This window comes from Notamacropus eugenii, chromosome 3 (genome assembly GCF_028372415.1).
Source record: "Notamacropus eugenii isolate mMacEug1 chromosome 3, mMacEug1.pri_v2, whole genome shotgun sequence".
Taxonomy (NCBI): domain Eukaryota; kingdom Metazoa; phylum Chordata; class Mammalia; order Diprotodontia; family Macropodidae; genus Notamacropus; species Notamacropus eugenii.
This window is the reverse complement of record NC_092874.1, coordinates 475,881,322-475,953,410: the sequence shown is the minus strand read 5'-3', so window position 1 is coordinate 475,953,410 and position 72,089 is coordinate 475,881,322. Positions and strand designations below refer to the sequence as shown.

The 72,089-nt window shown below is 43.7% G+C and overlaps 2 protein-coding genes and 1 long non-coding RNA gene across 7 annotated transcripts in view; 1 reads left to right on the top strand and 2 right to left on the bottom strand.

Moving 5' to 3' along the window:
- Nucleotides 1-12,811: 12,811 nt before the first annotated feature.
- On the bottom strand, nucleotides 12,812-33,267 carry WNT5A (Wnt family member 5A). Its single transcript, XM_072599033.1, is given in 6 exon segments — nucleotides 12,812-15,388; nucleotides 17,748-18,040; nucleotides 23,387-23,637; nucleotides 25,010-25,149; nucleotides 31,624-32,024; nucleotides 32,027-33,267. Coding segments are annotated over 6 exon segments (1,584 nt in total). The 5' UTR covers nucleotides 32,067-33,267; the 3' UTR covers nucleotides 12,812-14,929.
- Nucleotides 33,268-33,565: 298 nt separating this feature from the next.
- LOC140497722 (uncharacterized) lies at nucleotides 33,566-35,114 on the top strand. Its single transcript, XR_011964832.1, has 2 exons — nucleotides 33,566-34,050; nucleotides 34,429-35,114. It is a non-coding gene; the product is annotated as an uncharacterized lncRNA (long non-coding RNA).
- A 32,204-nt stretch (nucleotides 35,115-67,318) lies between these two features.
- ERC2 (ELKS/RAB6-interacting/CAST family member 2) overlaps nucleotides 67,319-72,089 on the bottom strand; it is a 1,010,504-nt gene continuing 1,005,733 nt past the window's right edge. For 2 of the 5 annotated variants that reach the window (XM_072599028.1, XM_072599026.1), the window contains one exon: nucleotides 67,320-70,802. In XM_072599028.1, coding sequence (XP_072455129.1) covers nucleotides 70,521-70,802 — 282 coding nt within the window. In that variant the 3' untranslated portion in view covers nucleotides 67,320-70,520. Of the gene's footprint in view, nucleotides 70,803-72,089 lie in introns of all 5 variants that reach the window. The other 3 variants (XM_072599030.1, XM_072599029.1, XM_072599032.1) reach the window with 2 other exon arrangements.

Genomic DNA, 72,089 nt, shown 5'->3' with positions numbered 1-72,089 from the left:
CCACCTCTGCAAAGGAGTGTGTGGGGCAGGGAGTTTTTTCACCTCTTCTTTGAAGTAAAGATCTGGGTCACCACTTGATACGGCTGGGGGAGATGGTAATGAGTCAAGAATGACTCCAACTCTGAACCTGGTTGACTAAAAAGATGTTGGTAGTATCAAAAAAAAAAAATGGAAATTTAGAAGAGAGATGAATTCCAGGGGAAATATACTAAGTTCTAGTTTGAATGCGTTGCAATGGAGATCCCTATGGGATATCTAGGTGGGAATGTAGGGCAGTAATTTGTGATGGAAGCCTGGAGCTGGAGGGAGAGATAAGGAAGATTTGAATGCCATCTACATGGAGTGCAATTAATCAACAAACCCTTATTAAGCACCATGTGCGGTCATTGTTCTAGATACTATAACACAAATAGAAAAGGAAAACAGCCTCTGCCCTCCAGGGGCTTATATTCCACGGTACAATGTACACAAATAGATAAATACAGGATAGTGATAGGGACTGAGCCTCTCAGTGATCTCCTTGGTAAAAGGAGTTCCCAAGTAAGTTCTTTCTACCAATACACAACAGCACTTTCTCTGCAACATATAGTCTTAGAGTTGCCTGGGACACCTAGAGGTTAGGTGACCTTCCCAAAGTCACCCAGCCAGTAAGTGTTACAAGTGGGACTTGAACTCAAGTCTGCCTGGTTCCAAGACCATTATTTTTTAATATACTACCTCTCTGTATCTTTAGAGATGACCATTGAATAAATAGAAACTACTAAGCTCACAAGGAGTATGTGAAGAGGAGAGGAAAGATGAGAACTGGAGAAGAGAAAAGAGGGCAGAAGAGGAAAGGTCCAGGGCATAGCCATAGAGTACACCCACCCATGGGATTATTGTTGGTGTTGTTATATTAATGAGAAAATTAAAAGTAATCTTAGCCTCAGAAAAAAGAAATCATGAGTGTATAGAGAGAGACGGAGAGAGAGAGAGAGAGAGAGAGAGAGAGAGGAGAGAGAGAGAGAGAGGAGGAGAGAGAGAGAAAGAGAGAGAGAGAAGAGAGAGAAGAGAGAGAGAGAGAGAGAGAGGAAGAGAGGAGAGAAGAGAGAGAGAGAGAGAGAAAGAGAGAGAGAGAGAGAGAAGAGAGAGAGAGAGAGAGAGAGAGACAGAGAGAGAGAGAGAAGAGAGGAGAGGAAAGAGAAGAGAGAGAGGAAGAGAGAGAGAGAGAGAGAGAGAGAGAGAGAGAGAGAAAGAGAGAGAGAGAGAGAGAGAGAAAGAGAGAGAGAGAGAGAGAGAAAGAGAGAGAGGAGAGAAAGAGAGAGAGAGAGAGAGAGAGAAAGAGAGAGAGAGAGAGAGAGAGAAGAGGAGAGAGAGAGAGAGAGCGAGGAGAGGAGAGAGGAGGAGAAGAGGAGAGAGAGAGAGAGAGAGAAGGAGAGAGAGAGAGAGAGAGAGAGAAGAGAGAGAGAGAGAGTCAGCTGTTACAAGGCCAAAACCAAAAGTCACCTCATGGAGCCAGACCCTCAGTAATGTGAGTATCAATTCAGCCTAACCATGTGTACTGCTCATGCCACAGATGCTTGGATGGTTCCTGCAACCGTCCTAGAATGAGGCAGGCTTTGAGGTTTAGTGGGCTTTATCACATGCCTGGAACTCCATGATGTCTCAGTCAGACATCATGGGGAAGGGGGTGGGGTTTTTCCTCTTAATGTCAGGAACCTCTGACAAACAATTCAGACCTGGAAAATCCCAACAGAGGAGCCTACACACAGGCACACCACTGAGGAAATCCTCAAACTCATGCTCCTCCTTGCATTGGAGAAAAGTTCTCTCTTTAATCGCTATGGTCAGCCATTTTAAATCAGATTAAGCTGTAAGTGGGTATACAAATTGTCAGACCCTAATGAAATTTAGGAGGAGAGAGAGAAGGAGGCAAAAATATCCAGAACTGGCTTCTTGGTTTGGGAGACTGGATTTCAAGTGGTTTAAGCTGCTCTGGGAAAACCTAAGGAACTGTGGCTTTGGATCTGGCAAGAGGAGGTAGGAAGGCAATTCATGGTGAAACCAGAGTTGGTCCCAACTGGGTAACCACACCACCTAGGAGAACCCTGGGCCCTGCCACGGAGATCTGAAAGGGTGACCGGACCGGGCTTCAGGCACGGGCAGAAAGGGTGGTATGAGGTGGAAAGGTGTCAGATTTAGAGCTAGCTGGGAAATTTTACAAATGAGGAAACTGAGACCTGGAGAGAAAGTAAGCAGCACATTCAAGATTTGAACCCAGGCCCTCTGATGGCAAATCTAGCGTTCAAACCCAGCATCAGGCTGTTCTGGCAGAAGACCTGAGTTCCAATCCTGACTGTCCAACTCACCAGCTCTATGAAACTGGGTGAAATTAATTTCATCTGAACTCTGTATAGTGGGGATAATCCTTGCATCCACATTCACATGTTTTAGTTGTTATTGTTCACAAGGAAAGACTTGGTCAATATGAAAACACTGTAGAAATGGAAATTGTTGGTATTGTTCTCAGGGCAGCTAATATTGTAATAATTATTGCTATTACACATGTAGTCTAATCATAAGAGATCTACATAGATCCCCTTGTAAAATTCAATTCTCAGTCCAATTGCAAGTCATTTATAAAGTGTCTGCTACATACTTGAACCTGTGCCTGATACGGAAAAATGAGACAAAGGGGAAATAGGCGCCATCTTCAAAGGTTTTCCATTATTCTGGGTGGAAATGGAGATGATATTTACCTGGCCTGGGTGTAATAATATCCACCCACTTGGCATGGGGCAAGAGGAGGATGCCTACAGGATTATTTCTCCTGGATTACAAGCCAATGATGTAAACAGATTCATGAATACTAAATACATAAGAGGTAGGTTTAAAGCCAAAGGAGGCTTCTTTGGTGCCTAGACGTGTGAAAGGGCAAGAATGTACTTAAGAAGCAGTGGAGAGTGATTGGCAGCTGAGCTTAGCTTTTCCTCTTGCTTAGAGTAATTTAAATAGCAGACACAAAGCATGCCAGGTTCCCAAAGAAGGAGCAAGGAATGTGACCCAGAGAGGTCTATAGGGTTTCTGTTCTCCCCTGGAATGAATCTGAAGGCACAAGATCTCTGAATGGATATTGAACAGGGAGCCACAGAGAATGAGATAGAGAGAGGGAGACAGAGACAGAGACAAAGAGACAGACAAAAAGACAGAGAGAGGGAATGAGAACGAGAGACATCTAGAAAATAAGAGTCTATGGTCACCATACGCGCCCGTGGCCAGGATTTCCTATAGAAAAATGAAATCTATAGATTTCCTATAGAGCTATATTTATAGCTCTAAACCCTGAGAAGAAGAAAGCCAGAAGCTACCAGCTTTTGTGGTTGTCTGGTCCTATCCAACTCCTTGCGACACATTTGGGGTTTTTTGGCAAAGATATTGGAGTGTTTGCCATTTCTTTCTCCAGCTCATTTTACAGATGAGAAAATTGAGGGAAAAAAAGGTTAAGTGACTTTCCCAAGGTCACACAGCGTCTGAGGCCAGACTCACCAGAGAGAGTCTTCTTAACTCTGGGCCATGCATTCTATCCCCTGTGCCACCTAGTAGCTCTTGACAATACCAACTAGCTAGGAGTATCTCTTCTCTTTGTTCCCAAGAACTTGCAGCCTAGACCAAGGAAGTATTGAGAAAGAAAAGTGTTTTCTAACTTGGGAATAGCCAGAGCTGGGGAAGGTGAGAAGGGAGGGGAGGACTAGGTAGCAATTCACACCTCTGAATCTACTGGAATGAACATTGTAGTGCTGATGGATTCAGGTCTCTCTGGTCTCATAGCCTGTGCTTCATAGTGACTCTGTTAAAAATCTCTGGCTGTGGTAGTGGTTTGGGTGAAGAAGGAACGGACAATCTTACCCTATGAGCAATAGAAGCTTCCCCATTCTTGCTCTCTCAGTCAGGGCCCAGAGGATTCCAGTCTCCAGTGAAGAACAGAGTCCTCCATCAAGTGATTGGTCTTTAGCCTCTTTGCTTGTTTTGTTTTGTTTTTGCATGTTATTTTACTAACCATTACTGCTTCCTAAATTTGCAGACCTGCTAGCTAGGTCTTAATCCAGATCATGTCCATTTTTCCCAATAATGACCAAACAAAATCCTCTGGGGTTCAAGTTTCTGTTTTGTGAATTTTTCCCATTGGCCTATGCAAATAAGTAGTCAAAGAAAAGAGATAACAATAAAGAAGGTCTCTTCTAGGCACTATTTCTTTTCAGCTAACTTCTTTGTGAATTCCTGGTCCTTCCATATGCAAATGACTACGCTTAAGGTCTGAAAGGGTCTTTGTCCTACACTCTAACAGAACAGACAGTCATCTGCAGATGAGTGATCCTCTGAGCCATAATGCTTCACAGTTATGTCCAGAACTAGTGCCCAAGCTCTGGGCAAACCTACTTGGGATCATAGATTCGGAGCTAAAAGTTACTTTAGGGGTCAGGAATTCCAGTCTCTCCTTTTAGAGATGAGGAAGCAGAGGCACAGAGAGATTAAATATCTTTCCCAGGTTCACATATCTAGTTAGTATCTGAGGCAAGATTTGAACTCAGGTCTTCCTGATCCTACCTAGTGCACTCTACTGCATCCTTTACTTGTAAGGAGTTTTGCTTGGGAGATAGGACCTGACCCCAATTTCTCTCTAAAACATTATTTTCAATGGTTACCTCCTTTTAAGTAGTTCTCAGGTAATAAGAAGACACAGGACTTGGAGTCAGACACCCTTTGAGTCTGCTAATTTCCAACTATTTAATTCTGATTGGGCGAGTTACTTTCCCTATCTGGGGCTTAGTTTCATCAACTGTGAATTGGGAATGATTATAGTTGTGCCACCTACCTCAGAAGGTTGTGGTGAGAAAATTACCTTATACGCAGTAATGCAATGCAAACATGGGAATGTCGGATGTTAGGTCTTCTCCAGTCTCCACACAGACACTGTATTTGGAAGTGTACCATTGCACTCCCAGCATCATCCATGTTGCTATCTTTAGCACCCACAGGTGCCTGGCAAACTCTCATTCTCTTTTCATCAAACCAACTTTCAGGAAAGCACTGTTGATCCCTAATAGCATCATCATCCCAGGATGCTCAGATCTAAAGCAGCTATGTAAAGCAGAAACTGGTACGGCTGGGTTTAGAAACCCACCAACAGTCATTCAGTCAACAAACATTCAGTAAGCATGTACTATGTATCAGACACTGTGCTAAGTGCTAGAAACACAAAGAATTGTGATATACATTAAGGAATTAAAGTAGGTGGGAGATAGTCCATCAAGTTAGAGTGAAACTTCCCTTAGATCTTTACATTATGATACCTTATGTTTTCAGACTCAGTTAAATCCACTATCTTCAAGAGAAGATGCACACAGGACCAGTAAGTTCTAGTACCATGGAGAGCTCTAAAGAGGGCCACCATTGCCTCAACTTCACCCTCATGTTTAAAGATGCCCTTTCCTTTAAGGTGGGACACTGTAGATACTGACAGGTGTTGGTAAGCTGGGTCATATGAATATGTGTTATGAAAGAGAGTCACACACTGCACATGAATTTGGCCTTCAGCCTGAGAGGCTGAGAGTCCTTCCATGGACTCAAGTGATTTGGCCTACTTGAGGCTAGTCTGAACGAGTCTGATATCCACTTATTCCACTATTACCTTCATTGACCCAGAAACCTTTTGTGGCTGCACCAGGAGTCCCAGGATCCAGAAAGTGAGAAACACTTAGGAAGAAAGCAAAATTTTCCTAACTAACTTTCTTAGCACCAAGATGATCCACAGCATCCCCAGCTATCACTAATTGTCTTGACATTTTTGTCTTGGTTCTGAAGGAGAGACTGGCAACTTCATGAAACCTGGCCTTCCTTAAATCCAATTTATGTATGAATCAAGCCATGACCTGTATCATTTTATCATTTTAACCTAATTCAAAGTCCTATAGTAGCAGATAAAAGATAAAACAGCAGGTCGTCATGATCCTGCACACAGGAGGTCCAGGCCATAGGGTCACCTTCTCACTGGGCTGAAGCTGCAGTGGGATTTGACAGCCCCCTGGATATCTGAGCAGCCTTTTTTGAGGACTATGCTGCTCACCTCTTGGTGTGAGGAAAGGGCTAGAAAAGGTGTCCTAAAAATGATCTGTTTCACACAACCCTGATTACTTTCCACAGCAGGCAAGGATCCAACCCAGGGTTTGAAACACACACACACACACACACACACACACACACAAATGTACACAAAAACTTTTGCAAAGATGATTCCACTCACCACTTGTACATGGAATGTGTTTATGGACAACAGAGAATTCAGCATGTATCTCAACCAAATAGCAGCCCTGCATGAGACATGGCTGGCAAATGAAGGCCAATTTACCAAAGCTGGAGCTGGAGACACATTTTTCTCGAGTGGCCAAAGGGAAGGGGGTAGGTTTGAAGCTGGGGTATGTTTTACCATCAAAACTAATCTAGTCAACAAGCTTGCATGCTTCCCAAAGTCATGAAGAACAGATTCATGACAATGATATCGACACTTGAAGGACTCAACATTGAAAACAAAGAGCACCATCCTCAGTGCCTATGCTCCCCAGGATGAACCCTGATGAGGTTAAAGAAAAATGTTATGAAGACTTGGGGACCATCATCAGTAATATGCCAAAAGAGGACAAGCTTAAAATTCTAGGTGACTTAAATGACAGAACAGGCATAGATGATCAGACGCAGCAGGAAGTCCGTGGGAGGAATGAAGTCAGGAACAGCAACAGCAATGGTCACTTACTCCTGAAGACTTGGGCATCTCATGACTTCCTCATCACCAACACTGTCTTCCATTTACCTAAATTCAATAAAACTTTGTGAATGCACCCTCACAGCCAACACTGGCGTTTTATAGACTGTATCATTGGAAGAAGAAGAGATAGAGGGGATATAAGAATGATGAAGGCTATGTGTGGCTCAGACTGATCATAGACTTATCCTTCAAAGCTAAACATTCACATTCAATGAAACCAGCAGAGCTAAGGCAAGGCAACTATCAAAAGACTTCATGTGGCAGCTTAGAGTACCTGCCTGTGAACAGTTCATTGCTAACTTGGAGGAAAAGTGAGGCAACACAAAGTTGGTAACAGTGGAGCAAAAAGGAAGTGAACAGCTTTCAGAGATTTGCTGTACAGGATCACAGTTACTCATCTGGACCAAAACACACACACACACACACACACACACACATACACACACACACACACACACACACACACACACACACACACACACACACACACATGAAGACTGGTTTAACAAAAATGACCAGGAAATCCAGAAGCCAGCCTAGCTCAATGTTTGGGAGGCTCTGAAGGAAAGCTTGGAAGAGAAGAGGTATGAGACTGCCTATCAGAATGAAGGCCTAAGCAGCTGTTGTGCTGACCTCATGGTTGTATGCGTGTGAAATCTGGACAGTCTACCAGCACTGTGCCACGAAACTGAATCTCTTCCATTTGAATTGCCTTAGGAAGACTCTGAAGATCACCTGGCAGAATAAGGTACCTGACACTGGGTCCTTTCTTGAGCTGAGCTGCCAAGCATTTTAAACTCTATTGCAGAGAGTGTAACTCCGATGGTCTGGCCATGTTGTTCAAATGCCAAATGTACATTTACTACGGAGAACTTACACTAGGCAAGTGCTCACATGAAGGTCAGAAGTACATGGATGTGCTCAAGGTCTCTCTGAAGACATATGGGAGATATAGGAGACAGACACAGGACAGCTTTGCAAGATGTGCCCTCATCAAAGAAGGCACTGTACTCTATGAGCAAAACAGAATTGCAATAGCTTAAAAGAAATGGGAGGTGTGCAGATTGAGAACCCTCTCCACTCCAAATGTTCATGTGGCCTGTTTGGGCCTGACCTGTGGTAGAGCTTTCCGAGCTTATATGGGTCTAATCCCCAAATTCAGAAACACTGTACTTTGACCCCAACATAGTGATGTCATGTCAGTTCTCTTCGAAAATGAAGGAGATCAACAAGGAAATGTAGACAAGCTGAACCCAAGGTAGTTTAGGGAGGGTGGACTCTAGCACCTTGGGGAACCAAGGGAGATTTCATGAAGAAGATAGCTCTTGAATTTTGAGTAAAAGCAGTGATTGCAAGAGGAACAGGTGAAGAGGAGTTCCCTTCTCAGAGTAAGGGACAGCTAACTATTACAAAAGCAGAGCATCAAACTTGAGCCCTGTGTGTGGAGGCGGCAAATAGGCCAGCTTGGCTGGGACATGGGCAAGGAGAGAGAACCAAAAGATGATTGGAAAGCTAAGAAGGGACAAGGTTGTGAAGAGCTTTCAGTATCAAGTGGTGTTTATGTTGGATCCTAAAGGCAATCAGGAGCCACTAGAGGTGGTGGAACAAAGGCGAGGAGCGATAATTAGATGTGTGCTTTATGATGAAGGGCATGTCAGCCTGGACATGGATTCCAATCCTGCCTTCCTCACATGTTATCTGTTGCGCCCTTTTCTAAAACTGTCTTTTTCCCTACCTACCTCACACTTCCCTTTGCTACAGAAATAGAAATGACTTAGCGATACTGATGCACATCAGGAAGCCCAAGATGTGAACCTCTATACCCATCAGCTAGGGACGGCTAGGGGCGCCATAGTGGATAGAGTGCCATGACTCGGTGGAATCCTGAAAGCTCATCTTCCTGAGTTCAAATTTATCTGAGACACTTATTGTAGCTGTGTGACCCTGGGCAAGTCACTTCACCCTGTTTGCCTCAATTTCCTCATCTGTAAAATGGCAAATGGCAAACTACTCCAGTGTCTTTGCCAAGAAAACTCCAAATAGGGTCATGAAGATTCAGACTCAGCTGAACATCCAGCACAATTCCTCTTTGGCTTTTTCTTTTCTTCCCACCTTTGCGGCTCTCTTCATCCTGTCACCTTCTTTTGTTATCCAGGAAGCATTTAATAAATGCTTCTTTACTTGAGTCTTCTTCCTTCTTTTTCCCTCCTCTATGTATGTTTGCTCCTTTCTACATCAACTTCCCTGTATATACTCATGCATTCACACACACATACACACACACATACACACACATACACACACATATACACACACACACATACTCACACATACACACACACACATACACACACACACACACACACACACACACACACACAAAAAAAACTTTTGCCCAGAGAGGGAGGCAACTTATACCAAGTGACTGGTACTTTGTCATTATTTTCTACTGATGGAAAGTGGGCTAGTACAATATCTTAACACTCCAGCAGATATGTGATCTCCCTGATGTGTGTGCCTCCTCCCAGATTGCTGCTGGTCAGTACCTTCCCATCCTGTGAGATTTTAGTCAGTATCTTCCCAGAACCCTCCACAAGAGATCCACCCCATATACCTTCTTGTTACTTACCTACATTGCTACAGAGCCCTCTGTCTTGTGATTGGTTCACAGGTTGAGAACTGGAAGGGATAGTGAAAGTCATTTAGTACATTCTCCTCATTTACAATTAAAGAATCCCAAGGCCAGAGGGATTAAGTAACCTCCCCAGGTTGACACAGCCAGTAAGTAAGAGGTAACTTTCAAAGCCAGATCTCTCCTCACTTTTTTCCACCAATGTAATGCATATGTGTCTTAATAAGCCAACAAAGGATGGCCTTGGTTTTCTGAGTTAAATATTAATTTTCTCTACATTGATTTCTAATACTTTCTGTTTTGTAGCTAGCCATCTCAAAACGAATACAGGAATTTTTTTTTTCTTTTGGCTAGGACAGTTCTGGCCCACATAGAAATTCCTTAGTTTGGTTAAGGAAGTAAAAAAAAAATGAACTAAATCCTCCAACCAAGCAACAGTAATCGGTTGGGGGGAGGGTGGGGGAGGTGTGGTAATCAGATTCACTAGCAAGCTTTTGCTGACTTTAAGCCCTAGATTGGTGATCCACTGTGACGTTCCAAGACAATGGAAGGACTCCATAGAGTAATCTGCCCACATCACAAGTTATTTCATCTCCTTTCTCTTCTTTTCACACTCTGATTTTGCAGTAACTAGCTCTCCCTTAGGTACCTCTTCTCTGAATCTGCTGATGTTCCCACATGATTAGGAGCCTGTTCACAGTGGAATGAAGGTTAAAGGGAAAACTCCAAAGATCCAGATCTCCAGACTTCCCTTTACTACCAGTATGACCTTGTGAAAGTCATTTCAGTTCTAAATCTGGCACTTGGTAAATAAGTAGAAATAGGAAGATCAAAAATAGGAAAATGATGTTCATTGTTATGCAAAATAAGTGTCCTCGATTGAGTCCACATAACGAAAATACAATTTTTCTCCCTGCCCCTCGTACATCTGGACCAGGTCATCTGCTAAGCACACACACAACTGCACTATATTTTATCAAATGATTTTAATAGAAAAGGTACATGATATGAACAAAAATAAATAATCTTTATCTCATATCTATCCCAGCAAATTTTACACTGCATTTGAAACGGCTTAAGATGCTGCTTTTCTCCTTTTGTTTATTCCACTTTTGAAACTGATGGCATTTTGATCCACTGTTAGATTCCCATGAATACACCATTAGACAAGTCACACCTATTCATTGCTCCAGATTCCATCATTATGATTATCCCCCCTTTTTCCTGGTGACTAACATACAAATATTTTCTTCAAGCAAAATATCATCAAGCTATTTTATATTACCAGTTGGAAACCGAGTGCATGGAAGAAAACAGAAATCCTGTAAAAAAAATTAAATTCTCTATCCTACTCAAAAGACTTTGAATCCAAAGTAATGCATTTCATTTCTTCACCTTGCTTTCAAAAAGACTGCATCTATTTTTCACCATTCCATGCAGGAGGGGGGAGACTAGAATAAACTTCTTTTTAATAAATATTTTAAATGTATATTTTACAGTGACAATGCAATATTTTAGACATGTGCTTTGGTGCTTATTTGCATTACATATATGCTTCAAGTTATATATATATAATATATAATATATGTATATTTTATATTATGTACCACCAACTTTGGGGGAGGGGGCCTGTTTTCCCCAATGACCATTTTTTGCTATCAGCCGCAAAGCACAGGAAATCAATCCCCTCCAAAACAAATCTCTTGCCTGGAGTTCACTCTTTCAAGATTCTTCACTGGTCTTGGGTCTTTGGCAATACCAGAAGCTCCAAGAAATGTTTTTGCAAAACTGGCTTGCGAACCAGAATTGGCAGTACCACATAAAACCAAGGGGTTGGCTGGATTCTGCACATACATTCTGGTGCCAGGCTAGGGGGTATCAGCAGCAGCAGCTTACAGAACTGAACAGATAAGCTCAGGAACTTAAAACAGCCTCCCTTTGAGTTCATAATGACTATGTTGAACCTGGCCCTGTTTGGCTGGTGCAATATAAAAATTTTGTTCATTTTCCTGTATTGGAAAGGTCTTGAATATACTCCAGTATGAATACATGTATACATACACATATTTGCATCTATGGGTATATGTATGTATGTGTGTATATTATATATACACACATATATGTATATACATATATATACATATACACACACATACACACACACATACACACATATATTTAAAATTGCTGACTCTCTTAAATAGAGGCTATGTTTTTGCAATAACGAATACTGGTCAATATACAAATGAAGGAAAACTGAAACAGATGTTAGTAATAGAACCACAAGCGTTTACATTTGCCCAGAAATGCTGCTATTTTAAACACTCTATATGTTGGTCTACTGTTTTTCTGTGGAATAATGCATTCTTGGCATCTTTGAAAGGTTTCAATATGTTACAAGGTTATCCTAAAAAAAAAAAAAAACTGATTTATCAATCTCTCTCCAGCCTGGTATAAATTTAAGATTTTTTAAAAGTACATATGCTTATATTAATTGCACGTCCTAAAAAATGAACCTTTCTTGCCCTCCTGGGCCTGAATTCAAGTTTTTTGCCAAGCTTTCTTTCAAGGGGCACTGTTGGCCAGTCCCACAGTGCACAGCCAAAGTCTAATAAAGAAGTCCCACAATTTCAATGGAAACCACAGAGATACATTTTCTGGGACGACAAATCTGGTAACAGAAAAAAGTATATTTCTTCCCGCCCTTCAGATCCTCTAAGAGCTGCTACAAATCCCAACCCAGCGCTGAGACGATGACAGGATCAGTGTGGTGCTCAGAGAAAGCCCGGCCTCTTCTACCAGCTTTGGACCATGTGCGTGGGGTTTGTGAGATTCATATAGAAGAAGCGAGGGCTCCCTCTCAGCTAGGTTCCATTTACCATGATATATATATGCCTCAAAACAATTTCGATTTGGCCCAAAAGCTTCACTTCCCTATTTTAAAAAATCATCTCAGCAACCTAACCTCTCCTTGGTTTCTCTGATAACCTCCCTAGGCATAATCTAAAGGACAATTAAAACCACTTACCAATATACAACCAATGTTTTATTTTATAGTCTATCTTTCATCACCGCAGAAACCTGTCATTGCTATATCTTAGACCAGTGAAATTTACAAATCACACAAGGCAGAAATATGTACATTAAATGTACAAAGAGAGAATAGAGAAGATTTACAGAATATCTGAAAGACCAGTAAAATATATTACATTAAATATTGTTTAATAGCTTGGATTGTTCAACTCAGCTCTATTCAAGAACATGATCACTCAAAAAAAATTTAACTTAAAAAACTCTGATTTATCAAAGGAGAAAAAAAACTAATTCATGGGGTTTTTTGGTAGAAAAGACCCCCAGAAGTGACATCTTCGACAAATGGGTGTTTTTCTACTTTAAGATATTTTATTAGCCATCTCCAGCAATGAAGGGTAAATTTATGACCTTGTACAATAAATTAAAATGAGAAAGCGAGGATTAAGAAGCTTAGAAATGATGGAAAAATTGGGCATCCTACCAGCACTGGACCTGGGAAGAACTATCCTCTCTCAGGACTGTGAGAAGAGGGTATCATGGAGATGAAATAAATACTGAAGGGCAGATTCAGTGGGATTTGGGTTGAAAGAGCTGTCTTAGAAAACAACAAGAGATATACTTGTGAGCTGTTTGTTGTTGTTATTTTGGGTCAGCTTTCAAGAACTCTAAAAGGTTTGTATTCCCATTTAAAGAAATGCATGAATAAAAGGGACCAGTGAAGGAGGCTGGTGAACTCTTCTCTCTTTCTCCTTTTCAGTGATCAATAATGCCCTCTCAGGAAATTGAAAGAAAAGAAGGGACAGGATCAGGGAGGGTGGAAAAAAGATGTCTTCTAACCCATGAGACCTTATGTAAATCATACCTCATCCATAGCCCCAAACCCTAGGAAAGGACACCTGTGTGTGACATCATCATATCTAACCCCAACTCAGAAAGCCTTGACCATAAAAACCCTGTTTTGCACTAAAAAGAGGCCTCCGCTGCCCCAAATTGAGAAGTAGCCCCACAATAAGCTGTAAAAGTTCAGATCACTGACTGTATTAAGATATATTTATATACGTATATTATATATATATATATTATATACAAAAACTTTGAGATATCGGGCACCTTCAGACCACATTTCCCCATCTAGATTCCCCTGTCCAAGTCCTTTCTGAGTTCCTGGAGTATCTGTCTGTCTGTCCATCTGTCTGTCTATATGCAGGCTATTACAAGAGGTAAGAATGTATCGTCAAAACACAGGGTCATAACTTGTATTGCTGCAACACCTCCTTGAAGTGAATTAGCCACATAAAAGTCATTAAAATAGAAAGCTCTCATCTCCTCTGAATAAGACTCTTTACGAAAGTCCACGAGGAATCCAGAGTTCTCAGAAGGTGGCTTGCATGATTCATTTCCTCTTGTAAAAATCACAGGGGAGAGATGCAGAGGTACATTTGGAGAAGGCGGCCAGCCATCACAGCCCAGGATCAGGGAGGCCTTGGGGGTCGGATCAGGGGAAACCGGTTTTCGGAAATGCCTTTTTCTGGCTGGGGCCATCCTAGTTGTGGGCCAAAGAACAGAGGCCTTCTGGCAGGTTTGGGCCAGGTGGGACATTGCAACACTTGCTCATTCTCCCTCCTCTCCATCCCTTGTTAACCAGGCACTTCTAAGAGAAATGCTTTATTTTTCCTTCAAATTAAAAATGGGGTGGGGGGGAGAAGAAGATGCCCTTGAAGAAAGCGATGATTCTTTGAGGCTGGAGGCCTCTTCCATCTCACAAATGAGATTTATCCACAGGTTTCAAACTATTGACCTGATCTTGGCAATAAAGGTATTTATTTAAATTCCTTCTCCCTCTCACCCTCTTCTGGATTTCACTATTAGAACCAAGTTGTTCAATGACAAAGGACATTAGGCAGGTGTTAAGAAAACCCATCGGACACCTTGTCCCCCTGAGTGATGCTGGATTTTCTCTGCTCCGTTACAAGGAGCCCACCCCCCTTTGGAAGAGACGCACAGCTTGGGCAATGCCTCCCCGACCCCCACCCTGGACTGGGCCTTGGTGTCAGGAGACCTGCCAGGGGCTTTCTCGGGGGTCTCTCTTACAGGCACAATTCGCTGAGAATGCTAAGTCCCGCAGTTCCTTTTCCTCGTCTCTGAGCCGCGTGCCATGTTGGCACACCGGGACAGCTTTGATTTCCCCTCATTCTGCACTATCAGAAGTCTCATTTCCACCTTTTCCCCATAAAATAAATATTTTCTTGGTCTTCCCCCCCCCCATTTTTTCCAAATAATAATAATAACAATAACAATAATTATAACAAAATAACCACGTAGTTCTCGGGTGGGAGCAGAGAAATGGTTCTGGTCGCTCGTGTGGGCGACGGGGCGGGGTGTGGGCAGGGGAGGACATCGCGGAGCGCTCTATAAATAAAGTGGACAGTCGGGGAAGGGGCGCCCCTGCGGAGGCAGCGGCCCTGCTATTTGCACACAAACTGGTCCACGATCTCCGTGCACTTCTTGCACTTGACGTAGCAGCACCAGTGGAACTTGCAGTGGCAGCGCTCCGTCTGCACCGTCTTGAACTGGTCGTAGCCGCGGCCGCAGCACATGAGCTCGCAGCCGTCCATGCCCTCCGAGGTCTTGTTGCACAGCCGGCCCTGCGTGCCCAGCGAGCCCGTGCTCTCGTTGCGCACGCAGTAGTCCGGGCTCGGGTCGATGTAGACCAGGTCCTGCGTGGTGGGCGTGTTGAAGCGGCTGTTCACCTGCACCAGCTTGCCCCGGCTGTTGAGCTTCATGGCCGCGGCGCTGTCGTACTTCTCCTTCAGGGCGTCCCCCACTTTGCGGAAATCGGCCAGCTGCAGCCAGCAGGTCTTCAGGCTGCAGGAGCCGGACACCCCGTGGCACTTGCAGGCCACGTCCGCCAAGTTGTAGACAGTCTGGGAGAGGAGAAGGAGGAGAAGGAGGGGAAGGAGGGAGGGAGGAAAGAAGGGAAAAGGAAAGAAGGGAAGGAAGAGGAGAAGGGAGGGAGGGAAAAGGAAAGAAGGAAAGGAAGGAGGGAGGGGAAAGGAGGAGGAAGGAAGGAAGGGAGGGAGAGAGGAAGGAAGGAAGGAAGGAAGAGGGAGAGAAAGAGAGAGACAGAGAGACAAGATATGGAAAGAGACAGAGAGAAAAAAGCCAATGGATCAGTATGTTGTGGGTAAAATGTCATCTCACCTGGAGAGCATGGACATTTGCTTAGAGAGTAGTTGAGTACATATTTCCTGGGCTTATAAAAAAGTGGGAGTGGTAGAACTATTTACCTGGGGTAAAAGTTGTTGGGAGGGCAGGCATTGGCAGTATAGTTCCCAAGGAAAAAGGCTACCTTTACATTCAGCCTCTCCAAGTCTCCTACAATGAGGGACAAACTATCACCTTTCCTAGAGACAACCATGTTCCACAGTGGCCAGGAGCTATTAACAGCCAAAGGGGTGAGCTAAGAGGATGGAGATCCTCCTGGGGAGGATATGTCCCTCACTCATTAAAAATCAATGCTGTAAATCCCACCATCATTGTTCCATGCTAGTTATGGGTCTAGGTAACAGATGTGGTGTCAGGTATTCGGCCTCCCTGCAGGTCCTTAACAAGGACCTTTAAGAATGCCAATCACGTGAGAATATCCACCCAATAGCCAGAAACTTTATACTTTTTAGATCCACTGGTTCCAGGCCTTCCAGCAAAGGCCCCTATCCAGATGTTTTTACCGCTACCCAGAGTCTGTTCTCACTCCTTCACTAGGTGACCAAGTGGGGGTGGGGAGGGGGGGCATGGAGAGCCATCTAGAAACTGGAGCACGCATCCTAAATGATCATCTTTTCTTCCCAAGTCATTTAAAAGGAGACACCAAGCAAAGGCCAGGGCCAAAGGCCCACCCTGAGGTTGGTAATGAGGGCAGCCACCCAAATGAACCCCAGAGGGGCCAAGGTCAGGCTCCCTGAGGAAGCTCATCATTTATCCCCTTAACAATATAAATAGGCCCAATGCAGTGGCCACCAAATTCTTGGATGTCACCCAGGAGAAGATAGTTAATACACAAGGTAACTGAAGCTCTCCTTTCATTTGGCCTCGGTTGCCCTTGCAATGGATCTAGAAATGACCAGTCCCCCCTCAAATCCACCTGATCTCTCCTGGCTACCTTGTGCTGCCTCCATGTTCCCATCTCTAAAATGAGAGGCTCTCCCTGGAGGAGCTCTCGGGGCCTTCCATCTCCAAAGGCTGGGCCTCCGTGATTATCTTTCTCCCTTCTTTACCTCAAAACACAGAAGTGTAAAGTCTCCAGGCGAAGGGTTCTGGCATCTACTATGAAAAAATAATGACTCTGGCTTTCTGAGTTGCCAGTGTTAAGAAAAGTTTACACCCTTTCATTCAAACGTTTTAAAGAAACCATAAAAAACCATGTGTTTAACCACAGGAAAAAAAAGGGGGGGGGTGTTTTTAAATATTGTGGAGAAGCTTTTCATATCCTCATGAGGGGCCTGAGGGAGGGGGAGGGGGAGGGGGAGGGGGAGAAGTAGGAGCATGGTGGTGGCAGAGGTTTATAGCACCCTGCAAGAACATTCTTCTCAGGGACATTTTGAGCTCTTTTCTTCCCTCCCGAGTGTCTCTCGTGATTGGCCAGGCTGTCAGACCTATAAAATTCCAAACTGTTAAAAACCCAGCAGCTTTCCTAGAAAAAGTATTTTTTTTTTTAAGTCAGAGCCTAAGGTGAGTGATCTGATTTCAGAAAGGGAGGGGCCCAGGCAGGCAAGGAAAGAGCCAGAGGCTGAAACCTGGGGAGAGGGGTTCTTCTCAGCTGGGCATCCACCAAAATAACTTCTTCATGAGGGTCCCAGGCAAGATCTTACCCCTTCCCAGAATTCGAGCCAACCACAAATATGTCAATCCTCCACTGGGGTGGGGTTGGGGAGCATGTAAACTTGGGTATTAAGAATTTTATGTCTGAGCTCACCGGCAGATTTCACTGAAATCTAATTTAAAAGGCCAGGAAAATATCTCCTTGGTAAAACAACATGCTTGAGAACCTTCTAGAGGGGAGCCAAAGCTGGAAGATTGGTCCCCAGCTGAGCTACCACATTGCTGACTTCTCTCTGGGGAAACCTAGAAGGGTCAGCTAGGTATGGAAGCATGTCTGGGTGGGCACCCAGGACTCATTTCATAGGAGGAGGGAGGTGTAGGGCACCCAGGAAGGAGTTACCCTCCAGTTACCCTCCAGCTCCAGCAGGGAGAAGGGCAGGGCTCAATCCCCAGTAAGATACTCACCCTCCTTCCAGCTTCATTGTTGTGCAAGTTCATTAAGGTCCGGGCACTCTCATAGGAGCCCTTGGAGTGGATTCTCTCCCTCTCCCGGGCATCCACAAACTCCTTGGCAAAACGGTATCCATATTCAATGTTGTCCCCACAACCTCCCCAAAGCCAGTCCCGGGGCAAGTCTTTGGGACGGGCTGCTCGGCTGCAGCCACAGGTGGACAGTTCCCCTTCCCTGCAGGCCCGGCTCATGGCATTCACCACACCAGCAGCACTGACTGCATAAGTGAAGGCCGTCTCCCTGCTACCTGTAAGCAAAGCAGAGACCAGCAAACAAACATCAGGAAAGCAAGATCACGTTATCATTGCCAACAGAGGTTTACTTCTGCTCTCGCTTCTCCAAGCAAGTGTTGGGGTTAAATAGTCAGAATAACTGGGTTTAAATCCAAGTCCTGCTGCCTGTGAACCCTGAACAAGTCACAGCAGCCCTGGGCCTCAGATTCTGCACCCATCAAGTGGATAGGCCAGCCTGGTGATCTCTTTGGTCCCTTCATGCACCCAATCCATGACTGAAATAACAAACAGCTTGAAATTCCATGAAATTCCCTGTTGACTGGGAAGTTTAGCAATGACCCTGTAGGCCTTAGTTTTCCCATCACTTCTGCCCTGTCCCAAAACAATGACATTACCAGCTTTTTTTTTTTCCACTAGAACACGCACGTAACCTCTTTCTGAATGACTGCTAACACCCCCAACCAAGTGCCTGTCTAGGATCTTCTAGAGAATTAAGATAAAATTCGCTGCTTCTAAACCTTAAAGAAACCATTTCTCTCCTCCCAGATCACAGGACCATAGAGAGAAGCTGGAGAGGTTCAAGTGGCCTCCCCATTCACATCCTTCACATGCAGGTGAAGGCAATGAACCCTGCAGAGGCTAAATGGATTCCCGAGGTCACAGAGCTAAGAACTCAAGTTCCCCATTCCTAGTTATTCGTGTGTCTGCATTTAAGCCTTGTTCCCGTTTCAACGGGTGCCTGACTACAGCTAACGAGTCTGCTGCGTTAGCAAGACAGTCTTTGGCCCCAAGACGAAAATTCAGGGAGGAAAAAACTAGCAAGAGCCCTTTGTCCTTCTCTCCCCTCTAAAGCAGGAAATCTTTATGGTCAGCAGCCTTGGATATTCAAATAAAAATCCAGATTAACCCTAAAGTGGGCAAGGAACTGAAAAGATGGGGCAAGAGGGCTTTCCCAAACTATCTTTGAATTCCATGGCTCTGTGGGGAAATTTACTTGTGTTAGAAGAAACCACTAAAGTATGAAGTCTTATGATTGGGGGGTTAAAGAGGGGGAGAAAAGGAGAAAGTAAACGCAGAGGAGGTCAAAACTCTGGAAGGACCTCAGTCTCTTCATCTGTAAAATGCAAGCTTGGACTAGATGGGCCTAAAATAGCCACTAGAAAGTGAGCAGAAAGGGCAGGATTCCATGGCCCTAGGCCTGTTTCTCTGCCATCCTCTCCTGAGAGCTAGCTCTGGGGTCCCTCAGAGAGCAGCAGAAGGAGCTTTGATCACCCCCTTGGCGCCAAACCCAAACAGCATCAGCTCCCCTCTTCTTGGACTTCTCCTCGACATAACCCTAATTCCCTTTTCTAGGAATGGTGAGAGTTCCGATTTGCAGCCAGAGCCTCTCTTACACATTTGGAAAATAAATAACTCTGGGAGTGAGCCCGTGGTTGGCATTTCCTGCCATGGAGGAGCAGAATCCAAATGAGTGACTGAGGGTGGGGGAGTGGGAGATGGATGTCATATCTACCTTGAACTTGGGGTAGGGATAGGCAAGAAAAGGAAAGCAGAAATGGGAATAGGCAGGCAGGGCATTGGGTTTCTGTTCTTCAGATGGGAAAACTCCAGATTTAGAAGTCCTGAACTAGATGAAGAAGGGGTGAAAAGAAGTCAATACAAAGAGAGAAAACAGAACCATACTCTTTATAAAGGACATAATAGGTCCTTATAAAATAAAACACATCTAGACATACACATACACTAACTTTAAAACTCCATATGTATTTATGTGCATTTGTACATATATACATACGTATACAAATACATTGCTGTGTATATCTATGAAGCAATGAGATGTGATAATCAGCTCTGGGGCCAGGGAGATCTGAAGTCACGTCCCCCCCAACACCTACGAGTGATTTGATCTTGAGTTTGTCCAAATTTTCTGTGTTCCAGAAATAAATTTAAACCTACAAATCACAGAGGAGATGTTCATCTACACAGGTGGAAAGAGTCCTTAAGGACCAGGAGTCCCCTAGGAGGATGAAATCCTAACCAATAAATCCACACACACACACACACACACACACACACAGACACACACTAGAACGGCGTAGAGTTCTTTCACTATGAAAGAACTGGGTTCAAATCCCTCATCTGGCATTTACTAGTTATGTGACTTGGGATTAGTCACTTCATCTCTTCATAACCTCATTTTCCTCCTCTGTAAAAGGAAGTTTAACTAGATTAGGGATTCTTAACTTTGAAGTCATGAACTTTTTAAAATAGTGGTATTTCAAAATAATTGATTGGTTTCCTTGGTAATCCTATGTATTTTATTTTTTGCACTTAATATGATTAGGAGAAGGGGTCCACAGGCTTCACCAAAGTCCTGCCACAGGGGTCAGAGACACCAAAAAGGCTTAAAGGAAACAACACCCTGGTATAGATGACCTCAAAGGTTCTCTCTCTCTCTCTTTCTTCTCTCTGTATATATATACACATATATGTATATATGTGTACATGTGGTATGTATCCTCATATACATATACATGCATGGTTATACACACACATGTATGTACATGCATGTATGTGTGTGTTTTCCAAGTTATAAGGGGAAACTGGTTCTGTGATTTTGGCGGAATAGAAACTCTCTCCTTAAAATTTTACATTTTCCTCAGAATACAAGAAAAGACTGGGGCAGAGGACCTTAAAGCAAATTTGTCCCCCAAAGAAATACTATTCTTTGGAAAATGTGCATTTTTAGCTCGACATCAATCAGTTAGCTCTTTTATTCTGTAATACTGCCCATCCCATTTGGTATCCTACTGTGTGAAATACTTTCATTTACTGTCTCCCCATCTCTCTAAATGACGTTGCCTTTTTAAAACATCTTTGTGCTCTATGAAAATAAAAAAAAGCAGGGACTGAAAAGTGGGGGGGGGGCTACTACTTAATGAAAACTGAGAAACTCTTTTTTGGAGATGGAAGAAAAGAGTCTCTAATGAGCCCTGTTATACAGAACGTCTCAAAGGCATTGACACGTAAGAGAAATGACGTGCCTAAGTTAAAGAGGACGGGGCTCAGGCATATCACCCTAAGCCTCTGTGACACTGGTCCCATTATAAGGTCAGATTTTCACATGGATTAATTATTTCTGAACAATTTCCCTGATGTATTAGGCACTCACACACACACACACACAAACACACACATGCTTTCTACCAATAGACTGTCTACCTTCTCCCTCAGTATATTCTCCTCAAACAACATTTATTGTGAATAAATCCAAACTTAGTAACTTTCTCACCCCTTCAAGATGGTGAATTCTATTTATCTAGGAGTCTCTTTGATCAGGGTCTACTATACCTGCCTCCTCCCCACCCCATTCTTCATTCTGACAGTTGATGTGTCAGCTGTTTCTTGCTTAGAGAAGCTGATGTTTTCCTGAAACTTGCTGAAGGCCATGATCAATAGTTTGGCAGGAGAAGCTCCTGCATGTCCTCCTCTCCTCTGTCCAGGATATCATCAAGGAGGGAGCCCTCTCCAGAGAGTCTGGACACATTCCTCCCCATCAACCCACCCACTTCCCATGAACACAAACAGGAGTCAGGTATCAGCAAATGCTGTCAAGGGACAATTAAATTATGCTCTGGTGCAAAGCCTTCTACTTGTCCCTGAGGAAGGTGGTTCTTGGCTCCTGGACCACACTCGCAATAGGTTTGCCTTCAGACCTCAAATTCACTTAGTAAATGAAAACTTTTTCTGAAGCTTGTGGTATGGAGTGTTCCATTGACAGAAGAACTCATGAATGGAGTGTGGAAACAAAGGCACTATTCGAGTGACTAGGGATCTGCCCCCATTACAACCACCACCACCACCACCACCACTACCACCACCACCACCACCCCAGTACTCTCATTAACATAGGATCTATGCTCACATATATTAGTGAAAAATACAATAAGCATGTACACTCTCATATTTGAGAACAGGTCAGTTCTGTACTATCTTGAAGAACCGAAGACATTCAAAAACCCACAAGTCACAAAGCCCTATGCAGCTGACACCTGGTTTGTCCCACACCACCTCCTGTGGCCTGTATACCTTTCACCATATGAGCAAAGATACCCTCTGGGGTATCCCATGTAGCAAGGCCCACCAACTCAGTACTTCCAGACTGAGACCCTTATAAATAAATTGGTTACATTTTAATCATTAACAGAACGGATAAAATCCTACAAAACTTTTCAGGCTGAAAATGCAGACTATTTTTCCATTTTATTAGGAGAATGACTTCCAGTCATGCATTATTTTAGCTTATGAATCTGGCACTCATGATGTCCAATGACAGCCTATTTTTTTTGTTCTTGGTGAATAAGCTTTACAGGTTTCTTAACATATTTTGCTATCCCTGATGGATCCAAAACTCCCTTTTCCTAGGGAAAGATGAATTGCCTCGATCAATTGCATCTTCTTATAAATTGTACTCATATTCATTTCGAGAGCTTGTCAGAATAAAAATAAAGACACCTCAAGAATATTCATATTCAGGAATAAGCCTGGAGCCATGTTTGCTAGAGTGCACCCTTCTTTTCTATTAAACCAAATTGAGGCCTAATCAAGTTTTTAGATCTTTGCCTTCAATCCCGTTTAATGCCGTCCCTACTAGTTTGAAAGACTAAGTCTCATATAACAGGTTGTTTAAAATCTTGGACTGGAAATTTGAGCAGTATCAATCTTTATTTCTAACCTGAAATTCTCAGTTGAGATGCCTCCCATGCCCTTTTCCAAAAAGCACCAAAAGAAGACACGCAAATTATTTCTCTTTTTACTAAAACTCCCTTCCCCCCATGTGACCCCCACGTAGGTTTCTTTCATATTCCACCTACAGGAAAAATCTATATATACTAAGTATTTCTTTTCTTTTGGTCTAAACGAAGCACTCTTAAAATCAAAAGCCTTCAGCTTGCCACTAGGGTGATGTTAATTGTTTCAGAAGCTAGGCAACTTCTGAAAACCACAAAAGTTTTGGAATCCCAACCCCCCAAATGCCAGAACCCTTGCCGTCCACTTCTGGAAAACCAAAAAGAAGCCGGATTGCTCCGTTCAGAAAAATTCTGAGATCCAGGGCATTGCTATATTGAGAAGATCAAGCAGGAATAAAAACTGTTGGCAAACTCATCCAACCTGAATTACTGTTATTAATAACATAACGCTGGCACTACAGGCAATAACAACAGAAATAAAAGATCTAAAACCATATTGTGCAAAAACACCAGAGGAGAACAGTAGGTAGGCTTTGAAGTAAATTGGAATAAATATGTATTTCCAACAAATGGCTTGGGGGTGGAGGGAATAAAAAATGTATTTCCTACCTATCTGCATGACCCTTCCAAAAACGGAGGTGTTATCCACAGTGCTACAGTTCCATCGTCTGTGTCGGAATTGGTACTGACACTCCTTAATGCCCGTCTTTGCTCCTTCTCCAATATATTGCATATGGTCTTGATAGAGGTGACAGAGTTTTTTCTGGCCTTGAGAGAGTCCTGCCAGTTGGCTACACAGGGGCTGAGCTCCTATGATATAGACTTCTGACATCTGAACAGGGTTATTCATGCCTAATGACCTAAAGATGGGGGCAGAAAAGAAACAATCATTGGAGGTTTAAGATCGGATTCAGTCTCCAGGTAGCATGTCAGCCCTCCATGGATCTGTAAAGACACATAGCTTTTCTCTGGTGGTCCTTCTGACAAAGTGAAAAGAGTCTGTGGAAAGTTCTGTGTATAAATTCAATGGTGTTGTGGCCCATGCTGTCTGAGGCCCGCAGTCTGACTTGGCCTTGGTTCCTTCTACCCCCTGCCTTGTCCTCTCCTTCAATATCCTTGGACCCAGGTGGTTTACAGATTTATTTAGGCACATGCCAGAGAAAGTGGAGAACTTTCAGGGAGGAATTCAAACTGCAAGATGGGATTCCCTCCACGCTGGGTGTCCTCACCCTATTTGGAGGTAACTGCACAGAAAATTGAGAACAGCCCTGAATAATCAAGGTTAGAAATAAAGACAGTATTCCCTTCTGACACAGAGGAAGAAAAAAAGACACAGAGAGAGAGAGAATATCCAATATATACCAACCAGCCATACACATATGTGTACATGTGTATATATGTATGTATGTATATACAAAGTCTACTACAAAAACCAAGTACTATTTGAGGGAATTTTTTAAAAGAGCTTCTTATATAACCCCAAAGGACTAAAACTGGGTGTTCAGTCAGGAAGCAGTCAACTTAGACAGTAAGAAAAATATGGTTCATTTAAGGGAGGGGGGAAGAATTCAAAGAGCTGTCATAAATCATTGCTGGATGTGCTGTAGTCTGTAAAATCAATGACTGGAAGAAATCTTTAGGTGGGGAGCAGCTGCGATGTGGCTATTTCAAGTTTGTTTGTTTGTTTGTGTTTTCTCAGCCCAACTTGGAGAGTTTAGCTGTCATCTCAAAACTCTGCCTATTTTCGGACCCTGTAGGTTAATAACCTAGAGTGACACAAAATAAAAGTCAAAACTCACTTTTATTGTTGAGAGGTGACAAACAAAAGTTTATAGATAACTTTACAATTATTAGAGAAGTGAATTTCTGTTCCCCTTTATGGCACAGAGTACTGAGATGACATGGGCATAGCAAATGCACTCCTATATCCTAACAAGGATCCTATAGAAATCTCTGAGGTTTACATGAACATATTCCCCATGGAGCTTAAGTTAATCTTATCCAATGCTGGGGAAATATGAGAGAGAGAGAGAGAGAGAGAGAGAGAGAGAGAGGGCAGGGGGGGGAGGAAAGCGCCTATTAATATATGCATGTTCCATATGATAAAAGTACATACATATATAGATAGACTCCCAAGGAAACCACCGACATTTTTGGTCCTAAGTATATATTGGCTGCCATGAACTCCAGAAAAAAAGAATGCAAATATACACATATTTCAGATCTGCTTACCACCAAGAGCTGGCCTCTATCACAACTTGGGTAACAGAGACGAAAATGGCCAAGGCCACTAAAAACAACTTCGAAGGCATCGCAGTGGCACAACCCGCTGATCCCAAAGTACCTCCTTGGACCAATATTCCAAGCGACTTCTGGAGAGGGAAAGAGGGAGCAGATGTTTATTGTTTCTCAGTTCATTTTCGAGCCTGCAAGTTTAAACAAGGGAAGCATCTTGGGTCTCGGAAGTTGCCTGTTGCCTGGCTCCCTGGCTGTCCCTTCTCTTATCCGGGAGTTTTTGATGGCAAGATATAGGCAGCTGCTTTTCCAAATTAATCCACCCACGCAGCCTCGGGAGGAGGAAACCTTATTCCAGGGCGATGCTGCTTGCGGAGGAGCAGCCCAGCGATTACAAACATGTCTCAGGGCTGTTGCGTCCCAGCCCAGTGCCAAGCCAGCCGGCAGCAGCCTCCACTCTTTTCCCGAATTCTTTCTTGCCTCCCGCCACTTTCATTCACTCTGCTCCGCTAGGAGGGCAGGCAAGCATCCGATGAGGGCTGCCACCACCCTCACTCATCCCAGACCTGCGGCACCCAGCAAGTGGCGTCCGACTCAGTCCCAGGGAGAGAGGTGGCCAGATGCTCGGGGAGCCGACTGGGAGCAGAGAAGCTCACTGTGCGCCGACTGGGGGGAGGGCAGCCAGGGAGGGCGGGGAGGTGGTGAGGACCTGGGGGTGGGGGACAGAACTGGAGGGAAGGGCAAAGGGGTATGGGGCGGGGGCGGGGTGGGGGGAGGCGGCCAGTGAGACAGATACCCAGCTGGTAAATTTAACTCCGAATTGACAACGTATGCTCCATAATCAGTTTATGGGTTGGTTTGTTGGAGAGCCACTTCCAGATGGCCACGGGCAGGGCAGGTTTCGTTTAGGACTTTCTCAAGAGTGGATGAAGGGGAAGAGGGAAAGGAAGGGGGTAACCTTCCCAAAGAAGAAGTGGACAAGCCACTCCACCCCCCTCCTGCCTTGGGCAGCAGCGGGGGAGGGGGACTGTTTGGGGACTGGACATTGGGAAGGGTCGGGCTAGTGTCAGGCACAGACAGGGGCAGTCATTTCCCTATCGTTACAAGCACAAGTCCAAGCGCCAAGTCCGACCTTCCCTTCTCCACGGACCCCTTCCCTAAAGCTGAAGCAGCTGAGAGGATGGGGCACATTTGGGTGTCCTCAGTCGGGTTGTCTGTCCCTCCTGTTCAGCCCAAGCTGACAGAGCTGAGTAGGGGATTGCAGCTTTCTTCCCTGGGTTTTCCAGGGCCCAGTAAGACCAGGTTTCATTCTATCCGAAAAGAGGCAGGGGGCATTGGCCAGGGCACTACTAGTAGCTTCTTCTGGGAGGGTGACAAGACATCGGAGTTCCCTCTGAGCTTCTGACTGTGGGGGAGAGGGCTGGTAGGGGGAGGGGTGACTCACGGAGGGAGCAGAGGTTCCCTCCCCCAGGGAGGGGAAAGAAGGGCGACGCCGATAAAGACGCAGAGATCCCCTCCAAACAGCCTTAAGTATTTATCATTGAGCCTGCCTTACTCGGGCCTCAGGAGCCTCCCTGGTCTTCGAACCTCCCAGGTCTCCGGGCAGCAGCATGGGCTGAGCCTGCAGGGCGGGGACCTGGAGTCTGGAGGCCAGCTCGGGGGTGAGAGAGAGAGAGAGAGAGAGAGAGAGAGAGAGAGAGAGAGAGAGAGAGAGAGAGAGAGAGAGAGAGAGAGCTAGGGTGGGATGGAGATTGGAATTGTGGGTGGGTAGAAGGACAGAGGAGACTCAGCGGCCAGGCTCCCTACCTGTTTCTGCCACCATCACCCCCAACACTGCTCTCCTGGGACAGAGAGCAGACAGGCCTATTTCCCTCCCCCTGTCCCGCCTGCAGCGGCCAGACTGGCCTCCCATTTTCCCTTCAGCTAGATGGGCGAAGCCTCCCCTCCCGGCACATTTCCCAAAGCTCAGCAGCTCCTTCTCCCCTTCTCCCCCGCCCCAAAGTGTCAAGTTTCGGGACTTACTGGGGGAAGAGGAGTGAGTGGGGGGTTTGTCTGCGTCTGCCCGCAGCCAAGGTTCCCATTTAAATTTTCCAGCAGGGGCGACCCCAGCGGGAGCGAAGAGAGGGGGGCAGGCCAGGCAGTCTGTGGTGTGCACATGCACACACATCTAACATACGTGTTTACGTGTAGGCATAAAATGTACGGATGGGAGTTGAAGGGTTTCCAGGCTAATGCAGAGAGAGGCTGGGAGCGCAGAGTAGGAGAAATTGATAACAGATCTCAAGGATTAAAGCGGATGGATCCCTTTGTTACCGGCAAAGCCACACAGACAGAAAAGAGAGCCCGCAGCCTACCATAGGGAAGGGGCAAGTTCACGGTCCTTCCAATCAATGGAAAGCCAAGGGATCCCACCACGTCCCCGAAAGTTCAAATTAGCGCTGTGGAAGAAGTGGATGGGTGTGAAGGGGGCGAGGAGAGGGAAAGGGGAAAGTTTTTGTGTCCCAACTGAGGGAGGCGGGGGAAAGAGAGACCAGGGGGGAAAGAGAGACCAGGGGAAAAAGAGGCCAACGGACCGCTCACTCTATTGCTTCATTCTCTGGAAGGGCCCCACCCCCAACCCTCACCCTCACCCAGCAGATTATACCCCAGCCCTTATTACTTTTTTTTGGAAGGGCCCGACAAGCCAAGAAGGAGGAGAAACTAGCGTGTATAATACAGAGTTGCCCAATGGACCTAGAGTCGAGCTCCGGCAAGAAAGAGTTCAACACTTTTCACACTCTGTCCTGCTTTGGAGAAAGTCAAATTCCAGAGCTGGCCCAGAAACATTGAAAAGGGGGGGGGGGGGGAGGGAATGTAAAGAGAGTATCCTAGTTAAAAAAGACCCTGTAGTAAAGCTTTGGGTGAAAACTCTGAATGGCAAAGTGAGGGGTGTGTATATGTGTGTGCGTGTGTGTATGTGTGTGCGTGTGTCTGTGTGTGTGTGTGTGATTGCGTGTTCCTCTGGGGAAGTATTTGTTGTTCTGCAGTCCAGAGTCTGTGCCTTTCCCAGGTTCCTGGAGATGGGAGGAGAAAAAGTATTTTGCCGGGGACAGACATGGTTTATCCTGCCGCAGGACGCTCAACGCTGGGGGCTCCCTATTCTGTTTTTTTTGTTTTTGTTTTTGTTTTTTTAATTCTCGCTGAATTAAAGGTGCTCTTAATTCTTCCTGAAGGTAAGGAAAGGGGGAGGAGGGAGGAAAACCTGTCACTACAACGCACAGGAAATTCACGTTAACCTGAAACCTGCCAGAACTCAGACACACACACAGCTTGTGGCAGGAAAAACGGAAATTAACGGCACCCAAGCACAGAATGGGAGGGGAGGGGCTTCTGTTAAAGCACCCCTAACTTTAAGTCTTCTCTTTCCCTCCTATTTTCCCGTCAGCTCCCTATCTGATGGGGATAGCTTCTCAAATTAAGCAGGCAGCCCCGGGCCTCTCTATGCGATCTGCCGGGTTCCTCCTCCCAGCTCTCTAGTACCTCTGAGGTCCCAGATATCTGGGAAGCCGCTAGAAGTTTAGGAAAGGCTGGTGGGGTGGACAGGGGGAAAGTCAAGTTTACATACATATGTAGCCAAAGGAAAGTCACAGGCTGGCCCAAGCACATAATGGAGACAACAACGATGGTAAACTCCCAAAGTTCACGGATTACAAGTGTGTGTACGTGTGTTGGTTTGGGTGGGTGCCCCCCACCATGAGCCTCTCTATTTTAGATTTTATTTTAAGATGAGCTGGTAGGGGAAGATGCAGAAATGCTTTTCATAGGGAAAAAAAAAAGTTTCAGCCTCGTTGATAATAGGAGATCCCAACCAGGGAAAGTGAGACCTACTCAGCTTGGTCTTAGAGTAATTGCAGGCGGCCAGCAGTAGACAAACGGGTCATCCTTGGTCTGGAGTTCTCTGACCCACCCAACCTTCCCTTTCTCTCCCCGGCGCCTGCCTCTTAGAGCCCCGGGGGCTGAGTGGCAAGGAGCCCGGGTCACATTGCTAGCACCCCGAGGTGTTCTCCCCGGCTCGCCCAAGGGAAGCTCTCTCACTAGGGAAGTGCAAACAAGTACTCCCTCTCTTTTCATCAGTATCCGGTGAGCTCTGATAGGGAGAAAACGGGAGGAGGGGGGAGGTGGAAGGGGGGGAGATGTGGAAGTGGGGTGGGGGGAGAGAGAGAGAAAGAGGAGAACGAGAGAGAGAGAGAGAGAGAGAGAGAGAGAGAGAGAGAGAGAGATGAGGAGAGAGAGAGAGAGAGAAAAGGGAGGTCAACTTTAGCATTCTTCATCCCTCATCCTTCTCTCTCCAGAAACACATTTCTAGAAGCAAGAGCCCCCATGATCCTACCTTAGTCCTCTACCTTACACCCTACCCAGCTCCCAAACTCCAGTTTGCATCTGGCAAACCAGACCTTGGCCTTGGAAGAAGGGGGACGAGTGGGGGGGAGGGAGGGGGAAGGAAGAGTGGATCCGAGGGATCCTCAGGGCCAGCAGGAGCCTCAAGAATCTGAGTCTGTGCGTAAGTTGGTGCTTCTTAGAGTCAGCGGCCCAGCTGCAGGCAACCGACCTGCGCAAGTCACTCCTTTCGGGCTGCCGCGGAGGTCGCCAGGCTATCGAGTCCCCTTTGGCCCTGAAGGAGAGCCATCTTTTACCCCAACCAGAGAGCCACCCGGAGGAGCTTCAGAAGACCCACAGCGCCCAGAAGTGGCCTTTGGAAAGGCAGGAGAGAAAGGAAATTAGACCGCCTCGGATGTCTGGGAGGCGTCCTATCCCCGCGTGGCCAACAGGGGGCACTGGGGACCGCCCCACGAAGCGAGAACAAACCAGGCAACGAACTAGCGAGTGAAGGTGGGAGAGAGCTTACAGACCCACCCGACCCAGCTTAGGCCATTAGATACCCAGTCTAGGTCGAACGAGTCGCGAGGCTGCGGGTAGTGGACTAAGAGCGTCCTTCTCTAATTCAGGATGCCGGTAACTGCAGCGGGGAGCGGGCTGCTGCCACATTTCCTCTCCTGGCCAGCATCACCGGCTACACTCTCTCCCCTGCTCCCCCCATTTGTCTCCTTGGCTCCCCATTTCCAAGCTGTGCACTTGAGGTGGGGTGGGAGAATGAACTTCACCGATCACTGGAGCAGCCCGCGAGCCATCCCCTTTAACCTTCTTGGGTAGAGGTTGTCTGGCAACCTGGCTGCAACATCTGGATGCCTTTGAAGGGGGAGGGGAGGGGGCGGGGGGCGGAGCGAGGAAGCCCTGTGGCACCGGCCCGGCAGGCTCCTAAAGGGACTTCCAACACTGGGGGTGTCCACTTAAGAAGGGAAGGAAGCTGCTGGAGAAGTTGTCACTTATTCACCCAAGCAAGGGCAGAGCTGAACCCAAGCTGGTGTTAAATGGAGAGACTTGGGGGCGGGGGGCAGGGAGGAACGGAGAGGAGAGAAAGAGAGAAAGAGAGAGAGAGAGAGAGAGAGAGAGAGAGAGAGAGAGAGAGAGAGAGAGAGAGAGAGAGAGAGAGAGAGAGAGAGAGAGAGTTCGTGATTCTGGGTGGGGGGAACAGATGCAGGTTTTATTTTCCAATGGGGGAGCCGTTGTCTCAGGACTCAACCCCTAGGGCAGGTTTCGTTCCTCCCTTGGAAATACGGCGAGAGCGCTGGTGCTAAGATTGGGGGCACCAGAGGATTTTCGCCAAGGAAAAGCACCTCTGTCTGCGCCAGGGAAACTGAGTGGACTATGGAAGGGGAATGGGGGATGGGAGATGGGGGGGTGGGGGGACTGTGAAAGTGACCTCTTGGTGACCCTCTGAGTGCGGGGCTCTGTTGAGGCCGGGCACAGCTGACAACTCAAACAAACCCCAGCGACCAAACTTCTCCCCCCGCTCCCCCCACCCCATCCCTCCCGGAGTCTGAAAAACTTCAAAAGGAGTAAGTCAAACGGAGGGGGGGGGGGGGCTGTTAGCTGGAGGGCGCGGGCAGAGTGGGGAGTTCCCCCCCCCCCCATCCAGGAGACTGGCCCCCTTACAGATGCAAAATGCCGGAGGCCGGCGCTCACAAAGCGCTCCCACTAATCCTCGGGACGCAGCCAGGCCGGCCCCCTCGGGCCCCAGGGTGTCCGCAGAGACTCGGGCCAGGCGCTCTTAAAGGGCCAGTGCTTCCCGCGGCGGGGCCCGCCCGGGCAACAGGCTGGGAGGGGAGAGAGCCAGGGGCGATAGGGAGGAGAAGCGGGAGGCAACGAGGGAGAACCAGGGGCTGTTATTGCCTAGTCCCTCCTCCCGACCCTCGGGGTCCAAAGAAATCGAGGCCGGCCTCGGGCGCTTTGGCCCTTCCACTTCGGGGCTGGCCAAACATCATGGAATTATCATATATGTGACTGATACATTTTACAGTCACGACCCGAACCTGCTGGTGAAAAAAAGAGAGAGAGAAAGAAAAGGGAAATAATGTGGGCCTTCCTCCTCTTCACCCTCTTACTCCTGCTCGGGCCCCCCCCCCCCCCATTCCCTAAGACTACTTCGACTTCAGAGTAGAGACTTGTAAGAGAATTTGGAGACGAATAGAAAAAAGAGAGAGAGAGAGAGAGAGAGAGAGCCTCGAACCTACCTCCATGGCTCACGGGGAGGCGGGATGGAGGTGAATGGAAGTCCCCAGCTCAGGGAGAGCAGCCCAGGAATCCCAGCGGAGTGGCGTCGGGTCAGGCAGGACCGCACAGTCCTGGGTGGGTGTCCTGGAGAGCCGGGACTGCCGACTGCGAGCGCAGCAGCGGCTGTAGCGGCAGCAGCGGAGGCGGCAGCAGCAGCAGCCCCAGCGGGAGCCCGTGTAGGAGCCCAGAGTGGTAGTAGAGGGGCCTCGGAGGTCCAGCACCTCAGCCGGGGCCGCGGGGCAAGAGCTGGCCACCTCCCGGGCCCAGGAGGCCGGGGTGGGGAGAAAGTCCGGGGACGAGGCGGGCAGTGGGACCGGCGGAGAGGGACCTGAGTCCTGCGCTAGCGCCCTGGCGACCGTAAGCTGTGCTGCGCTCTTCTGATGGCTGGGTTCCCAACGTCCATCAGAGATGGCAGTAATTAGGGCTTTCCAACCCCAAATGTGGGCGTGATTGTGCGAAACACTTTACAACAAATAAAAAAAAAAAGTCTTTCACGAGGGGGTGAGACCCCCCCCCTCGTCCCCGCCCGCCCCCACGACACACACTTGCCCCGAGGGCAACGATCCTTCCACCCAGGTGCCCCTTTCTTTCCACCACGACTGTGCAAGCTTCAGGCTCGTCTCGCCTCCCCTTGGACTGCTCTCTGGGTCTGGGGCGGAACCATTCGCTCCGGATCTCTAGTCCCTCGGTCCACCGTGAGAATGTGTGTGTGTCTGTGTGTGTGTGTGTGTGTGTGTGTGTGTGATGAGTGTGTGTGTGTGTGTGTGTGTGTGTGTGTAAGCGCGCGTGCGATTGTGTCTGTGTGCACGTTTGTGTATATACACACACACTTGTAGATTTTATGCGACAAAACAATCCGGCACTCCTGGCTTTTCTTCGGGAGATGCAGCAGAAAACACAGTGGTCCGAGGATGACGAGGTGCCCCCTGCTTCTGTCCTTTCATTTTGGGGCGCGGGACTGGAGTGGGGAACACTTGGGTTGCGAAAAGGAGAAGTCCCAAGAAAAAAGTTTAAAAGGTGAATTCAACTCGGCTTCCCCCAGGGATGACCAGGGGGAAAGTTCCTTCTCCACCCCCCCCCCCTTCCTTCTTTCTTCTTTTTAATTGTCCTCTCTTTTTCTCCTCCTCCCTCCTCCCTTTTTTTTCAAAACGAAAGGCGAAGAAAACCGGGACTGAAGGCGAGGGATGGGGGCGGGGCTCCTGAGATCCGTGGCAGCTCAGCTTTCCCGGGTCTCCAGACACAAGTCACTGAGCCCCCGGCGACTGTCCCGGGCAAAGGAGGAGAGAAAGGGCGAGCCAGGGGGGTGAGCGCTGGGCGGCGGAGGCAGCGGCGTGTCCAGCGGCGGCTTCTGCTACCTCCACGCTCCTGGACTGACTCGGTGGGCTCGGCACCGCTCGGGGCTGCTTCTGCAGCTGCCGCTGCTATTCCAACTCCAAGCTCCCTGGGCTCCGAAGGAGAAAGATGGTCTGCCCTCCCACCTCACCCCTGGCCAGTCTCTGTCTCCCTTTCTCTCTGTCGGTCTCTTTTTGTCTTTTCCTCTCTGCTTGCCTCTCTCTCTCTCTCTCTCTCTCTCTCTCTCTCTCTCTCTCTCTCTCTCTCTCTCTCTCTCTCTCTCTCTCTCTCTCTCTCTCTCTCTCTCTCTCTCTCGCTCTCTCTCGCTCTCTCTCGCTCGCTCTCTCTCGCTCTCTCTCTCTCTCGCTCTCTCTCTCTCGCTCTCTCTCTCGCTCTCTCTCTCGCTCTCTCCCCCGGCTTCTCTCTGAGCCGAGTTCCCTGAAAATGTTTAAGAAAAAAAAAAGTTTTGCAGAAGGAAAAGGCTAGAGAGGGAGGGAGAAGGTGTCGGGGCTGTGCGCATGCGCCTCCGGGCCCGCCTATGACAAACTAGACAGGATTTTAAAGGGGTACCACAGACGAAGGTGGGTGGGAGTCGGGCCTCTCTCTCTCTCTCTCTCTCTCTCTCTCTCTCTCTCTCTCTCTCTCTCTCTCTCTCTCTCTCTCTCTCTCTCTCTCTCTCTCTCTCTCTCTCTCTCTCCCTCTCTGTCTCTCTCTCTCTTTGTCTCTCTCTCTGTCTCTCCTGTAGCCCCCTGGCTCCCCATCCCCCCATACTCCCCTCAGATGATACTCCCTGCCCTGGGGCGCGTGTAACCTCAAAGATCATCCGATCTTATCCCCCTTAATTCCCCGACCCTACAAAGGGAGAAACTGAGGCCTAAGGGATTGCCCGAGATCCTACAAGTGGTAAATGTCAGACGTGGAATTGAAACTCAAGTTCTGCTTCCAGAGAACCGCGATCTTTGCACGGGACCCCAGCCCATCCCGAGGCGAGGCTGAGCGCTGGGCACTAGTTCTTGGCCTCCTTTCCTTCTGCTGCACTGAGGAGGGTCAGGGAGGTGCGGAAATCCTTTTCTTTTAGAGTCTGAGAGGAGGGGTACTTGACCCCTGGCCAAGCGGAGTGCAGTGATGGCGCGTTGCAGGGGCCCGGACCCTGATCAATTGCAGGCCCCTTGTGTGTATGGGTGTGCGCGCGCATCTGGGGGGGGGGGGGGGGATGTGCGTCGGTGTCCAAGCCTTGGCCATGCATGCGTTTTTCTGGTCAATGTGCTTGATTCTCGGTGGGGCCCACAAGTCAACTGGAGAAGGTGGGGAAGCTGAAAAGGATGGAGTTTGACCTCAAGAGTTTGCCTATACTCCTGGGGGGGAGGGGGGGAGGAGGCGGGGGGTGCCTTCTGGGGAAAGTGACTTGGTTCTGATCCTTCTTCCCTCCCTAGAGCACATCCCAGGGAATCCAGGCACTCGGACATCCAAACCAACTTCGAGGCCCTGCTGGCCTCTCCTTTCCCTTGCTCAATTTGACTTCTCTTCCACACTCCTGCCTCAGGCGGGGCTCTGGACACTGGGTGGGTCCAGACGCACAGACTTTTGAGGAAGGACTCCCCTCCCCCCACACCTGGATTTTCTTCCCTCTTTTTTCTACTGTCCTCGTGGGACAATCTTCGGATGACAACGAAACCTCCTATCCAAGCTTGGGTGGTTGTTGCGAGTTTTGTTTTTGGACTACTTCCCCCAGGGCATCCCACCCCAGACTCTGCTGGCTTCTGGATATGGCTGGGCAGGGACTCTCAGGACCTTGGAAGATCTCCAGCTCTACCCCTGTCCTACTGGAAACTCCTCTTTTTTCTTGTTTCTAGTTTTTCTTTCATTCTCCTTTAATTAGGTCCATCAAGGCAACCCTCGAAGCCAATTCCTGTTGCCAAACAGAGATGAGGAGGGAGTTTTTGTCCCCTATCATCTCTACTCTCTCCTTAGCTACCAGGGAGGTCTGGAAAACACCCCATCTAGGCAAAGAGTTATCTTATCTCCTTTACTTCCCCCTTGCCCACTTAGAAACCCTTACCATGAAAGCCTGGCTTTCCTCAAACATCTCAACTGTCCTTGAATAAATCATTTTTCCTCTTCTGGCCTCAGTTTCCTTATCTGTAAAATGAATGGAATGCATCAGATCACTTCTAAAGGGATGATCCTGGAATCCCTGACCACATAACTATGTAAGATAAGGCAAAAGGTAGTAGAACTTTGAGGCAAGAGATACCCAGCTACCAACATTTCCCTGAGTCTTTTCAGCTCTCAGACTCATCAGTAAAATGGAGCAATAAACCTGTACTGCCTGCATTCCTGGGGTGCTGTATCCAATGTCAGCCCTAAAGTACCTAGAACCTAAACTCAAAGCTTAGCTCAGAGAACACCTACCTCCCACCAGACACAATGCTAGATATTATATTTTCTGGTAACCTCTAAAGGCATTCCAAGTCTTTCATCTTTCTTGAGCCTTCCCCACTCCCTGAAGTCAGAAAAGAAAGTGAAAAATGTCATACTTAGAAGGCTGTTTCTTTTTAATTTTCCAGAGCTAAGCGTTAGAAATTTGAGGCACACATTTAGAACTAGAAGGATCTTAGAAGTCAACTACTCCAATCTCTCATCTTACAGATAAGAAAAATGAGTCACAAAAAAGGGAAGTGATCATCATGGGATCACAAATTTAGAAGTAGAAGGGACCTCAAGGGCCACCTACTCCAACAGCTTTATCGTATAGATTAGAAAACTGAGGTCCAGGGGTGTAAAAACATTTACCCAGGTCCACACAGGTAGTGAGTGAGAAGTAGTAGCATAATTTGAATCCAGATCCTCTGCTTCTAAATTTCCTTTGGAAAAATTCAATCCTTAATACATTTTCGAACTCCTTCCTTCCTCCTTCCCACAGCAATCAATTAAGTTGTCCTTTTTCACTTTGTTGTCCTTAGCTCCACATCATGATTGCTACACATGTTTAATACTAATAATAAGCAAGACATATGTGGCATTTTAAAGTTTACAAAGTCCTGGGAAGACTTTTATGAACTGATGCAAAGTGAAGTGAGCAGAACTAGGAGAACATTGTATATAGAAACAGTAAGGATGCTCAAATGTGACTTGGCTACTCTGATCCATACAGTAATCCAAGACAATTCCACAGGACCCTGGATGAAAAAATGCATCCAGCTCCAGAGAGAGAACTGAGTGTAGACTGAAGAAGATATTTTCCACTTTATGTTTCTTGTTTTTCTGTGTTTTTGAGGGAGGAGGAAATATAGCTAATATGGAAATATTGTTTACCTTACTGCATACAAGTAATTGACATCATATTGCTTGCCTTCTCAATGAGTAGGGGAAAGATGGAAGGAAGAGAATTTGAAACTCGATTTTAAAAAATGTTAAATAAATATACAAACAAATTGATTAAAAATACTTTTAAAAGTTTACAAAGCTCATTACATTTATTTCCCTGTCTTCTTTTATGTTAGTGTTTTTCTCCTGAGATTTGCACCAATTCATCCCATCTATATTTTGTTTGTACATAACTGTTTGCTATATTGTCTCCCCATTAAACTCTGAGGTCCTTGTGAGGAAGGACTATCTTTTGACATTTTTGGTATTCCCAGTGTTGAGTACAATGCCTGGCACACAGGAGATTCTATAAATACTTGTTGATTGGCTTCTTGATTTATTTCACTGGATCCCCACTACGATCCTGGGATGTAGACACTATCATTCCCACTGTACAAATGAGGCAACTGAAGCTTAGAGAAGTTGAATAACTTGACTAAGGAAACATGGTGAATAAGCATTTGAGGCAGGATTTGAATTCAGGTCTTCCAGACTGCAAATCCCCCATGTTATCCAGTACATCAAGCTCAGCCCTCAAGGCCATCTCTTGTCAACAAAGCATCTTCAGTACTATGTTTTCTGGGGGTATCCCCTTTGTGATAACAGTACGAATGTACAGAAAAAAAATCTTGGGGAGGGAAAGAACTAAGAAGAAAGCTCTTCCTTTGCCCCTGACCAAAGAGGAACCCAAGCTGGAAAGAAGCATCTTACAAGATCAACTCAAAGACACCTTGATGCTGAACTCAGGATCTTGCTGAAAGAAGCCAGACCAAGTGAGGTACAAAGGTCAACCATTATCCAGAGCTGTTGATGCATCCAGATAACCAATCCAGAAAATGTGCATTCTTCCTGTCCAGACTCTCGTTGGTGTTTGATTCAAAGGCAATAGAGCATGACTGTTCTAAGCTTATTGTGTTCCAAGCATCATTTAACCAGGCATCCCTGGTTAAAGGGAACAAATGGTTGTGAGGTAGGGAAAGGTCATATTAACAGTCATAGCTTAAGTGAGTCCTTTTCAATGTGGGAATTTTGAGAACACATCCAGGTACAGAGATCAGCTCCTGAAAGGAGAGAACAGTTGGGACAACCCAGAGAAGAGGGCAGGAGCTAATTAGAATGGCTGGCAGGAAGACATGGTTCTGGCTCCAGCCATATGGTCCCCATGCTACATCCCCTTGGAAATGAAGAATCTTACCTTGTTTTAATCAGAGAATACACAGTGAGATGAGACTGAACAATCCAAGGGAGGCCTAAGAGTGCACCCCAAATTGCCAAAGTGCTCCTTTTATTAAAATAAATGAAAAAAAAACCCTCTAGTCCATGGACCTGAGAAATCAGTTCTCTGGCTGTTGGGGCACAAACCATGAATGTTAGAGATAAGGAATGGCTGAACTATTTCATTGCTATTCCTCCATCTCTGAGTGAAAGGCATGTGCTTGTGTGTATTTGTGTGCATTCACGTGTGTGTGTGTACATATTCTTTCATTAAAGTGGTATTTTAATAAACTGACTCTAGAGCAGTGTGTTAAATACACCCCAATTTAAGTCAAGAGGGGATGGAGGGAAGAAAGGAAAGAAAGAAAAGAGAGAGGGAGGAAAAGAACAAGGGAAGGAAAAGGAGGAAGGTGGTGTCTGAAAGGAAGGGAGGGAAGGAGGAATTATGGATGAAAAGAAGGAAAGAGGATAGGGAGGAAAAAAATCCAAAAGGATTTTAAAAATGAGTTAAGGACAGTTCCCTGTCTTTCTCTTGCTTAGGCCCTCACCCACTCTCCCTTTTCCCTTCCCCCTAACACATAGACATCCACACACCTTTCTCGTGGCTCCAAAAGAATGTCTTCAGTGCAAACAGACTGATAAGGGAAATATTTTCCTCTGAAGAAAACTAATATCCCATTCATTTACCTACTTAGCTTCTTCCTTTTGAAAAATATTCTGCTCCCCTCTTTCCACTTGGCTTCTAACCTTCCCTCCTCTTCCCTCCTGAGTGACACTTGGCAATAAAGAGAGCCTCAAATCTGATCCAGTTGTTAGAAGGAGCTGAGTAGGCAGTATGGTACAAGAGATCAACCAATGGCTAAGGAGTCGAGAGGACCTTGGTTCAAAACTCACCTCTGACGCTTGTTCCCTGGGTAATGGAGAACAAATAGATTAACTTCCCTATCCAGTTTCCTCAACTGTGAAACAAGACAGTTGAGCTAGATGGTCTCAGGTCTCTTCCAGTTTGAGATAGATTGAATTTGTTTCAGGTTTGAACCTAAGGCTTAACTTAGGAAGCTCATTGGGCTTTCATTCATTGGATATTCCTGACTGGAAGGTGATTGTTTACTCCCCTTGGTGAACACAAAATCCATCTCTGGTACAAATATGAAGGACAATAAAGACAGTCCTTACCCTCAAGGAGCCTGCATGCTCCTGGTGAAACACAATATGTAAAAGCTTGAAAAAAAAGAGAGTGAGGCATGCTGTGGGAGAAAGGAAGGAGAAGGACTCAGGGTAGAGAAAAAAAGCCAGAGTAACATCAGGTGTTGGGACTCAGAGAGGAAAGAGCCAGTGAACATGGATGAACTGGAGACCATTCCTTAAGATGCAAGCCAATCAGAAAAAGGAGCTGTAAGGGAGGAGGGATCTTCCAGGATGAGCAGGGTGTTTGAGGCTTATAGAGAAAGTTACTGGGACAGGGTGAGAAAGAAGTCAGAATTCAAGAGTAGGGACCCACAGAAAAATTAGCTGCCTACTATATTGTCCAAATGGTGCAGCGTTTGATTCAGTCTTGTGCTTCCCATCTGCTTATGCATCATTTCAATTGGTACAATGATGTACTGTTGGTGGAGTTGTGAACTTATTCAACCATTATGGAGAATAATTTGGAACTATGCACAAAGAAAAACCAAACCTTTGACCCAGCAATAACACTACTATGTCTGTATCCCAAGGAGATCATAAAAAAGGGGAGAAAGATCTATGTGTGCAAAAATATTCATAGCAGCCCTTTTCATGGTGGCAAGATATTGGAAATTGAGGGATACCCATCAATCGGGGAATAGCTAAACAAACTGTAGTATATGAAGGTAATGGAATGCTATTGTGCAATAAGAAATAATCAACAGGAAGATTTCTGAAAATCCTGGAAAGACTTGTATGAAACTGATGCAAAGTGAAATGAGCAGAACCAGGAAAACATTGTACACAGTATAAGCAATATTGTTTAAGGATCGACTATGAATAATGATCAACTATTAATGACTCAGCTTTTCTCAGCAATACAATGATCCAAGACAAACAAGTGCAAAGGACTCACAAAGGAAGATGTTGTCCATATCCACATAAATAACTGGTGCACTTTGAATGCAGATCGAAGCATTTTTTTTCACTTACTTTATTCTTTCTTGTGGTTTTCTTTTTTTTAATCTGTTTCATCTTTCACTATTGTGAATATAGGAAAAATTTTTTACATGATACCACATGTATAAACTATATCAAACTGCCTACAATTTTTCAAAAGAGGGGAAGGGAGGGAGGAAGAAAAATTTGGAACTCAAATTCTTGTAAAAATGAATGCTAAAATTTGTCTTGACATATAACTGGGGGAAAATACTATTAAAAAAATTAAATGTTGCATCCTCTCCCTAAAGAAAAATTCGAGGTCATTGGGAAAGAAATAGGTGCCAGGCTGAGGAAGACCTAGATCAGTGAAATGAAATGTCAGATGGAAAGATGGGCACTTAGTGGCAGATATTTGAAGTCCAACCCTTTCAAGCACAGTGACTTAATAACTGGAAAATGTCATCACAGTATGGTTCTGCTTCCCTTAAAAGAAAATGAATGTACTTGAAATAAGTGGTCTCAACTTAACCAAAGATTTCAGTTTAAGAGAGGAGGAAACAGTAATTCTACATGGACCTGCCTTCAAATTCTGGAAAACAAGATGAATAATGGTGAAGGATTAAGTTGACCTAGGCTAGGATATGTGTACATCTGCCTGGGATATACAGAGGAATGATGGTTTGTCTTCTTTGCCATTCATAGATAACCCATGCTCTACTCATTCCAGAAACTTGATCCTCCCCTGCCTTTCAATCTTTACTCCTGCAGATGTCATAACAGAGATTAGGCAGTAGGTTAAGCAACTTCCCCTTTGCCAATGCTACATCTCCAGTGCAATAGGGTGCAGAAGAAAAAAAATGGACTTGTTGTATTGGAATAGAGTACCACCAATGGAAGGCCAATGTTTTTATCTAAATTCACAACAATAAAATAACAAGAGATTATATGTCTGGAGGACTAGGTTGTCATGACTAAATTCCAACTGCAAATCATAAATCAGAGGGCAAATTAAAACAGTGAGGTGTGTCAGGGAAAAAATATGAAAGCAACTGACTTGGCTAACTCCAAAGACAGTTTTTTAAAAAAGCATTCCACTGTCCATTCAAAGTAGGGTTTATAATGTTCATTGCATTTCTACAGGCATCCTGGAGGATCAACTTGGTACAGCAGATGGTGGGCTAGCCTTGGATTTGGAAGACCTGAGTTCAAGCCCCAGTTCTGACCCACAATAGCTGTGTGACCCTGGGTAAGTCACATAAGTTCTCCATGCTCTAAACAATTCTTTAAAAGAGATGTTCTTAATACTGGGTCTGTGAACTCATTTTTTGTTTTTAAAATATTTTGATTACTGGTATTTCAAGATATGTAGTTTCCTATGTTCATTCTCTCTCTCTCTCTCTCTCTCATATATATATATACATATATGCATGTATATATATTCACATACATATATACACACATCTGTGTGTGTGTGTGTGTGCATATAATTTGAGAAGAGGTTCAAAGGATTCACCAGACAAAGGGGTCTATTATACAAAAAAAAAAAAAAAAACCAAACCAACAACTCCTACTTTAAGACTACAATTGCAGAGCATGTGTCAAACATCATTTGTAAAAGGACTTTCCTCACCACAGAATTCCCTTTACCAATGGAAGCATAGGTCCCCTCCCTATCTCTAGTTCTACAATGGATTCCACTCCTACAAACCTATTAGCTGGCTCAGTGGGTGAGGGTCATGGAGATACTGGTGGGGCTAAGGTGCCAAGTTCAAAGGATCACAGGAAAATAGATTTAAAGCCAGAAGGGAAATTAGAAACCATAGACTGCAATGCCTTCATCTTCCAGAGTGAGGGACTGAGCAATGTTAAATGACTTGCCCAAGATCAAACAACTACTAAGCTTTTTGGGCAGGATTTAAATCCAGATTTCCCTGGCTCTGTCAGTGCCTTCATTGTACCACAATGTCCCAAGTTCACTTTGACCAGCTAGCTTGGTTCCCTTCTTACGGCCACAAATTTATATTGCTAGCTATCTCAGAAAGACATGCTCTCTCACCAAGGGCCCCAAGGCAAGAGATTGGATCATCCATAACAAATCCATAGTCAACCTAAGAGGGAAGGAAAAAGAAGAAAAGAAAAAAATAAGCTAAAACCTCACATCCTATTGACAAAGGGCCTATATAACAGTCTTGCTGTGTGGATCCCAGCCCAGTGTGAGACCACGGACTCTACAATGCAAGTGATCCACTGGGTAGGAGTTTGGGCGGGGAAGCCAAGGCATTGGCATCCTTTCTGATTCTTTGTCCTTACTATGCCCTCAGATACAGAACAGAGGGGAGAGAAGGAGAATTTTGGATAAAGGAAGAAGGAGGAGGATCTTCAGAGCAATTTGCACTTTCCTCTACCCCAGTGGAAATAGGAAATAGGAAAGCACCATTAAGTCAACCAAGAGAGCTGGAGATCTGGTTTCCTCTCCATTCAAGGACAATTTAGTGTCCTAGGATTTGTTTTTGTAAATCTGGATTCTTCTCCCATCTGCTTTTGGCTCATGTCTGTAGAACCCTAAACAACCACATTTAAAAATGAAAAGATTAAATCATCTAGGTTTCTTGAAATGTAATAATCTGTCGCAGAGAGACTTCTTTAGAATGCTTTCTTGGAGAATGTTCTTCGTAATGCAGATGCTCAAAAGGGCAGATAGCATGGCCTCTTCTCAACATGTTGGCAGACCAAGAATGCCAGACCAAAGTCTTGACTAAGTTCAAAGTCAATTTGTGGGGATAGTATTTTTAAAATGTATACATGTATGTATGTGTATATGTATGTAAGCACACACATATATCCCAATTACATGTAAACATTTTTATATTCATTTTTTTATTTTGAGACCCAAATTCTCTCCTCTCCATCCCTTAAGAAGGCAAGTAAAATGACATTGATTATGTGTGTGAAGACGTGAAAGCATGTTTCCATACTAGCCATGTTGCAAAAGAAAACACACACACAAGAAAAACAAGCAAAGCAAACAAGGCCTGCTTCACCCTGCACCCAGAGTCCTTCTGTGCTTTCTCTAGATGTAGATAATATTCCACCTCATGGGTCCTTTAGAAATTGTCAGAGATCACTGCCTTGATCAGAACAGTTTTTTTCACAGTTGGTCATCATAGCACTATTGCTGTTACTATGTACTAGGTTACTATGTACAATATTCTCTTTACCCTGCTCATTTCATTTTCTATCAGCTGACCTAAGTGTTTCCAGGTTTCTCTGTGATCATTCTGCTTATTTCTTATAGCATAATAGCATTCTATCACAATCATGTACCATAACTGGTTTGGAGGATGCTGACAAAATTTTCAGAAAAAAGGAAGAGAACGGGGCTTAGACCACAGGCTGGGGAGTCTGATTTCAATGATGGCAAATTTCTGGAGCCTAATATTAAGGATATAGTGAACATCAAGAAAAGGGAACAGTGATCACATAGAGCTACCATGATTTCAAGAAAAGCAGATCATGCCAGATTGACTGCATTGCCTTCTTTAACAGGATTAGCAGGTGGGCAGTACAGAGAATTCTGCTGGGGTGGTTTGCCAAGATTCCATAGAGCATTTGACAGGAACTCTTGAGTTTTTTCATGGTTTACCTAGGTCCCCAGTGGACTTCTCACAGGTGTATTTATTTGGTTCTGTGCCATTAACATTTTTAAGGTAATTATTTAGATTAAAGCAATTATTTAAATCTGATGTGTTCGTTATTGAATAAAAATCAAAAGGGACCCTGACAGTCTAGAATGCTTGATTGATACCAGTCAATGAGGATATAAGTGTAAAGTTGTATACCTGGGTTCAGAAAATCAATCTCACAAATGAAAGAAGCAGGAGATATGTCTAGACAGCAGAATTTCAGGAGGAAAAAAAGATCTGGAGGTCTTAGTGGACTGAAAACTCAATCTGATTCAAGGGTGCAATGTGACTATGAAAAAAATGTTCTAAATCACTACTAATTAGAGAAATGCAAATTAAACCATCTCTGAGATACCACCTCACACCTATTATATTGACTAACATGACAGAAAATGAAAAGAACATATGCTGGAGGAGATATGGAAAAACTGGAATCCTAATGCACTGTTGGCAGAGTTCTGAACTGGTCCAGCCATTCTGGAGAACAATTTAGATCTACACCTAAAGGGCTGTAAAATGGTGTATACCCTCTGACCCACCAATGTCACTGCTATGTCTATATCCCAAAGAGATCAAAGAGAAAGGAAAGGGATCTATTTGTACAAAAGTATTTATAGCAGTTCTTTTTGTGTTGGCAAAGTGGAATGGGGAATGACTGAACAAGTTGTGGTATATGATTGTGAGAGAATACTATTGTGCTGTAAGAAATGATGAACAATGTGGTTTCTGAAAAGCCTGGAAAGCCATATAACTGATGCAAAGTGAAATGAGCAGAATTAGGAAAAACATTGTGCACAATAACAGAAATATTTTAACAAAACAATATTATAACAAAACAAAGATTGTACCAACATAAAAACAGCTGTGGAAAAATTTGCCTGTTCTGATCAGTCCCATGATTCAAGACAATTGCAAAAGACCTATGATGAAAAATGCTGTCCACCACCTGAGAAAAAACTGATGAATTCCAAATGCAGATTGAAGTATACTTTTTATTTTCTTTATTTTTCTGGTTTGTGTGTGTATATTCTTCTGCAACATGGCTAATATGGAAATATGTTTTGCATAACTTCACATATATAATCAATATCATATTGCTTGCCTTCTCAATGGGTGGGGGAAGAGGAAGAGGGAGAGAGAGATCTTGGAACTCAAAATTTTCACAAATGAATGTTATTTTTTAACATGTAATATAGAAAATTTTAATGAAATAAATAAAAAAAATTTAAGAGTGTAATGTGGCATCCAAGAAAGCCAATGAGATGATCTTAAAAGTTGCATTAATGGAAGCATGGTATCCAGAACTTGAGAAGTCACAATTTTACTATGCTGAGCTCTGGTCTAAACCCAGCTGGTGTATTTACTTCAGTTCTGGACAACCTATTTCAGGAAAAATATTAGTGTTCTTGAGTATACCCAGAGTCAGATAGCTACTACAGTGAAAGACCTTGATACAATGACATGAGAGACCTGGTTGCAGAAATTGGGAATGTTTAGCTTGAGGAAAAGAGACTGGGTAAGGGGTAGAGGGGATATGATATTGTTGGAAGAGTCTGGGATTAGGGACAGGGGATTCTAGGTTCAAATTCTCTCTGCCACTTACTAGAGTCAGTTTCTTCTGTAAAATGGAGGCAGGATTGGAATAAGTGACCTCAAAGTTCCATCTATAATCTTATGCTAACTACATTCAAATACCTAAATGGCAGTTGCGTCAAAGGAGGTTTACAATTGTGTTTGGGCCCAGAGGGCTTAATGGAAGAACATGTGACAGATGTATAGAGACCAGTTGAGTCTAGCGGTAAGACAAAATTCTTTGACAATTGGAATTATCCCAAACAGAATGCACTGAAAACCTGATGACCCATCTCAGAAGATAGTAGGATCTCCTGCATTGAAGGTCTTCATGCAGAAGTTGGATGGTTATGTGTTCAGGATCTTGTGGAAGCAATTCTTATCAAGGTATAGCTTCGACCAAATGACCACTAAGGTCCCATGCAACTCTGATTCCTCCATGAATCAAATGAATTGAACAAGAATGTTTGGGGTTTTGTTTTTTTGTTTTGTTTTGTTTTTTATTGGTTCTAAGAAAATCAAATATTCAATAGACAAACTGAAGTTAAAAGTTGAAAATAGTAGACTCAATGAAATGGAAGGAATCAGAGACATCATCCCTCTCCATCCCTCTCCCTAACATGTGCAAACATTTACACACACACACCCACACACACACACACACACACACATTTTGTTAAGTGGTTTTGTTGCAAGCTGATTGAACATCAATCTTTGATATCTTGAGAAAATCTATGATCTCTTGCGCAATGACATTTTACCAGGGAAATGGGAGCTGTGAATTTTTTTACCAAGAAACAGAAAGGATATAGAGAGGGGAAATCAATGTGGTAGGATGATTGCCAATACTATTCTTGGTGAAGTAATGATGCAGGAGGACTAAGGTCTGAAGTGATTATGAACTACCAGAGAAAACGTTGAGAAGGATTTCATGATTCCTAGGCTGCCTCTCACCCTAAGTGCAGAAAGCATTTGATAAATGTCTGTTGAATTGGTTGTTGACATACATTTTTGATTTTGCATTCTCAACACCCGGCACAGTGCCTGGCACATAATAGTTGCTTAAGGAATGCTTGTTCACATAGTTTCCATGAGAACTTTGGAATAGCTGAGGCACTGGGAAGACCTTCATTAAACATCGCCTTCATTAAAAAAAATCAATGGAACCTAAAATTTCATCATCTAGTAGAACATAAGCTCCTTGAGGAGACAAAAATATTGTCTTTTTTTTCATTTGTGTACCCAGTGCCCAACATGGTGCCTGAAACATAGTAGGCACTTAATAAATCCCTACTGAATTGAGTCAATTCCTAGATTTCACTAGAAATCTTTTATAATTGAAGGGAAAATAGTGCTACTTTCTTAAGATACTGATTCCTTGGTTAGAAGGAAATCAAACATTTGTCTTTAATAAGGCATGGTAAAGACAGCCATCATATCAGGGCATCTGAAGCATTAACAGCTGTAATCATGTAAGACAAGGTAGTTTTGGAGAACCCTCCCCTCTTGAGAATTCCTAAGGACTTTACAAACATGACCCTATTAAATCCCCTCAATACCCTGATGAGATAGGTGGTTGAAGGTTATTATTGTTCTCATTTTCAGTACGGAAAAAGCTGAAGCAGGAAGAGATTAAGCAATTAGTCCCAGGTCAAAGAGGGATCCAGTGGCAAGCCTGGGAACCGAGCAAATTTCTCTTCATCCTCAGATCTCTTGTGAGTCTGGGCACTCTCATTTCCAAATGGAGAGTCTGAAGCCTCAGTATTCAGGGGAGATTTTTAAAAGCCTGTTTCTGTTGATCCATGTTATACTGTTGATGTGGATTTGGCTTCATACAATTATCCAGACTGAAATCAGATTTCCCAGTGTATCTACTGGGGAGGAGGGAAGGGCACAGAAATGAATCCTGCAACAAATATGGTCCACATTTTACCGAGTTCTTCTCTAACTAATCTTACCTGGGCAAAGGAGTTCTAAATGTCAGTGCAATACAGTGTGGTGAGACTTTGAAGAACTTGAGAGCTCTCCAGAAGAAGTAATGTAGCTGGCTAGACTGTAAGGCAGACAAAATATTCATTAAGCATTTACTATATGCCAAATCCTGTTCTGTGTGTTTGTGTGAGTGGGTAGGTGAGTGGGGGAACAAAAAGAAGAAAGAAAGATAGTCCCTGACATCACGAAGCTCACATTTTTACAGAATTAGAAAATAGAAGAGATCTAGAAAAGGGGCATTGAGTGTAGATGCCTGACAAAGTTTATGGAGATCTGGTTCCAGGCATGATAAAGTTTAAGTTTATCTAACAGAACCTGTGATTCTAAGATCAGAGTTCAAGATTCCAAGGAAGGATATGGAGGATAAGAATTGTGGTCATGTCATGGAGGATCTTGAGTGGGGACAGGACACAGGGTCATCTCAGCTGTCAATCATAGGTGACCATTGACACCTTAGAAGGATGGGGATGGTAGAAGATGCTGCCATCTCCCTCATCTGGCTTGCCAGCATAGAGATGATCTCCTAACAAATCATGAGATCAAGGAGCCCTTGGTCAGATGGGACGACATCCTCATGAATCAACGCTGTAGACCCCAAATAGTCACATCCACAAAGGGATAGCATGACTTCACCTTTCTTACTGTTCTCTCTTTGCTCTAATTAAGACCTTGCATGTTCAGCAGGGGTCTGATTTTGCAGCCTTTCTCTCTCTTCTTTATTTCTGTTAGGAACCAAAAAGTTCATGTCTTCTGGTGACAAGGCAGACCTTTCTGAGCAAAGGACAAACATTGATCAGAGTACACTCTAATCCTCATTAAAAGAAAAATTGGGAGACTTCTATATTCATAGTTATCGTTAAAGATTTGATTTTCATTACAAAAGAGTCATTTGTGTGGGATGGTATATTCATTATTGAGCTAGGAATTCCCCAGTAGGTCCTGTAGTGGCGATGTTCTCCATTAAATCTTTAATTCAGCTGTCTTGAACAAAATCATATAGTTCTTTTGTGGGATTTAGCTTTACAGCCATGTTATGACCAAGGCTTAAAATGATCCCAAGATTTCTGGATCAGGGAAGTACAGAGTTGGGCCTGCAGCAAACTGGTGAAAGTTGAAGGCTCCCTTACTATTCTAGCAGGAGCGCTAATAAGTTATAAATCTAGGGAGAAAGAGATACTGCTATGAATGTTTCCCTCTTAAGGCAACATTTCAGACAAGACGTTGTGTGGGAAGTGCGTTGGGAAGGTTGATACTTTTTATCCAAATCCAATGGCTACTTTGTTTCGTTTTGTTTTGTTTTTATCTACTGATCACTGTTAAGTGAAGCACTGTAGATCTTTTTCAAAGAAAGACCAAAGGCATGAGTTCGGTTCAGAGAAAGCTTCCACATGTGCCAAGCTGAGTCATGCATTTTTATCCAGAACCTAGAATTTGTTAGATGTTCAAAGCGTATATACACAGAAAGGACCACATATGGGGGGGAGGGGGCAGTAAGCTGCTGGAAGCTCTAGCTATCCATCCGATAGCTTTCAGCTTGTTTGTTTGTTTCAGTCAAACAAATCCAATGAAGTCTGTCCACAGTGTTGAGGAATTCACTTCCCAATTTTAATGAATTGACAGTTGTTGGAATTAGGCTCAAGAACACACGCGTTTGGTGGCAGTGTCTGGATCTTTATGAAATGGGCAAGTGGAAATGCATTTTTAACTCTGCTATTAAGAATTCGCAACAATGGAAACGATTTTCACTTTGGTGCATATTTCCAGGGTTCATACAGACTGAGATATTTTGCTTCTATCAACTCTGTGCCATCTCAGGCCCTCGAGGGGCCAAATAAGCCAAGCTATGAAGGGTCTCAGCCTTTGGAGGCTGGGGACTAGAGAGGACCTACCCTAATGGGGACTCTGGGTCACCTCAGATACAGAATCTCTGATCTTCCTTTGTTAGGGAGGGTGTTTAGGAGGTGATTCCTGTGCCCTGCATAGCAGGTCATCTCCTGAGTGTCTCACTGCATACTCTCTTGGATTAAACTTCTCAAGCATGAATTCAGTGTGGCCCCTGGGGATGTAATCACCCACGGTCCTACTGGGGTGTTATAACTACAAGAAGTCCTAGGCCTCTGGGACTTAGAGGCCACGAAGACCTTCACTGATACTGTTCTCTGCCATCTGCAGAGTTCCTCCTATTATCTAGTTGTCTTCTCATCTATGATAGAACAATTCCCTGCTCATATTCCCCTGTCCCTGTGCTGCTGAGTCAATATTGATTGAAGTAAAAACACTTTCCCCCATTATCTCGTACCTTATTCTCATCCCTAGACACCTTAATCCTGACTTCATGATATATATATATATATATATATATATATATATATATATATATATATATATATATATATATATATATATATATATATACACACATATCTTTTTCTGTTGTCCCTTCTGGAGGCCCTGTTCTGTCTTTAATAGACTCCCCTTTATTATAAAGATCTTAGATTTTCTTAGAACTTCTAAGATCTCATCATTTCTCACTCTTTCCATGTGTTAGGATATCCTCCCATTTACTGCATTCCCAGTCACCCATTTCAATGTTAAGGGCTTCTCCCGTGATCCCTGAAGCCGTGGCTCAGAGGTAGAAGTTTATTCCTTGCTCCTCAACCCTATTTCTAGACTATCTATTTGCCACCATCATCAAGCAAATTCTCTTCCACTGAAGTTTACTCTATCCATATTTATCACTTTTAGTCAGTCAGTCAGTCCACAAGCATTTATTAAGCAGCCCACTAAATGCCAGGCACTGTGCTAAGTGATGCCTAAGAAAGGACAGAAAGATTTGCGGGCAGAGATGGAAGATTAATTAACACTTCAAGGAAGTTATTAAGCAGAGATAATGAAAGAAATGGCCTAGAGGACCATCCGAGAAAAGGTTTAGAACCAAGAGATGGACAGTCTTGTTTGAGGACTGGTATGGAGGTCAATATCACTGGAGGGAAGAGTTCCTTTAGGGGAGTATGACTGGGTTGGAAAGAGTTTTGAATGCCAAACAGAGCATATTGTACTTGATCCTGGAAGCAATAGAAACCATTGGAGTTTATTGAGTGACATGGTGGTGGTGACAAGATCAGACCTATACCTTAGAAAATCACTTTAATGGTCAAATAAGGCTGGAGTAGAGGTAGCAGAGACTGAAGGCAGGCTGACCCATCAGCAGTTATCACCGTAAGGCGATGAGGGTCTGCATCAAGGTGGGAGAAGCATCAGAGAAGAGAAAATATGTATCACCAAGGTGAAATCGATAGAACTTGCACACAGCTTGAATGAGGGGCATAAGAGAACGTGAGAAGGGCAGGAGGACTTGGGAGTTGCAAGCTTCAGGGACAGATGGTATTGCCCTTTAAAGTAATAGGGAAGGTGTAAGGGTAATTTAGGAGGGCAAGATCATGAGTTCTGTTTTGGACATATTGAATTAAAGAGGTCTGCTGAACATCCAGTTTAAGATGTCTGAAAGTCATTTTGAGATGTGAGATTGGAGGTTAGCAGAGAAAAGTCAGATCTGAGAATCATCATAGAGATAGTAATTAAATCCAGGGAGCTGATGAGATCACCAAGTGAAGTAGTATAGAGGGAGAAGAAAAGAGGATCTGGGACAGAATCCTGTGGGGCATTGAAGGTTATAGAAGGAGGAGGAGAATTTAGTGAAGGAGAATGAGAAGGAAGGGTCAGATAGGGAGGAGGAGAACCAGGAGAGAATGGTGTTCTAAAATCCCAGAGAGAAGAGAATTACAGGGAGGAGAGAGTGATCAATAGTGCCAAAGCCTGCAAAGGGGTCCAGTGGAATGGGGATTGAAAAAAGGCCATTGGTTCTGTCAACTAAGCAGTCACTAGTCACTTTGGAGAGCCATTTTAGTGGAATAATTAGGTCAGAAGCCAGATTATAAAGGATTAAGAAGTTTTTTTCTCTTTTTATTTAGTATTTTATTTTCCCCCAATTACATGTGAAAACAATTTTCAATGTTCACTTCAAAAACTGAGTTCCAATTCTTTCCCTTCCCCCTTCCCTCCCACCCCCCTCATTAAGAAGACAAGTGATTCGATATATGTTATACATGTATAGTCATGCAAAACAAATTTCCATTTTAGGTATGTTGTAATAGAAAACATGGAACAAAATGAAAAACCAAGAAAAATAAAGTATCCTTTTAAAAAAAGCATCCTACCATCTGTATGTAGACTCTGTCAGTTCCTTCTCTGGGGATAGAATTTATCATCATAAGTATCCCAGAGCTGTACTGGATCATTCTATTGATGAGAATAACTGTCATTCACAGTTGATCTTCTTACAATATTGCTGATACTGTGTATGATGTTCTCCTGGTTCTCCTCATTTCACTTTGTATCAGTTCTTGGAAGTTTTTCCAGGTTTTTTTAAGTGCATCTAGCTCATCATTTCTTATAGCCCAATGGTATTCCATCACAGTCATATATCACATAGATGGCCTTTTAAAGGGATTTAACCACAAAAGGTGGGAGAGATAAAGGAGAGGAGTTAGCAGAGGAGAGACATAGGCATGTTTCTAGGCAGTAAGAAAGGAACCAGTAGACTGGCAGAGATTGAAAATAAATGATGGAGAGAGGAATGATCAAAGGTACAATGTACTGGAGGAGACAGGATGGAATGGGATTGTTTAAGAAGGCAGAGGAGTAAGCCTTGGTAAGGAAGGGGAGGGGGAGGGAATAACTATCCATTAAGCATCTACTATGTTCCAGACACTGTTCTAAGGACTTTACAAATATGATCTCATTTGATCCTCACAACAACCTTGGGAGGTAGATGTTGTCATTATCCCCATTTTACGTTTGAAGAAACTGAGGCAAATAGTGGTGAAATGACTTGCCCAGGCTCACACAGCTAGTAAGAGACTGAGGCCACATTTGAACTCAGGAAGACCTGACTTCAGGGTCAGCACTCTATTCATTGTTTATTCTAGCTGCCTCTTCATGTGGGGTAACAGTAAAGGAGGAGAAAGTGATGGAAAGAAAGCATATGGATGATAGGAACTGAGAAGAAAGAAGAAGGAATTCCTGAAGGAAGGTTTCATTTTCCCCTATAAAATGCAAAGGAAGGTTATCAACTAAGAGAATAGGGGGATAAGGAGCTGTTGGAGATTTAAGCAGGTATGAAGAGGTTTGGAAGAGCCACTATGGGCAGTGTGAAAGTGAATTCATCACGGATATAGAGTAGGATGGCCCAGCAGCAGGAAGGGTCCAGTTGAGGTTGTGGAACATAAATTTGTAGTGGATCTAGTCAGAACAGGTGCATGATTTTCTCCACCTTTATTCAGCAACATGAGTGTAAGAGATGTCTTCATGGTCACCAGAGCAAAGTTGGCAAATAGTGGGAGTGATCCAAGACTATGACATGGCAGAGTACAGTCTGTGATGTGATAAGGGGGGAGGGACACAAGAGAAGAGGAAAGTGTAGAACTGAATTGATTCATCAAAGAGTCAAAAGGAGAAGAGGAGACAACGTCTAGGGTAGGGGAGGTGACCTGGGAGATAACTGAGAGGTCAAGGGATTAGAGGTAATTGTGTGGATAAAGAGTATAGTGTGGTAAAGAAAGATAGAGGGAGAGATGGAAAGTTAATAGATTATGTAAGGTTAAAAGATTTGGGAATTTATTTAATATGGTGGTGGTACATTTGTAGGTTATGGCAAGATCAAGGATATAGCCATCTTCATTTGTTGCTAAGGTGAGGTGGAAGAGTAGATCATGGGAAGTAAATAGGTTGAGGAGCTGAGTAGTTTACAGTGATTGAAAGAGAGTAAATTTGTACATTGAAGTCTCTTAATATGAGGGCAGGAGCTGAAGAGGAGGAAAAAAATTGTGAACCATGAACTGAACTCATTGAGGATGGAAGAAGGTCTGTAGCAACAGTTAGTAAGATTTTGATTGGATGATAAAGATGACTCCAAAGCATGGTAAAGCATGAACTCCAAAGAAGGGGAGGTTACAGAGTGATAGAAATAGGGAAAGAACCTGGAAATGGTGATGGGGAGCAAGGAATATTACAACTCCTCCACCTCAAACTGTGAGCTGAGAAGAATGAGTGAAGGTATAGCCAGAATTGGAAAGGTTCTCATCTAAAAGAATAGGAGGAGGAGGAGGAATGAGAGGCTTAAGGAGGCAAGAGAAAGTTTGGAAGAGCCACTGTAGGTGGTGGGAGAGGGAATTGATAAAGGAGATAGAGGAGGATTGCCTGTGTAATCAGGGGGTATCCAGATTTCTGTAGTAACTTGAAAGTGGAAGGAATGGGAGAGGGAAAGATTTGGGATGAAGGGATATTTGCTGCTTATGGAACCAGCATACCAGAAGGCACAGTGAAAGGTTGGGTATGTTTGGCTGAGACTTGGGAGTGGGAGAATTGAGGGAGATGGAAATAAGGAACTGAATTGTAGAGGACAGGGAATGGTATTTGGATGATGACCTATGGGCATTTATAATCTCTCTGATACATTTAATATGATCAGGTATGAGACCATTCATCAAGTGGAAGGGCAACCTCCTTTTCCCAAGAAAGGCTACATACAAACCTAGCATAAGATGAAAAGTATAGTCATATGGGAGACAGTGTTTTACAGCCCCTTCCCTCCAAGGGCTGGAGATTAGGCACAAAATGGCACAGCAATAAATGAAAATTAAACCTGTACCACAGGAAGACATTCAGCCTCATCAACTATCCTCTTCTTTGTTCAAGGGACAGGCGCAGTTGGAGATGAGAGTCCTAAAGTCAAAGGGATGATGGCTCCTCTTTGTACTGGAGGTTTTCCACATCCTTGTTGGGAGATCAGGTTGGCAGTAGGAGGTTGGAGTTGCCTTGTATCTATACAGATGGATGACAATTGCAACAAGAGATGGAAAGTACATGGTCAGAGACAGATCTGGATCTTCTTTCACCTCTGGGTGGAGAAAAAGTGGTGAAGGAGGAAGACATAGACTCCTGGCACAGAAAGAAGTCACTATAGTCCAAGATGGGCCAACCATTACAGCCTCCCTTCAAGGTTCTATCTTGTACTCTTTTTTTCTCTCTCTCTACACTGTCTCCTTGATGATCTACTGAGATCAAGGATCCATGGACATTTGAGTCATGTATTCAAATGTCTGTATGCAAACATCTCTCAAATATACGCATCTCACTCTTGAAATCTAGTCCCGTATTAGCATATGCCTAGTGTGGTCCCATAGGCATTTTAAAATGAACATGTCCAAAATAAAACTCACATTTCCCTCCAAACTCTTTCCTCCACAGAAATCCCTATTTCTATGGAGGTAACTATGACCCAGTCAGTCATCAAGGATCCTAATTTGGAAGTCATATTTCATTATTCACTCTTCTTCCTTCTTCCCTGCTAGGTGAGATGATTAAGTGGTCAAGTGAATAGGGCATTTGGCCTGAAGTTAGAAAGACCTGAGTTTAAGTCTGACCTTACATGCTGATTAACTTTGTGACCCCGGGCAAATCACTTCACTTGGGAACAAGTAATAGACTATTTTAGCTGGGATGGAAAGCATCAATGATATAAAATATTCTTGAAAAGGCAGGCTGAAGGCAGATTGTGAAAAATGTAAATGACAAAGAAATTTCTATTTTAATCAGCGGCTAAGTAGTGCACGAGATAGAGTGCTGAGCCTGAAGTCAGGGAAATCCAAGTTCAAATCTAGCCTCATACACTTAGCCATGTGGCTCTGGGCAAGTCACTTAACCTCTGCTTGCCTCAGTTTCCTCAACTATAAAATGGGGATGATAACAGCAGTGTTTTTGTAAAGATCAAATGAGATAATTGTTTCAAAAGCACCCATCACGCTACTTGCCCCATAGTAGGTGCCGTGTAGATGCCCTCTTCATTTTTCCCTTCTTTCTTGATTCTCCACGACATGTCTTATACATTTTTCACTTAAGCCCTCATCACCTCCTGCCTGGTTCAAGCTCTTATCACTTCTCCTCTGGACTGCTGCAATAGCCCAAACTCCAGCTTCCACTTTCTTTTCTCTCCAGTTCTTCAGAATCTGCCAGTCCGATCTTCCTCGAATGGAAATCTGTGTCATTAATCTACTTAAGAATTTTCACTGACTCTATGTTGTATCTAGGATACTAATAGTTATTATTATAATAGTGAGCATTACCCAGTGTCTACTATGTGCCAAGCACTGTGCTAAGTGGTTCCCTTTGATTCTCCTTTGATTCTACTTTGATTTGGAGGTAGGGGCTGTTTTTCCCCTTTTCACAGATGAGCAACCTGAGGCCAACAGTGATTCAATGACTTGCCCAGGGTCACACAATAAATGTCTGAGGCCAGATTTGAGCTTGGGTTTCCCTAACTCCAGGCTCAGAACTCTATCCACTGCATTACTTAGGTGTTGATTAAAATAAAAATTTCTCCCCAATTGCCTCCAATTAAAAAAAAATAGTGAGACACATTTCTTTGCCATTTAAATCTTTAACAATTTGTCTTCAGTCTGCCTTTTCAAGAGTATTCTGCACGATCGATGGATTCTGTCCCAGGTAATTTGGTGTATTGGCTATTCCCCATTCATGACACATCAATATCATCTCCGACTGGGTACCTGTGCCTTTTCCTCACACTTGGCTACTTAGCTGAATGCTTTCTCTTCTCCTTTCATCTTTTGGAATCCCTCACTCTTTCAAGGCTCGTATTGGATTCCCCCTACTCTACAAGGTCTTTCTTCCATGTGTTGGTGCTCTCTACCCAATCCTCCCCTGCAAAAAATATATATACATATATATATATATACACACACACATACTCATATATGCACATGTGTACACACATATAAATATATACACCTGTTTATATGTGTGTAACATATATGTATGTGTGTATCTATATATATGTTGCATCTTCCCCTAGAATGTAAGCTTCTTGGTAGAAGGAACGGTCTTTGCCTAACACGGTTCCTTGTGCATAGTAGGCACTTAATAAATGCCAATGGAGGTAGGAAAACAAATACTGTGCACATAAGATATCTGGACTTGGTCATCCAGATATACTCTGTACTCTGCTTCCAACCGTTCCCCATCTGCGATGCTTGTATAACCTCAAACAAGTCATTTCTCCTCTTTGGGACTATCTTTTCTCATTTGTAAAATGAGGGAGTTGGACTCAATGGTTACTGAGGTCCATTTCTGCTTTAAATCAATAATTTCATGAGCCTTTCGTGCCTCAGTTTCATAACTTGTAAAACAAAGGGTTTGGACTAGATAGCTTCTAAACACCCTGCTCTGAATCTGTGCTCCTATATTGTTCTTCTTCTTCTCCACACATACATACACACACACACATGCACACACACACATGCACACACACATGCACACACACACACACACACACACACGGCCAGCAATTTTCCTGTAAATCAATAATCATTAACTGGGGTTCTGTCCAGGGATTAATATCTTACAGGGAGTTTCTATAGGAATAAGGAGCATCTTAATGGTCCCAAAGGTCCCAACAAGATGCCATCTTGGAATATATCCATGAAAGTCAGCCACTTCATTGATATCCTTTCCTTGAAAGGCACTCAACAGTGTATTACTATTGCCAGATGTTTACACTGTAAATGAAGGCATCCTTTTCATTTGCAGCAGGACTGGGAAACACGCCACAAAAAAAGAGTGAAAAGCGGGGCCAAAGATGTAAGATGCTGGCTGTAGGTAAAAGTACCACTGCCCAACTGCCTTCACTACAAATCCCAAACCTTAATCCTACCCACAGCTCTGTGTGTGTGTGTGTGTGTGTGTGTGTGTGTGTGTGTGTGTGTGTGTGTGTGTGTGAATGAGAGAGAGAGAGAGAGAGAGGGAGAGAGGTTGGGAGGGAAATTTGAAGAGGTGTCCAGAAAGACCAAATGTTTTTCTCTTTGATGCCAAATGTTGGAAGATGAGGTTTGCTCTCTGGGTGGATTGGTGATTTTCCTGCTTTTTTTTTCTAACCGGGAACATATTTCTTATCATGAAAATTGGACAGGTCTTTCCCTGAATTTCCTGGTGTTTTATTGTCTGGCCCCTTAGATCTTGGCTTGAGCTCACATCCTTGGGTAGAAGGACATACAGTAATTATGCAAGGCTTTTCTTCCCTGTAGTTGGCAGTGATCTCCCCACTCCCTCTTACCCCAGGAAATTTATGGCCTCCAATGCTCGATTATGGAGGTTGGTGGTTGAATGTGGTGGAGAGAAATCTTGACGTGGTTAGAATCAAGCCTGCGTTAGCTGGCTTCTCTGGGAATATACTAGCTAGCAAGCACAAAGAAGCTGGCATTTTCATTTCATTAGCTCTACTCTATTAGATGTTAATCTCTAGCCAAACCCAAATACAGATTTATCACTGAACACCAGAGACAGGTCAGTCTTGGTCACTGTGGTTTTAGACTGGCCAGTTGCCATAGCCTCTCCCTGACTTTAACATTTGGGTGATGAATAATGGGATCCAAGAGCTAGAAGAGACTCAGAGGCCACTCAGTCCATCCCCCACATTTTATAGATGGGGAAACTGAGGCCCAGGGAGGTCAGATGTTTTCCCTAAATGCACACAGGTAGCAAGTTTGGGAGGAGGAGGGATTGCAGGTCTTTTGACTGTCAGTGGTCTTTCCACTATACAGCAACGGGGAAGATGAACCTCTGGGAGCTTCCCACCACCTCCTTGCCCTAGGCCATGCCAAACTTATGGGAAAAAATACTTTTAGATTTGGAAGGGATCTTAGAGCTCATTTAGGCCAAGTCTCTCTTTGTAAGGATGAGGAAACTAAGACCAAAGGGGAGACCTTTCTATCTGAGACCTAGGTAGAAAAATGGCAGAGCCAAGATTTCCATCCAGTTCCCCTGACACTCAAATCCTGCCCTTGTCCCACTGCACCAAGCCGAAGACAAAGGTCCGAAGCAGCCTCTTGTACTAAGGGAATAGGGTTGTGCTGCAGTTGCTGATGCCTCTTGTTTTGTACTCCCCAAATCTCTGTTCCATCATTATCTTCACAATCTGGATGTAAGGGAAGTCAGGTCAATAATATCATTTTGGTGTTAGTTTCCAAAATTGAAACTCAGTGATGATGAGTGGGTGGTGCAATGTTAGATGGTAAGTTAATGGATGGAGGGATGGCAGCAGGCCCCTTCCCACCTCCAAGTCCCAGGTTAAGATTCCCAGGCTGATTTTTTTTTCCATAGGGAAACGTTTCTCCTGCTTATAAAGAGCATAGAATGCTAAATTAAGAGTTGGGAGGTATTCATCAAAGGTCACCCAGTTGAACCTAGGTCACACTCAGATCTGAGATCTAAAGTTGGAAGGGACATTTTACATGGGAGGAAACTGAGGCCCAGAGAGAATAGCTGAAGGGTATGCGGGTAATAAGAGGCAGAGTTGGCATTCAAACTCAGGTCCTATAAATCTAGCACTCTGCCTCTTTAAAGAAATGATGGCTTTTAAATTTTGCTTTGCTAGAAGCATTTCCTATTCGGATTAATACCCACATTTTCCTTCCCAAATGCCCAATTTGCTAACCTGCATAGCAACAAATGCATTAACAACCAGAATTTGTATAGCATTCTGAGATTGGCAAAGTGCTTCCCTCTCTGCCTCCTTTTGGGGGCATACTGGGCAAGTCTGATTATACCCTACTTCCTTGCCCAGCATGTCTTGGGGAGGAAGACCAAGCTCCCTCAGCTTTGGGTTGTTGTTGTTGGGGGTTTTTTTGACCCTGAAAACTTAGGATAATTCATTTGAAATTTTCCTAGTTCTCTGAGCCTCCCATAAGTGAAGTTACTGAAATCATGCCATCTGTTTTTAAGCTCTAGTAAAATTGGCTCCACCCTGCAGCTCCACCCATGCAGATGATTTCTTCCATAGTGGCTCAGAGAATTTCATGGCAGAAGGAGCAGCTGGAAATGGAAAAGATATTTGCAATTGTTGTAATATTCTGAACACAGCATCACTTGCATGTGGGCACGGAGTCTTGGACGTCATCAGTCACCTAGTCCAGTCTGTACCTGAACAAAGAATTCCCTTTGGGTCATTCTAGACAATTGGTCACACCCTTCCCTCCCCCTCCCCCCCCCCCCCCCCCCCCCCCGTACTTGAAGCCATACGTGGAAAGAACGGTTACTCCTCTCTGAGCCACTCACCGGATCAGTTCCCTCTCGATAGGGCTGAGGTATCTATCTATCTACTTATCTGCCTAACATTCCAATAAATCTGTGATTTCCTGAGTATGAAAATTCACTCCGTTGGTGGCAGTTGTAACCCATGTATGCTTGCCCATCTCATGAAACCTTTGTGCATGTCGTCTCACAAGTGTGGCTTAGGAGGCAGAGTCCTTACTCTGGATGCCTTCTTTGTTTCCCCTGGATGTTGAAGAGGAGCTTCTGAAGTCTTCAGACTGTCTATCACTTGTTCTGGCTCTTGTCCCATGAGCAGCCTGTAGCCTTCTTCACTCAAACCCTTTTTGGATCGCATCCTTCACTTCTCTTCTCCTTTGTAATTTTCATAGCAACTAAAATTCTCACCAGGGATCAAGGCCTTCAGTGTTTTCCTCAGAGGCATGGATAAGTCTTTGATTCCACACTTCCACCTCCCAGGTGTCACCTAACCTATTGATCCTGAAACAGCATCACCTAATTACCTGGGATTGGGTTTGCCAGCCAACCAGTCATCCATGCTGAGTGTGAAGCGTGACTCTGAACCGTTGTGCTTGTCAGTCAACTCCTTTCCAATTAAGGTGGAAGCCGAAAGCTGAGGCCAGAGATGGAAACAAACAGTCCCCCAAATAAGTCATGGCAAGTTCAATCTCATGCATACATGTGACTAAAGCATGATGGACTCAAAAGCATAAGAAGTCAGAAACATAGGGTAAAATGTAGTTTAGTATAACGAATAGAGAACTGGAGTTCTTGACTGGAGTCAAGAAGATCTGAGTTCAAATCCTTCCACAGTTACTTATGAGTCGTATGATCCAGCACAACTCATTTAACTTCTCTATGCTTCACTCTCCTCATTTAAAGAACAAAGGAAAGGAAGCTTGGTGTCACAACTGATAGAGCATTGACCCTGGACCTGAGTTCAAATCTGGCCTAAGACACTTACTAGCTGTGTGACCCTGGGCAAGTCACTTAACCCCAATTGCTTAAGAAAAAAAGAATGAGGGACTTAGATTAAATGATTTCTCATTTATTTTCTTCTAGCTCTGAAATTGTGATCAAATATTAGCTATTATCCCCAAATAAAAGCCAACATCTCTATTATGTATACATACATGCTCACATAGCCATACATGCACTCTCTGGTGTTGGAAGAGACCTCAGAATCTGTCTAGTCCATCCAAAGCTTGAGGAATCTCTTCTTCTTCAGCCTTTGTGATGCCAGCCTTGATTAAAGACTTCCATTGAGGAAGAACTCACTGCTTCTATTGGCCAGTTTTCGTTGCCTACCTCAAATGTTTGACAGTTTTTGGCAAAATCTATCTCTCTACACCATTTTTCAACTGGAAATTATTCAGTCCTCTGCATATTAAATGTCTTCTGTCTTCCATATAAAAGGACAGAGGACAGGGAGTCCATAACCCCCCTCATTCTGGACTTTTTACTCAAGAAGTCTTTGCTGCTCACATTGTCTATTCACATTGAGTACGAATTTATCCAATTCCATCAGGGCTTTTCCAAATCAGTTTCTCTTTATCCATGTCTTCCCCATCTGATTCTTGGAGAGTTGATCTTTTGGACCCAACTTTATGACTTTATGTGTTATTTTTTAATGTCATATTATTGTCAGTTCATGATTTCAGTGTGTCCAAATCTTTGAGGATCTGGATTGTCTCATCTGAAGTGTTGACAATGCTTCCTCTCTTTGTTTCATGGGAAAATTTGATAAGCATACTGCAGCTGCCTTCATTCCTTCACTGGTTACTTTGTCAAATAGGACAGAATCAAGGCCCAAGAATTAACACCCCACTCAACCTCCCTCTTGAAGGCAGGACAGAAAAAGAAAGAGGAGGAGCAAGAGGACAGACTGAGTCTAAATCTGAGTCAAGCCTAGAACCTTTGGCCAGCTAGGGACCAGTCTGGAACATTGCCCCACGACGCTCCTTCCTACCCTCAGCCGTATTCATAAAGCAATAGCAGGTGGCATGCCTATAGTCACACACCAAGGCTCTTGCTTGTCAACAACATTCCTCAAACTGTGAACTTTCTTACTTATTTGCCTCTCGCTGCTGCTCCTATGGCTAAGCATGCCCCATCCTAGAGTTCTCGATTATTGTATTAATAATTCCATGCCACATGAGAGAAAACTATCCCCAAACTCCACCTATCTTGCTCTCATCCCCATCCTCCTCAACTCATCTTCCAAAACTCATGTCCTATTCCAATCCTTCCTGGCTCTGTTCCCTATGGAATTCTCATTCCATAGTGAGCAAAATTCCCTTCATTCTAGACCTTTCTTTCACATTTCTTCCCTCTCCAAGTCCACAATAAAATCTGGTTCCTGCCTGACTATATACATCCCTAGTCAACCATGAGTGGTGTTTTAATTTATAAAACTGACACACTGACTCTGCTGGAAAAGTCAGAATCTTACTTCCTCTCACTGCACTTTCCATATTCTCCCTTTACTCTTCATGCAACAACCTAGCCTTCTTTGAAGCTCACTCAACAAAAATATTTTGGTCACAAAACAATCCAAATTATGGTCACCCAATAAGGGTAGCCCCTCGAGGAGTTTAGCACCTGGCTTATCCTTTTCATCTCCTCCCTATCCCCACTCCCTCTTTCCTCTATCCTATAGGGGATTTCAACATCACTAAAAATTCCCTAACTTCCCAGTTTCTCAGTTTCCTAAATCTTATGACCTATACCTTTCACTCCTTCTCAGCCTCTTGTGGGAGTGGTCATACAATGGATCTTACCATTTACTATGTGCTTCATGAACTTAATAAAAAGCACTCTCCTCTACCTGACTTTCACCTGCCACTATTCCATTTTTCCCAATGCCTGATCTCATCTTTTTTTTCTCTGTCCTCATTAATGTCTCTCAGTTTTTTCTCAGGCCATTAATCTTGATCTGGCTTGGAGATTCTCTCTCTCTTATCTTGACCCAATGATCCATTTTCAAGTCCTTTATCTTCTTATTCCATTGCCGCTTGTCTCTCGCCAAATCTTAGCTTTAGATTGATCTACTGTCTGCTTCCTTTCCTCCTCCTCATGTGCTTCTGAAAGGTGCTGGACGATATCACACACCATGATGATTTTGTAGATTACAAATTCATCTTATCCAACCTCATAGTAGCAAGACATTTTTTCCTTCCTCCCTGAATAATACCCTCTCTTATTTTCCATAGAAGCTATTCTAAACCTTCTTTTGTCTCAAGCTTCTCATGCACCCCTCCCCTTTTCTCAGCTAAAGAGGTCACCTCTTATTTTACTGGGAAAATTGACATCATTTGATATGAGCTCCTTGTTCCTTCCTCCTCACCTCAAAAAAATCCCTTGACATAATTCCCTGCTCTCTTGGTTTTTGCCCCTGTGCCTGACAATGAAGTAGCTCTTTATATGTGTCCTTGATTCTGTCCCATTCTGTTCCCTCCAGCAGATTGCAACCTCAGTCATCCCTTCACAATTTCCTTGATAATTCCTTTGCTACATGTGATTTTTCCTTACTCCAACCCCACCTGCCAGCTATGGGGAAATGAACCACAATCAAATCAACTCTGCCAATATTCCTGGATGGTAAGTGTTATCCTGCTCCTTGATCCCCAGAATGTCCTGCCCTTGACACATCCCCTTATCTGTCTTGCACTAGAGTCTAAGCCCCTTGAAAGCAGGGATTGTTTTTGCTTTTGTATTTGTACCCCCAGTGCATAGTATAGTGATTGACATATATAAGCATTTGTCTTTTCTTTCCTCCATCAATCTATTCTTCCATCTATCCCTTCTCTCTCTTTCTCTTCCTCCCTCTCTCAAGCACCCACATACACACGCACACAAACATACACATGCGTATGCATGCAGACACACACACACACACACACACACACACACACACACACCTTTAATCTCTCCCTATCTACCGGTTCCTTTCCTACCACTTTCACATATTTCAGTCTTTCCAACAGAAATGAACTTTCAGTAGACCCTATCATCTGCTCAAGCTATCATCCTACATCTCTCCTTTTGCCACTTTTATTTCCTCTACTATCACTCATTTCTCAGCCTGACAGCATCACTCACCTAAGAGCTGCTATCTTCAAAGTGACATGACAGATATCATGGTTTTTTATCAGTTTTCACCCTTTTCAGCTCATTTTCTGCATTTCACATTTCTCTGTATCCTCTGCTTCTATCCTTTCCTCTTTCCTGTTTGATTGTTTCTTCCCCTTCTCCTTTGATGCCTTACCTTTCATATTATGTCTACTAATGGCTTTCCCCCAACCTTATGTCTGCATTTCATATTATGTTCACTATGCCTCTTTCCTGGGCATTCTTTCTTCTTCCATGCACTCTTCTGGTGTCTTGATCACCTCCCATTGGCTTACATACCATCTCTCTGCATTTGGCTCTGAGATCTATATATCCAGCCCCAGTGTCTCCCCTGAGTTTCAGTCCTGAGTCACTGATTGCCTGTTGGACTTTTCAAACTGGATATCTCAGAGGAATTCTCAAACTCATCATTCCAAAACTGAATTTGTTATCGATTCATCCAAATTTCCTCTTTTGAAAGCTTCTGTATTCGTGTTGATGGCACCATCATTCTTCTAGTGCCACCATCTCATAATCTCTGCACTATCCTGAGCTCTTCACTCTCTCTCACTCCATGTATCGGATAAGTTGACAAATATGTCATTTCTACATTCGCAAACTTTTGCTCTTGAGTACTTTAGCTATCACCTTAGCTCAGGCCCCCATCACCTCTCCCTTAGACTACTTCCACAGCCTCCTAATTGGTCTCCTTCCCACTCCACCACTCTTTCACCACTCCAGTCCATCCTACCTATGGCTATTGAAGAACTTTTCCTGTCACAGAGATATAACCATGGGACTACCCTACTCCAGAAGTTCCCTTTTGACTCTGGGATAAGATGTAAACTTTTTTTACTCTTTTAAAGACTCTCACAACTTGACTCCAACCTATCTTTCCAGTCTCATTCAGTCATATTCTCTCTCTTGTATTTTGTAACCCATCCAAATGGATCTTCTCAATATTCCTCACATGACTGTTCATCTTCCATTTCTGTGTCTACACATTCCCTATTCATTTCTACATCCTAGAATCCTTTTTTCCTTACAAAATTCAGCAAAGGCACATGATTCCTTTCCCAATATCCCCAGTGGACAGTGTCCTCCATCTCAAACTACATTGTAATTGATTACTGTGCGTTTATTACGCTTATATTTATTCCACACATATTTATGTCCTAGTTATATTCTTGAATAAATACACCCTGCTTGTGTGTACCAGACCTTTCATCCTTTGTATGTGTGTCCCCTCCTTCTAGTACAGTACCTGGAAAATTGTAGGCATTTCATGAATGCTTATGGATTGATGGATAGACTACAGCTCCCCTCTAGAGTCCTCTTTCCAGGTTGTCTGCCATCTATTTATCCAACTCCATTGGATCCTGTGGAGCAATTCCAGCTCTACCTAATAGTACAATCATTTACTCCACATCTCTCTATCCTGTCTAAATGAAAACCAGAGGCTTTGCCAAATGCTTTCCTGAAGCCCAGGCATTCTCTTTCTGTGGTATTTCCCTTCATTATCAGTCCAATAATCCTACCAAAAATGAAAATGAAGCTAGTGTGGTATATGCTGGGCACAGCCCTCTATCCATTGCACCAATATTGTGAGCAACGTCCTAACTGTGAACCTGTCATAGATCCAGGAACTGCTCACTTTGAAGATATGAACAACCAAAAAACTAAGGGCCAAAACTAGATTAGTGCTTAACTTAGGGGCAGTCAGTTGGAAGAACATTTCACGTCCTCAATTTGTAATCTACAAATTGCCAGATGGTTTGATTTTCTTCAAGCTCTGAAAGCATGTTTACACAGTGGGACCTTCCAGCCATGACTCTATTGGTCCAGTTATCAGCTGGAGACATTGACTCTTCCCTTGAAGCTCCACTACTATGTAAGATAATTCTGACTGGTTGTTAGACTGAACATTGCCTGATTCTAGGACTTAGTGGGGTCAATGGCTTTATGTGGTTCAAGTGCAATTTAGAGGCTCTGATTACCTTTGAGATTTAAAAACTCAGGGCCCCCAAACTACTTTAATTTATAGAGGAGTTGTTAAGGTGCATCAATGAAGTGAGTTTCCACACAGGGAGTTACTTCCATCAACGAAGTCAGTCCCCTTTTCACAATAAAAATGAGAAAATATTTCAGATGCCATTTTACTCATCTAAACTGAAGATTTTAACATTAATCCCATGTTTCTCTTCTAGGATGATGTTCTGCCTTCAGATGTATCTGGGAGAAGGGAGTAATCATATGCAGTTGTAGGTTGAATATATTTGATCATTTTATTCTCTTTATCTCTCTCTTTCTCACCATAATGAAATCTCATGGTGTTCCTGCATGCCGTGTGTGTGTGTGTGTGTGTGTGAGTGTGTGTGTGTGTCTGTCATTCTGTCTGTCTGTCTGTTTAGGATTCTGTAGGGATTGGATCTGTGATTTAATTGATATAAGGAACTCCTAGATAAGTAAACTTCTAGCTTTTGGAGTTGGCACCTTTTCTACAAGTTATAATCTTAAAAGTTGTTTATAGCAATAAAGAGTTAAGTGACTTGTCCAAGGAGACACAATTAATATGTGCTAGAGGCTGACCTGAACACGAGTCTTTCTAGTTTTAAGGACAGCTCTCAATGCACTCTACTGTGCCACCTTTGAATGTGTGTTTGCAGAGTTATTTGACTCTACTTTTCATTCATTTTTTTCAGTCAGGGAAGAGTCAATTTAGGTTCTACACAGACTATAATATCTTAATGGCAAAGGAACATGCCCCTTAGAAGGATAACTGGGTCAGGAGTTGATTGGTTTGTTCTTTTTGGGGGGAGTCAAGTCACTAGCAAATTATCACCCCAAATCTAATGTTGTTCAACTGTTGTTAGTTTGGTGTATGGCAACCATTCTTCTGCCAATGACTCTAACTGATAACTAGACCAGTGGAATGCCATGGTTGGAATGACTCCCTGTGTAGACTTGTTTCCTTTGGGACAGCTGGGTGGCCCAGTGCATAAAGCATTGAGCCTCAAGTCAGGAAGATCTTAGTTCAAATCTGTTCTCAGACATTAGATGTGTGACCATGGGTAAGTCACTTAACTACTGTTTGCCTCAGTTTTCTCATCTGTAAAATGCAGGCAATAATAGCACTTACTTCCCATGGTTGTTGGAAAAATCAAATGAGATAATAATTGTCAAGTGCTTAGCACTTTAACGTAGTGCCTAGCACATAGGAAGCATGGTATAAATGTTAACTGAGACTTCCTGCACAGTGATTTACCTTATTTGATATTGTCTGCCAAACCAACGAAGAATGTGAAACTGAGTATGTCTGCGCCAAGAGCACCTTCATTCACTCCCCTTCTTGAAAATATTGGAGAATGGAAAAGAGACCCTCTTTGGGCGATGAGATGAAAGCCCTGATGGTTCCATGTTCTTTCTCCATAATGAAAAAGGAATTGTGGTTGGATTGCCAGTAGGCATTCCTTCAGGTTTTCTTGCTTATAAAAATTTAATAATCTACCAATTAGGAAAGGACAGTAAATTGGGCCAGTCTTTCTAAGAAACAGGATGTGACTCCTTAAATGCTGTGGTTCCCTGACATCCAAAGTGGTCAGTGCAAATTTTTATAGTCATAGTTTAAAACAAATTAAATATTTGTGCTTCAAAACATAGGGTAGCATCATGTCTACTACAAGACCAGATTTACATTTGGAGGGGGGGAGACCCTCATGAACCAGGAGGACAAATTCATAGATAAAGACGTAGCATTTCAAAATAATAGACTGTGTTTTCAAACAACTGGGGTAGGATGCAAACTCACTTACCTTTTTTTTTTTTTAATTCCTGAGGTGCACCCAGCTGCTTCAGGAAGTCCTATGAGGTAAGAAATTCCTGCCTCACAAACGTTCTCTTTCTAAAAAAAAAAAAAGAAAGAAAAAGAAAAAAGAAAAAAGAACATAATGGAAAAGGCGACCAGCTTAGCAGGCAACACACAAAAGGGCTGCCTGTGCTGGGAATTTCATGCCTCATGGCTTTGGGTCACCAAGGCTCCTAAAAGCCAAACATCATTTCATTATCACTATCAAATGCTGAAGCAGGGTTGCAGTTTAGCCCTTTCTCCATCCCTAAATTGGCTTCAATGGATAAGGAAGTCCTCTGCAATCATCTCAAGGACCCTTCTAATGAGAAGGCAAGTCGGTGAACTGTCATCAGTGGAAAACCTTTCAGAAAGCTCCATGATAGGTCAAGCCTAGGAAAAATGTGGCTGTCATTTTTCTGCACTGGAATGAATCACTCACTTTCGAAAGAAATAAAGTTTATTTCATGGATAGAAACAAGGTGATCAGTACAGCACTTCTCATACACAGGGTCACAATGCTATGGATTCTACACACCTTGTACATTACAGTTCTACAGGACGTTAAGTTACAATGACTTGTCTAATACATGCCCATGGGTAATTTCTGAGAATTCCTTAATTGGTTCATATCGAGATCCTTAGCCACATGTCAGTGTTACAATCCACATGCCACTCACTTGAAGAAATTATCACAAGAAGCACTATCAAATGAGGGTCTCAAGGAAATAGAGAGATACTGACCCATTTGTGCAGCACGTCACGTTCAAATAGCACTCTACACAAAAACATCGCAGATATAGTGGATGTCAACATGTTGGCGATCTTGTCATAAACACTGTTTAAAAAGGTAATTGAAACCCACTTTCAAACAAAAGTCAATGTGCATTTAACGTGCATACTGGAATACACAAAATTCCATAAATACAAAATCAAGACTGTCCATTGAAATTAAAGAGGTTATGAGTTGCAGGCCTGATTCTGCATGAAAAGTATAATGATTTTACATAAATGTTAGCCAAAACACATTTGTCTGTTTTGAACTTCATTAAAACTCCAGGGGGAACCTACTTAAGGTTGCTCAGATCCAAGATTTTCCCAACATCACAGTGCTGTTGCTGATTTTTTAAAACCCAGAATCTATTTGCAATATATGAAAACAATCCCCACCCCCACCCCCAGAACATCGTAGAATGTTACATGGAATGGGAAAGATACAATGCTAGACAAAATGAGACCTTTTAGGGAGACAGAACTGGATGTCCCCATAAAGTGATTTTTTTAATCAATAATACTCTTACCAACAGAAACAGGGCCAAAATACCCTTCCCAAACAATAAATAAGTGTGACAAAATTGGCACATACATAGAAATTGCTAACTCTACAGATTTGTTCTGAGGACCCTATTTTCTCCTAGTTTATTTCCTATTTCAAGTATTCAGTTGCAAAGTGAAGGTAGAAACCTGATTGTAAGAGACACCTGGGTGCCGCACCTGAAGAGGACAGCCCCGGGGCGGGGATAGGAGACACATTTGTGGTCTGCATTACTTGATACCTTGCCAGAGAACTGAGCATTTTTTGTCTTCAGCAAAGATCTAGAATCCCTCTGATAGTTAAAGGACAAACATTTTAAACATGAAAGTCGTTGGATTACTTGGGTGACACATAAGCTTTACATGCGTCATGGTCCTTCCAAAGAAAACTACCCAACTACTGGAACAAGAAGCTCCTATCCTGGGAGGGGCTTCTTACCCATGAACAAGGACGGGATAGCTAAAATAGCACTCCCAGCACCCTGTTCCTTGACACAGAGGCTTCTGCCTTTTTAATACTTAATACTTCAATAACTCACAAAGTGATTTCAAGTGATTTAATTGCACCCCAAAAACCTTACAGCAAGACCATCGACTAAAATCAGGGTGAGACTTCAGGCATATCCGCCTTTGAATCTGTTTCCATGGGAACAATTAAAAAAAAACAACAGCTATAATTATTAAGGCCACTCATGCTTAAATCCGATGTTTGTCCTTTAAAAATTCTGCTCTGCTTGTCCTACTCACATCCACGTGGAAAAAAAGGTCTTTTCTTGACAAGAAAAATAGGATGGATCAATCTCACAGATGAACTTTTGCACATGTTCACCAGACTCTTTTGTGAGCTTTATGAAGTTGTTACAATCATTTTTTTCTCCCTCCCTCCAGTGTGAGTTTAACTCTCCCTGGTACCACATCACTATGTAAAGACCGGAAAATTTGGCCTTTTCTCCCTGGCATGTGCTTTAAATAATGACTGCACTTCACATACGTATTTTGTAGAGCTATATACAGAGACCCAGCTTTGAAGAATGTCGCTCCTCCTCCTTGGGGTGTTTTCTTGTTGAATGTTTAAGATGCACTGGAATCCATGTTGGAGACTACATTTTTCCATCAAAATTAAAAAAATAACACACACACAATCCTTCCTTTGCAGAAGGTCAAATGTGTACACTGTTTTCTTGGACTTTGTTTCATGAAATGTTCGGGAGTCCCAGCTTTTATATTAAAACATTGATATGTAACTGGATGAGAAAAGTCTGAGGTTCCATCCTGGCTCATCTGTATGGATGTAGCCAGATTTGTATGAACACATATTTGGACCCCTCATGCTTTTGTCATGTCTTGATACGTGAACAGTGTAGACTAAATCAGGTATGATGGGTTTTCAGATGCCCCATTCACTGTCAGAGACACACTACCACCATGTTTTTATCAGGTGAGTTCTTGCCAACAAGCTCCAACCACATAATTGTTTCTAAAAATTGATTTCATTTCCAACCTGCCCAGAGCTAACTACTAGTTGGTGACAATATCAACATATGATTATTTGAAAAGCAGATTAAAGAAACATTGGAGGGTAACGGCTCATGTATTTTGTTTTGTTTTTTGCTTTTGGCATTTGGGTTTCTTTGTTCAACAGCCCACATAGCTGGGGAGATGAATAGTGCTGACACCATTCAATAACAGCTCACTTAGGCTTTCTTCCTTCCTTCCTTCTTTTCCTTCTTTCTTTCTTTCCTCCTTCCTTCCTTCCTTCCTTCTTCCCTTCCTTCCTTCCTTCCTTCCTTCCTTCCTTCCTTCCTTCCTTCCTTCCTCCCTTCCTTCCTTCCTTCCTCCCTCCCTTCCTTCCTTCCTTCCTTCCTCCCTCCCTTCCTCCCTCCCTCCCTTCCTTCCTTCCTTTTTTACTTTGATAATCTAATGCATTTGAAATGACCCTGTTGACCAAGCTGGCGTAATCACTGGAGGTGAAGCTAAGTTAGTACATCTAAACGGAAGTTTTGTCACACAATTACACTTTTGCAGTATTAGAATTTATCAAATGGTGTTGAAATAGCCTGAACTGAGTGTTATTAGGGAATGAGAATTAGGGGAGGCGATCACCTTGTTAACCCCCAAGCTCCAAAACAAGAAAAACCATTCATTCAAAAAGAAGAACGAAGGCTTTGTCCTTTCCGTCCACTCTATTTTTCTGCTCTTGAATGGAATGGACTTTGCAAGAGGCAAGACAAGCTAAGGCAGAGCACATCCAGTCATCAGGTCCTGCATCAAATGGCAAAAAGGAAACACTCGTCTTCCCTTGCTGTGACCCCCTCCATTGCGGCCATTGTCGGGGAGGGGGGTGGGATCCGCTGCAACAGATCATCAGAGCGTTTTTGTGGGACCGTATCTTCTTTCTCCATCTAGCTTCTTTTCCGGATAACTGCAATTAGAAAACATGGCATTTAGTAGGAGAAATAATCCCAGCCATCTCAGCAAGTGCAGTGATAGACTCTATGACAGACTTATCTGTGGGGAGTGAAAAGTGTAGATGGCACACTGTGTTTTTTGGGTATTGGAAAGAAAGTCAGTAGAGAGCCCATTGGAAACCAACTGACACTGGAAAAGATGCCCAGGAAACTGTCCAAATCTAGTAGGACACAGATGACTCAAAAAGTAGATATTCTAGATTTATTGAGAGCGGGTGGGTCCTGGACTTAAGATTTCCCTGGTGACAAGTTGGCAACTGGAACGTAGTGTGTAGTTATATAGATTTGCCTAGAGCTCAGCTTCATACTTTTTAAGAAAAAAAAAAAAACAGAGAGCTTAGAATTCATACTAACCTTGACCAGGCAGAAGAATGTTATAAAGCAAATAAACCCCAAATTTGGCATAAGAGAGGCTGAGTTTGACTTCTAGCTTTCCTATTCACTTAAGTCAATCAACCAACCAACCAATAAGCATTTCTCAAGTGTCTAAAATGTGTCAGGCATTGTGATGGATACTGGCGATGCTGATACCAAAAAGAAATAGTTCCTGCCTTCAAGAAATTTCCATTCTATATGACAAGTCACTTATCCTCTGGGGCAGGTATGTGGTGCAGTGGATAGAGCACCAGTGCAGGAGTTAGGAGGACCTGAGTTCAAATCTCACCTCAGACACTTGACACTCACTAGCTGTGTGACCTTGGGCAAGTCACTTAACCCCAATTGCCTCATCCTGGGTCATCTCCAGTCATCCTGATGAATATCTGGTCACTGGCTTCAGATGGCTCTGGAGGAGAAGTGAGGCTGGTGACCTGCACAGCCCTCCCTCACTCAAAACAAAGTCAAGTGCTAGTCATGTCGTTATTTCTCCGATGGCATGGTCTTCTTCAACAACGAAGGATGAACACACACTTATGCTCTACGGATTTCTGTTTCCTTATCTGCAAAATAACAGGTTGTCCAGAACACTTCCAAGACCTCTTGTAGCACTGAATCTATCAAACTAAGAAACTGACTATGTGAGCCTTCAGGCAGTCATCAAACATTTACTGAACACTTTATTGAGTGCCTACTAAATGTCAGGCACTCTGTTAGGTGCTAAGAATACAAAAAAGGAGGGGCAAGGAGACAGCCTGTGCTTTTGAGGAGCTCACATTCTGATAGAGAAGACAACATGCTAATGACTGGGTACATACTCAACATATACAGAGTGAATGTGAGGTAATTTGAGAAGGGAAGACAAG